Source organism: Homo sapiens, chromosome 3, assembly GCF_000001405.40.
Source record: "Homo sapiens chromosome 3, GRCh38.p14 Primary Assembly".
Lineage (NCBI taxonomy): Eukaryota > Metazoa > Chordata > Mammalia > Primates > Hominidae > Homo > Homo sapiens.
Window position 1 is genome coordinate 194,924,394 of NC_000003.12, and position 50,857 is coordinate 194,975,250.

At 46.8% G+C, this 50,857-nt stretch overlaps 3 annotated features.

Moving 5' to 3' along the window:
* Positions 19,039-19,539: an enhancer, noted in NCBI's record as "H3K27ac hESC enhancer chr3:194664161-194664661 (GRCh37/hg19 assembly coordinates)". NCBI's record gives its function as "activates a minimal SCP1, AML or CMV promoter by ChIP-STARR-seq in primed H9 embryonic stem cells {active_cell/tissue: H9 hESC(primed)}" and the evidence as "EXISTENCE:reporter gene assay evidence [ECO:0000049][PMID:30033119]".
* Positions 20,820-21,320: an enhancer, noted in NCBI's record as "H3K4me1 hESC enhancer chr3:194665942-194666442 (GRCh37/hg19 assembly coordinates)". NCBI's record gives its function as "activates a minimal SCP1, AML or CMV promoter by ChIP-STARR-seq in naive H9 embryonic stem cells {active_cell/tissue: H9 hESC(naive)}" and the evidence as "EXISTENCE:reporter gene assay evidence [ECO:0000049][PMID:30033119]".
* Positions 21,321-21,821: an enhancer, noted in NCBI's record as "H3K4me1 hESC enhancer chr3:194666443-194666943 (GRCh37/hg19 assembly coordinates)". NCBI's record gives its function as "activates a minimal SCP1, AML or CMV promoter by ChIP-STARR-seq in naive H9 embryonic stem cells {active_cell/tissue: H9 hESC(naive)}" and the evidence as "EXISTENCE:reporter gene assay evidence [ECO:0000049][PMID:30033119]".

The following is a 50,857-nucleotide window of genomic DNA, read 5'->3' on the forward strand; positions in this document are numbered from 1 at the left end:
TCCTTATTTTTGTCTCCTCTTTAGAAAGAATTTGTGTCTTCAACTCTCTCAGCTGTAATACACTGTACTGAATTACACTGGAGCCCTTTTGGAATGGTGGTGGAGGAAACCAGAATAATTTCACACCAAAATACGTTGCCCCGGTATGATGAGTATTTTGAATTAAGGCTCTTAGAGATCAGCAGATGCTGGAATGGGTTTTTTCTTAGCTACATAAAAACTGGACCCACCAAGGAGAACAATTGCTTCCCATCCCCTCCCTGAAATCTCAATGTCTATGACAGAGATGAAGGCTGAGGAATGTAACCACACCAGGATGGACCTTTTCATCAGATATCTGTCTCTCAGGGTCATTCACATTCCAAAGAGAATCATTTACAGATTAACTTTTGATCCACTCATTCTCCCTAATAATAATTTATTGATCCTCAAAAGAAATAACATGGCTTTTCAAATTAGATTCAGAAAAAAATAAGAAAGAATTACCTACATTTCCCATTTGCTCCCTCCCCTATCAAGAAAGTTATATAAACATCTGGATTCCATTGGGTTATTGGGTGATCATTCTCCTGCAAGTCCCCCATGCTACGCACAGTACAATGAATTTGTGTGTCTTTGTCTCTATTCATCTGCCTTTTGTCAGTTGATTGTCAGCAAACCTTCAGAGAGCAAAAAGGAAGTTTTTCTTTGTTCCCTACAGTAACAAAGTGTAGAGAAGAGGAAGTCATCAATAATCACACGATTAAATCATCGTCTTTCTTTTTTTTTTTTTTTTTTTTGAGAAGGAGCCTCGCTCTGTCACCCAGGCTGGAGTGCAGTGATGCAGTCTCGGCTCACTGCAACCTCTGCTTCCTGGGTTCAAGTGGTTCTCTGGCCTCAGCCTCCTAAGTATCTGGGATTACAGGTGCACGCCACCACACCTGGCTAATTTTTGTATTTTTTGTAGAGACAGGGTTTCACCATGTTGGTCAGGCTAGTCTTGAACTCCTGACCTCATGATCTGCCTGCCTCAGCCTCCCAAAGTGCTGGGATTACAGGCGTGAGCCACCGCGCCCGGCCAAATCATGGTCTTTTAGTGGGTCTGGGTCCGCAGGCTGTGACTTTGGCAGGTGTTTCTCAGCTTTCCCGGCACCACTTCCACCTCAGGTGAGACAAGGAGCTGGAGTAGGAGAAATGTCTTTCCTGCAGATGGGTTAAAGCTCTGGGAATCTTGAAGAGTAGGTCTGTGTTATGTAAAATGCTCTTTTCACTATGGTCACCCTTCCCCTCCTGCCAGAGCCGTGACAGTATCTTTGCTGGCTCTTTGTTGTTTCTTCGCCATGCGAACCTGGTGATTTCCCAGAGGTAAAACCCGTACACTGCGAGGAGGGCCAAAGACTGCCTCCCCCAGGAGTTTCCCACTTTCACACTCGTCCACTTAGCATCTGGCAATCCATCAAAATTACGCAAAATTGAAGTGTTCCTACCAGTTTGAACAAAGCGAACTCAAGTCCCCCGGGGAGTTTGGCTCCAGGGGCTTCTGCTCTGGGAAAACACATCTCCGCCGTGACTCTGGATGCAACTGTCTCCCCAGATCACATGCGGTGTTTGCCTTGATACCTCAGCTGTCTGAGGAGCCCATGAAAAGTTGCTGATTTTCAGTTTGTTCAGCATTTTCTTACTGTAAAAAGGAAAATCATGACTTCCAAGCTCTCTACATATTGGACCTGAAACCAGAAGTCCCTTTCAGCACTTTAAAGTTGCCATTCCACTATCTTCTGGCCTCCATTATTTCTGATAAGTCATGCGATTGCAATTTGCATGTAAAGTGCCATTTTTTTCCGGCTACTTTCAAAAGCTTTTCATCTGTAGTTTTCAGCAGTTTGACTTTGACGTGCTCAGGTATGGCTTTCTTTGTATATTTGGATGGGGCAGGGGAGCAGGGAAAAAGAGGGGAATTTTCTGAACTGGAATATGTAGATTTGTGTGTTTCACCAAATTTTAGAAAATCCAGTCGCTATTTGTTAAAAAAAATTTTTTTTGCTTCATTATCTCTGTCTTTTCCTTTTGGAACCACAACTACATATATCTTAGGCCTTTTTGGATATCATCCTACAGTTTACTGAGGCTCTGTTCATTTTGTCTAGTCTTTTTTTTCCATGATATTCAGATTGGATGGTTTTTATTCATCTTTATTAAGGTTCATGAACTCTTTTCTCCTTTCTCCTTCATTTTGAAACTCCTTTTCGTGTGTTTTTAATAATGTTCAATCTTGTGTCATGTTTATGAGATTCGTTTTGGAAGTTGAGTTGTATTTTAGTCATAGAGGAGAAATCTGACTGACATCACTTTAACTGAACAATCAAACAACGTCACCTTAATTGAACGATCAAACTTTAACATCACCTTTATATAATGGGACCAGAAGACATTGGGTTCCCCTTACCCCACCCCACCACCATGAAATACAGTGAATGGGAAGTAAACAATATCATCTAGGTACTATTCCTGTCAAAAATGTTTAACATACATCCTGAGGAAACAATCAGAAATATTCAAGTTCTGTAAATCAGAAGTATTCAAATTCTCTAGACTTCTCAAAAATGTCAGTGTCATAAAAAACCAACAAAAAAAGAAAACAGGAGGACTATTCTAGATTAAAAGATACTAAAGAGACTTGGCAACTAAATGCGATGTGTGATCCTTGATTGTATCCTACATATTTTTAAATCCATATACAATGGACTTAGGAAAACTTTAACATGCACTACCCAATAATACTTTTGTATCAATGTTTTCTCAAAGTAATACTAGGATCATGTTTGTGTAGGAGAATGCCCTATTTTTAGGCAATAAATAGTATTTAAGGATGAAGAATCATGATGTCTGCAACATACTCTAAAATAGTTAAATAAAATTAGAATATATATGCATATATATACACATTTTAATATATAATGAATACATGTGTGTGTTCGTGTGTATCTCTCTGTGTGTGTCTGGGTGGAGGAGAGAAGAGAAAGAATTCGAATATAGCAAAACATTAAAATTGGTGGATCTAGCTGAAGAATATATGAATGTTTATCATATTATTCTTAATTTTTATTGAAGTATCACATACTTACAGAAAAGTATGCAGATCATAAGTGCCTATTATAGAGCTGTTCTTGATATTTTTCTGTAGGATTGAAATTTTTTAAATAAAATTTTGGGGAAAAGAAAACTGGTCACAGACTAGGTTCTATATACTGTCAGTTAGTCACACATGCCTAGGCGAGCGGACTCTGAAACTAATGTCACTGCTACCAGGTATCTCCTCTACTTGGAGCAGATAGCTGAAGTCAAGGTAAACTTCTTAGGATTAAATTTTACGCCTTTCTAGCACTTGCCACAGCCTCAAACTCTCTATCGCATAACACAACGAAACATCATAGCTCTCCTGTGTCTTGTGAGACCGTCCTACTGTGGACAGAATTCTCCTTGGGAGTGGGAAAAGGTTAAACCTACATTCATTCACAAGCATGAAGATTTTCCAAACCAAGTATAAGCATGTCCCTCCTCCATCTCACTGCCCTCTTCTGGGAAGAGACTGGTGAACTTGCAGAGGTCAAGAAGCCTCCTGAGAGAAGAGTTCACAAGCAACACTGACTCCTTCCTTTTGAAGATTCCCACTATTAGAAGATCTCTGATGGGCTGAGATGATTGAGTCTGGGACGATCTGGCAGGAAAGAAGTCCAAGTAGACCCTCCTCCAAAGCTCCCCATGGGCCACTAGCAGCATTTGGATGTGGAGTCAGAGAACAAAAGGAACTTAGACCTCCCTAAGTGTAGATTCCCCAACCCAATCAGTTAATGAGAAAGACTGAGGGGGAGCCTTGGTTCTTCCCTTCTTCAGCCCACAACAAGTCCCTTCAGACTGAGAGAGCACAAGAATTCTCAGATAAACAAGGTGGAATATCTCAAGAGGGACCAACTTCCTGTGAGTTTGGCTGTGGGGGTGGTTAAAGTGATTAGTCTGAACATTACAAACAGATGTAGTCATATGTGTCTTCCAAGCTAGTAAAGCAAGTTTTGTGTTGCAAGGGGTCAAAGGCATTTTCAAAGTCAAAGAAATGTTATCGGTCTATTCCTCATCTGCAAATCATACACCCCACACTGAAGGAGATATGTTCAAATTCTCACTGCCCACTTGTCCCTGCCTACTCAGTCTCTCCACACTCCTTCTTCCTCCCAAGTGGAGAGGCAGCAGCAAGTGCTGATGGGGAGTCAGGGAATGAGGCAGGGGGATGAGTCTCAAAGGACCTTTGTTACTGTAGGTAGTCAGACATGAGCAGGGCAGGAAAGGGCCCCCCACCCCCGACCAGGAATGTCAGGCGACCATCAGGTGATTGTTAACTGTCTCTTTAAAATATTAATAATAATTGGTCGCAGCCAGCACTAGGGAAAGGCAGTCTTCCAATCGATAGAAACATCTGAAACTGGCGATCAGCAGCTTCCCAGTGAGATCGCAGGGGCTTGGTAACTGAGCTCAAGCATGCGCACTAAGAGGAACAATGGCAGAGTTTAACTGGTATATGACCTTCCTCTAGGAATGCTGGACTGGGAAGGGAAAAACGCCTCGAGTGAGCATGCGCACGACCTCAGTAAACACTGCGCATGCGGCCTTCCCAAGTGCTGGCAAGCCACTATGTTTGTGGGCAGCCCACCCCAAGGGAAGCATCAGGGGAGATGGGTTGCGACCACCCGGAAGTGTGCCAACATATAAAACCCCGAGTCAAAGGTCAAACTGTGCACTTGATCTCTCAAGTCACCCTCCTGGACCTCTTCCAAGTGTACTGTACTTCCTTTCATTCCTGCCCCAAAGCTTTTGAATGCACTTTCACTTCTGCTCTAAAACTTGCCTTGGTCTCTCATTCTGTCTTATGTCCCTTAGTCAAATTTTTTCTTCCAGGGAGGCAAGAATTGAGGTTGCTGCAGGCCAGTACAGAGTCGCTGCTGCGAAGATACTTTGGTGCCGTGTGACTCAGATCCATCCCCTAGCGGTCACACCGTGAACTTTTCGGATCCATCCCCTAGCGGTCACGCCGTGAACTTTTCGGATCCATCCCCTAGCGGTCACACCGTGAACTTTGCTTTAGTCACGTGGCTTCTCCCTTCCGCCGCCATTATTCCCACTCAACGAAGTAATAGTCGGGCTCAAACACCACACGGAAGGCTTTGGCTCTAAAAAAATTTTTGTTCTGGCTTCACATAAGGCTGAACTCTTTTTTTCTAAAGTGATCCAAGAGTAAGGATTATGTTTCTCTGAACCTACTGGATTTTGTATGAAGTCTCTGAGCCAGGACACACATTTTAAGTGAAATCACACAATCTCAAAGTATGTTTGTACAGCCCAATTTCATCTGGAAAAGCCAATACTGCTACACAAGGATTTTTTTTTAAATTCCAAAGCAGTGAAGTAGTTGGAGCTCAGTAGCCCAGAGATGTGAATTATGCTCTCAACTTCATTATTTTAATGTTTAATTTGAGCATTTTTTTTTCTTTTGAGACAGAGTCTCACTCTGTCACCCAGGTCTTCATGTCCCAGGCCCAAACAATCCTCCCATCTCAGCCTGAGGAGTAGCTGGGACTATGACCGTGTGCCACCACACCCAGATAATTTTTTTTTTTTTTTTTTTTTTTGTAGAGACAGGGCCTCACTGTGTTGCCCAAGCTGGTCTTGAACTCCTGGGCTCAAGTGATCCTCTCATCTCAGCCTTTCAAAGTGCTGGAAATACATGTGTGAGCCAGTGCGCCCAGCCTCAAGCATCTTCATTATGATATGTATAAATATGTATCTATTTCAGCAAAGAAGAGAACTCATCCAACAGACCATACCAGACAAAGCAAAAATTGTGTAATTTTACTTTTGGCAACATCTCTATTGCATTGACTGGAGAGGGTTTGGCACTTCCCATGGAAAGGATGGCAATTTAAAGTAAAATATTATTGAAAACTTTATCCACTTGTGTTGGAGCCAAGTAGCAAAAGAGACACTAGAGTTTCTCCTGTCCTGCTGCTAACATCATGGTCTCAAGTCCAGGCACAGTATCTAGAAATACGTTTCGACATCCTGCCTGACGTCTTCCTGTAGCATGGCTGGCACCATAATTGCAGAAGAACATCCAGAGGCAGGTCCCTTTACTAACAGCCGTGCCTGCATTTCAACAGCCACTGGACTGCACCTGTGGAGAGAATCACTGCAGCCAAAATCTCTTTGTGGTAGACAAAAGCACCAAGAGCTTGTTGTGTTGAAATCAGGAAGGCACACTAGGGTGAGTAAGAATAATTTGCAGACAGACCAACCACTAACTCTATAGCCTCTTTCTAGAGGAGGTGAAAAATGCTTCCATTAAAATCCTGTATTTCACATTCTCTAAATATTTGAGCTTCCTGACAGGCATTCTTCTCGGAGTTGGGGAGGAAGCTTGACTCAGCTCAGCTTTGTAGGCCCATGAAGTCTTGAGGCACACACCAATGACAGGATACACTTGTGCAGCGTCCCAGGGTCAGGAGAGCTGGAGCAGGTCCAGCTCCTCCACAGCTTGGGGCATGGTGGGCAGGCAGCAGAGAGGAAAACAGTGGGAAAAGCTGGACAAGGACTAATTGAAAGCCAAGGTCGTTACTCTGATTCAATCATTCCTTCCTGGAAAGAGAGCGGTTTTGTGCTTAACCTCGTGGCCTAAGGTTTCCAGGATATTGCTGGCTCCTGGATCTCTCTGGGGCCAGCTTATTTACCAGGCTTCTAGGCCCAGGGACAGAAGGATGTCAGAGGAAATTACTCAAATGGGACACAAAGAGAAACCAAAGGCAAAGAAAAAGCTTTTAAAAATGCTGCTCACAGATCCTTCCAGTAGAAATTGCAATCAGTTAAACAGATGCCACATTTTTACTGCCCACTACAGCTTTAAAGTGTATTTCATGGAGTTTCAGACTATTTAAATTTTTTTCCAAAAAGAGTGTCATTTGGAGAATGTCCAAAGGGAGAAAAGCAAATTGATAACTTCTAAAAAACTCACTTTAACCTTTTACAAGCCCGTCTCTGAATATGCCCAAATGTATGCAAGATCTTCCTTAAAGTTTTCCAGAGTGAGAGGACAAAGTGCCTGTCTACCAGGACAGCCTTCCCAGTTTCCTCCTACACAGTGTTGGCTGGAGCACGTCAAAGCAGACCGTGTTTTAACTTAGTGCTTTGCCATTCCTTGGCATGTGGTCAGTGACCTGAGAAGCAGAGTCCACACAGATGCAAGTGAGGATGCCAGGAATGGGGAGCGTGACCTGGAGGACCTCTGTGATGAACTGAATAAAACCAAGGTGAGCAGGGTCCCAGAGCAAGACAGTGGTGTCTAATGGACGTCTTTCTAAAGAAAAGACCCGATGAATCTCTGAAGATCTCCCTTGGGGACAATGAGGCAGATTTGTACCTTAACCCCAGAGGGCCAAAGTAGGAACAAAAGGGAAACAGGATTTAGTTCCATACAAGGAAGAACATTTTAGCTGGATGCCCCAGGGAGCAGTGAACCCCCTGACCTTGGCCTACCTCTAGTGTACCCCAGGTGACTGCTGCCGGGAAATCTGTGGAAGGGACTCTTGTGTAGACAGCAGAACCAGCCTAGAGTGTCTGCAGTAAGTATTGACTCAGAGAAAGGCAGGGCAGTAAAGGCATATTTCCCCAAGGAAGGAGGCCTTCTGGTATCAGCATTTCCAGTTCCCAGCAAAGGCATATTCTGAAAAGGTCATTGCACATAAGCACTGGAACTTCTGAGGGTAGGGCCTTAACGGATTCATTTTTGTGCTCCTCTGTAGTAAAGGAATGGATGAGGAAGTGAGTGAATGGAAACTGATCTGCTCTCAAGGAGGGTGATAGGACACTATGTACCCCCAGCCTGGGGGACAGGCAGAGGAACAGCGCAGGAAGGCTAGGAAAGTATGTTGGGGCAAGATTATGAAGACCCTTAAGAGGTAGATGGAAGAATTTGCATTTAATATGGCAAAATAAGCCTCAGCCTATGCCCCTGCCTAAATGTAGGAAACGGTCAGCTCACACTCCCAAATCTCCCGAGCTCACAGCTCCAATATCCTCTTGCTCACACCTCAAGTCTCCCCCACCTCACACTCTAAATCACCCAAGGGCACACTCCAAATATCCCCTCGCTGAGGATGGTTGTAAAGTATTCCATGGGGTCTTTTCAAGACTTAATCCTTTCTGGAACCAAGTGATCAACATCCTTGTCTACCCAATCTCTCCAAGACTGTGGCAGAGACGGCTAACATTATCAAAGACTGATGTTTCTTTGCCAACCCGTCTTTCAGTGAGTCAGGGTAGTCTAACTCCTGTGATAAAAACTTCAAAATTTCAGTGGCCTAACACAATAGACATTTATTTCCCATCATGGCAGAGTCCAAGGCAGACATTTCTGGGCAGCCTTCTGTGATTGGCTTTGTCTGTCTTGAATTCTTCCCTCTGCTAGGACCTCAGAGTCCTCTCATTCAGCTGGTGAATCACAAAAGAGGCCACAGAAAAGGCACACTTCTTAATCATCACAACATATTAGTGAAAGACAGCAGTTCTATTATTATCTTATTCGTGAAAACTAGTCTTTCACCTAGCTGCAAGGGAGGCTGGGAAAAACAGTCCCTAACAGAGAAACTAAAGCTGCTTTGTAGCCACAGCTCTACATTCCAGAAGATTCTTTAAAGTTCTACCTGAACCTTAAAGAATCACTAAATATGAAGTGTGGGCTGGCAGGGGGTTGCAGACTCTGAGACTGCAGACACAAGAGGGGCTCTCACATACAGACTTCTCCAGAAACCTCCACCCCATGCTCTCAAGAAAGATTGGACAGGAGAGAGAACAGGAGAAAGCCACCCTGAGAGGTGCAGTCCTGCAGATAGGAGCACTGATGCTGCAGGCAAAAGCATAAAGCCTTGTCCAGGATCTTCTCCCCTGAGGCCTTAAGCCAGTAGGGAAAGGGCAAAGCTTGCTGTCCCAAGAACACTCACTGTAAGTAGGAGAAGGAGTAAAGATGAAAACTTCAACCTCTGAGGAGGGGCAGAGACCACCCTGGCTGGATCCAGCTGATTAGAGGTCTTCTGTTGGGTGGGTGGTGGGGAGGGGGCAGAAAACTCTCTTGGGCACAAGAACAGCCTGAAATACACGGCAGTTTGGCCGCCACAGGGAAGAGGGGCAGGATTACTGAGAAAGCTCCAACCTCCAAATCAAGAGACACACAAGGCCTGCCTAAGACTGAAGTTGAATCAGGACAACGGGACACACCCCTGTCCTTGTCACCATCCTGTTGGTCAGGCTGAGGCACTGAACAACAAGCAAAATCTCCTGTTGGCCTGTTTTCCTGCAGAACCAGAAACGATCGGGAATGCTGAATTCTCTGGGTCATAGAATTTCAAGCCTCAAAGGCAGTGTGTGAGTAAGGGACCCTAAAGAGCTCCCCCTGTCTATTTGAATTTCAGGCCCGCAGACATCATCGGTGCTGTGAAGAGGGGAGCTGGGAGGAGGGTGTTGACATGAACACATCAAACTTTAGCACATCAAACGAAGAGGTCAGTGGTTCTTACAGTCTAATAACAATGGAAGAAAACACGGGCAAAGGACATGAATAGAAGTCCAAACAAATGACCAATCAACACGTGAAAAGATGTTCGAGCTCACTCCTAACTAAAGAAATACGAACTAAACAAGCCAACACCATTTTCATCTTTCTGATCAGCAAAGATGGAAAACTCTGATATCACTTTGTGTTGACAACGGCGTGGGGAAGCAGACTTCAGAGGCAGAGACTCTTAGTGTGCATTTGAACTAGTGCAGCTTTTTGAGATGGCAATTTCACACATATCAAAATGGCCAAAGTGCCATTTCACTCTTCCATAGTTATCCAACAAATAAACATTGGTAGAGTCCAAAATTTCATGGAAATACAGTCAAGCGCCATACAACTATAAGTACATTTCAGTCAACAACAGACTGTCTATATGACAGGGGTCCAAAGAGATTGTAATCCTGCATTTTTACTGTTCCTTTTCTATGTTTAGGCATGTTTAGATATGCTAATACTTACCATTGCATTACAATTGCATGCAGTATTCAACACAGTAACATGCTGTACAGGTTTGCAGTGGAGGAGCAATAGACAATACCAGACAGTCCAGGTGTCTAATAGGCTACACCATATTGGTTTGTGTAAGTACACTCCATGATGTTTGCACAATGATGAACTTGCTTAATGTATTTCTCAGAACATATTCCCCTTGTTAAGTGATGCATATATAAATATATAAATATCCATGGCTATTCATCACATACACCAACCTGATGAGTCTGCTTCCAAATCGCCAGTGGTATTAATAGAAGGCCCCAGCTTGGCCTAAATATATGGTCAGAGCCGCTCTGCCCCAAGCGCAGCCCTGTGTGCAAAGTGACCTGGAGCTTTGGTAAAAGTCTCCCTCCAAGACAGCTGGAAAAGGCAAAAGAAAGATTCTGTTTCTTGCGTTCTGGAGATGCTTTCTTCTCAAAGGTAACCCCATCAGGGTGTAACAGCCCAGGGTTCACCTTGCCTGTGGCCTGAACAGAGCTGACTTATCAAGACAGGAAGATTGCAATAGAGAAAGAGTAATTCACACAGAGCCAGCCGTGTGGGGGACTGGAGTTTTATGATTACTCAAATCAGTCTTCCGAGCACTAGGGGATCAGAGTTTCTAAGGATAATTTGGTGGGTAGGGGAAGGCCAGTGAGTTGGGAGTTCTGGTCAGTTGGGTTGGAGATGAAATCAGGGAAGTGAAGCTGTCCTCTGGTGCTGAGTCAGTTGCTGGGTGCGGGCCACAAGACTAGATGAGCCAGTTTGTCAGTCTTGGTGGTGACAGCTGATCCACCGAGTGCAGGACCTGCAAAATATCTCAATCATTGATCTCAGGTTTTACAACAGTGACGTTATCCCCAAGAGAAATTTGGGGAGGTTTAGAATCTTGTAGCCTCCAGCTGCAGGACTCCTAAACCATAATTTCTAATCTTGTGGCTAATTTGTGAGTCCTGCAAAAGCAGTCTAGTCCCCAGGCAGAAAGGGGGTTTGTTTTGCGAAAGGGCTGTTACCATCTTTGTTTCAAAGCTAAACCATAAACTAAGTTCCTCCCAAAGTTAGTTCAGCCTACGCCCCCAGAATGAACAAGGACGGCCTGGAGGTTAGACGCAAGATGGAGCCAGTCAGGACAGATCTCTTTCACTGGAGTAATCGTCTCAGTTATAATTTTTGCAAAAACAGTTTCAATCGTGCAACAGAAAAGTCAACAACAAAGTTCAATCTGACTTCAGGAAAATGTGAGGAATTATTTAGCCCAATGACCTCCAGACTAATAAGAAATCTTACCTTCAACCAGCAGGTTTTGTTGGAGAAACTGAGTGGAAATACAGAAATTTCAGCCAGCTTCCCCTCTTGCTTTTGCTAGGAGGGAACGAGAGACATAGGAGCTTTGACGAGTGCCTTGGGATGCTCTAAAACCTTAATTAAGTCAGCACTGAAAATTTAAGTACCCAAAGGCTGTCTCTCCATATTAGAGCAATTCTCACAGCTAAATCTCAAACCGTAGCTTTGACTTAGCGAAGTTTTCACCTTAGGGAAAATTAATTGCTAAAAAGTTCTTTTCATTGTTTTAAATAAGATCATGTTAACTTCTTTTCCAGCAATCAGCAATTTCCACTGCAATTTTTTAAAAAATCTTCTTTGGCGCTCTGTTCTTATAAACTAAATACTAGGCATCCCTAGCTTCTCATGATCTCACCTGGAGATCATACAAGTCAGGAAATGAAACAAATTACTCTCCTGACGAGAATAACAGGTACCCTCCAGGCCTTCGGGCTGTAACTACACATGCAGACGAGTTTGGGAGGAAGTGTCTAGATGTGCAGACAAGCAGCTAAACCAGATTTCTATCATTTGCTTATATATTTCCCCAAATTTTCTTATTTGCATAGACCTAACCTCAGATTTATACACAGACTCAGAGAATACTATGCATCTTAAAATTCCTAATAATAAGTCCCAATCAATTTCCTCCGCAAAAGAAAATTCAACCCTTGTACTTTCTGTGAAGCCAGGCACCATGCTTAGACGAGAAGAGTAGCCGAGAACATGGATTCAGACAGGCCTGGGTTCAAGGCCTGGCTCTGCCATTAATGAGCTGCTGTGACTTGGGGCAAATTATTTTATTTCTTTGAACCTTGGTCACCTCATCTGTTATGTGAATAATAACCATCTTACAAGTTCCCAACAGCAGCTTGAATTACATGAGATCATACAGCATGAAGCAGTGATCAAAGTTCCTGGAAGGTAATCAGGGTCCCAACCAGTGTCAGCTGTCAGTGCAATTAGAGGAAGACCTGCCGCTGATAACTTATGCCTAGAGAAGTTGCTTGTATCTCTGTTAAATCAGGCCGTGGGGCCAGGTCATCTCCAAGGGCCCCTTCAGAGCTAATGGCTAAGGGGATGTTCGACCCTCTGGCAGGATTAGTTAAGCAGGTGCTCCTAGCTCCCTACTTCTGGTTTCCGTGGTAGGGAATTTCTGTGAAAACACCAAAGGACTGCCCTTTCCATCTGGGCTGGCTGGGGATGTAGTGACCTCTCCATCAATGAAGGCACTGGGCTGGCTGGGGATGTAGTGAGCTCTCCATCAATGAAGGCATGCAAGGAAATGCTTGACAACCACTTGCTGGGAATATAATAGAAAAGATTCAAACATCAACAAGAGTCAAACTACAGATTGTGTGGGGAGCTGCTTCCAACCCAAGTTTCCCATAATTCACATGCTCTAAACTCCCCAAGAGCCAGTGTTTGTCGTTAGAACCAGTCACCTAGAAAAGCTGTGAGTCAGTCACCCTGTGCCTGTTTGTCCTTCCAGGCAAAGGTAACATGGCCAAACCCAAGCCAAATCTGGGTCTTGCAGGCAGGAGGACAGCAAAGGACCAGCTCAGAAGCTTTCCAAAGTGAATCGCTGCCTGTGGCTGGTACACCCTGGAAAGGTCCAGGTCAGATGATTTCCAAAATGAATTACTGGCCTGGCGCGGTGGCTCACATCTGTAATCCCAGTACTTTGGGAGGCCGAGGCAGGTGGATCACCTGAGGTCAGGAGTTCGAGAACAGCCTGACCAACATGGAGAAACCCCGTCTGTACTAAAAATACAAAATTAGAGGCATGTGGTGGCGCTTGCCTGTAATCCCAGCTACTTGGGAGGCTGAGGCAGGAGAATCACTTGAACCCCAGAGGCGAAGGTTGCAGTGAGCCGAGACTGTGCTATTACACTCCAGCCTGGGCAACGAGAGTGAAACTCTGTCTCAAAAAAAAAATAATAAAAATAAAAATGAATTACCGCCTGTGGCTGGTACACCCTGGAATTCTCCACCCAGGAATCCAAAAGAAATTAAAGGCCTGAGATGGGGGCCTTGGGGAAAAGAGCCAGCAGCCCGCACTGGCAGTGAGAAGCTGAGTGAAATAATGAAACAGTGAGATGTCAGGCAAAAACTACCTGGAGCTGGGTGTTTCATTCACAAGAGTGACTCCATCTCCTCAGAATGTTAATGACATGTGGACTTCCTTATGTTATTGCTTAGTTTCTGTTAAGGAATGGAACACAGAGTTCTGGGAGACAAGCAGGAAGACCCATTACCAGAGGTGATGTCATCAGGTAGAACAAGACACGGCCTTGTTGGTCAAAGTGCCAGCACCAAGGCTGGCTGGGGCAATGGCGCCACCATCTAGTTTCGCTTTGTCGACATGGCCTTGGGAAGATATCAGCACCTAGGGGTCTAGCACCCGTTCATGCCCACGCTGCTTCTATGCAGATGTTTTCTGGCTCTCGGTCCTCCAGGGCCTCCAGGCACTTTGCAAAATGCCCTTAATGAAATGAATTCTCACTGCAAGTATTTCCCAAGATCATCTCCTTTCTGTTGAATAGCCAGCAGGCCCAGGATGGCGAGGTGACATGGTCAAGGTTGCACATGCATTTTCTCAGCTGACGGCAGTGGAATTTTGAACACCAGAAACAGCAGAATAAATAACTGTTCCGCCGTTAGAATAGATGGTCCTGGATTTAAATCCCGCTTACTCTCTGTGTGATCTTAGATGACTTACTTAACCTCTCTGTACCTCAGATTCTCTAACTATCAAGTGGGGATGAAACTAGAAACCATTTCACAATATTTTGTGAGTATTAAGATGCGCAGTGCTTAGAGCAGTACCTGGGCATGGCAGACATGGGAATAGTAGCTGCTACCATCATGGTGCCCAGATCACTCAGATGCCTGGCAGTGGCAGGGAAAAGAGTAGCTTTATAAGTGGGAAGGGAAAAGCGCCCTGTCCCTCAAAGGAGGTGTGGCTCAAAGGTCAACCCTGCCTCACCCTCCTGTCGGCCACCCATCGTCCAGACTGGCTGCTCTCCTCTCCCCCGTCAGACCTCAATAGGGTGGTTTGGGGCCCAGCATCTGCCCAGAATGGGGCCATTCCAAAGCAAGCAAGAGGCAAGAGAAGCTGAAGGGGATCTTAGAGCCACTGGCCCCCTGGGAGGAGCAGCAGGGCAAGGCCTTCTGTGATGCTTCCCCTCTTGACAAATGTTCTTGGCTCCTCTGGCTGCTGCCTCTGCCAAGAGCCAGCCTTGTTCTGGGTTGTACATTTTCTCCTGAATAATGACGTAAGCACAGCCTTTCTAGGGATTAATGATGACCGCCGGGAGGGCTGACAGCCCAGAAAACATTGTGCACCATCTCAGCTCTGTTCTTCTCTGGGCAAGAAGATCTCTACCTCCTCTGGGAGAGGAAAAGGGCTTTGAGACTACAGGGACGGCACCTCTGTAACTGTCTTACGCAGGATCCCTGAATGCTGATGGGCTCACTGGGACAGCTGGAGTCCCAGGGCTGAGCTCCCAGTGACTACCCCAAGGTCAATTGGCGTTCAGTGTGGGCAGGGCAACCATGCTGGTACAGGGTGCTGGGTGCAGGGGAGGTAGAGGGGAGACGGAGAATGAGTGTTGGGGACAGGATTCCTGTTCTCAGAGGTAAGGCCAAAGGGGCTGATCAGACAAGTGCACAAGTAGCTATGAGACACCCTAGGGAGTAAGTGCCACTCAAAGAAGGGGGACACATTGCTTCTAACTGCAGAAGTCTCAGAAGGTCGTGTAGAGGAGGTGAAAGGAATGTGGGCTGGGCAGAGCTGGAATCTGCTGGGATGGAGTAGAAAGACTCCAGGTGGCATGAGCAATGTGGCAGGAACATGCTGGGTAGGAACACACGGTCCAGCAGGGCTGGAGTGAAGGAGCCTGAAGGGGGTTTGTGTGCAATGGTGCTCAACTCCTAAAATGCCAAGCTAACCACGGGCTTCTCTAGGAGGGAATAGGGAATAGGGAGACGCTGGAAGGCTTGGGGTGGCCCTGGATTGGGGAGCGCAGGCCATCCGTTGCATCCTGATGAGTTCAAGTATGTGCCCCTTTGTCTCCATGACAGGCCTGGGTTGCTGGGTGCTGGGACATCAGGCCTGCAGGACCCCGCAGGGTACGTACCCCCTCCACGACCCTCCAATGTCCTCGAGGAGCCCTGCCCACCCCCGACCTGAACCAGGCACCACAGGCGTTAGGGACAGTTGTGCCGGTTGGCTCCCCAGAGGGCCGGAACAGGAAGACCCAGCCCCAACTTTCCCCTTTCTCCCACATGCAAGGGAGTTGCAAGAAGCAGTTGTACATGAGGCCCCACTTGACAGAATGGCCTACGCAGGCCTCTTTAGCAGAGAGTGGCCTTGTCAGCTCCCAGGTCCAAATGACTGTTAGCATGCTGGCTCTGATCTGCAGCAGTGCCGGGCCCTCTCAAGCGCCTCCCTGGCGTCTCTGGGACTCTGGCGCTCTGTATCTGGCCCCAGGGTCTGGGGTGAGGCACTTGCCCGTCAGGGGTCAGAGGATCTGCTCAAAGCAGAAGCTGCTCTGATGCTGGGTCAGCAGTTTTCCCTCCACATGGCATGCTCCAGTCACTGTTTGCAAGGGCAGCATCTAGATAGTGCTGGTCACTCTGGTCACTGCTCCTGGCCTCACCTGTAGCCCCCATGGCCAATATTGCTGGCAGCCCACACACAATCCCCACTGCTGGCTCAGAGGGGCTCAGGCTGCTGGCACCACTTGAAAGCTGAATGTGGCTCAGACAGCAGCAGTCACTGAAACTGCCCCGGGCCCTGGGCTCAAACTCGGGGGGTAGGGGAGGGTGTTCTGGGGTCTGCAGCAGCCTGCTTGGGAGTGGGAATTCAGTTCGATCCATTTAATTCAACTTAAAGATTTGTTGAGTGCCTGTAAGAACCAGGCCCTGGGCTGAGATTAGACATATCCACAAGCAGATGTGGCCACAAAAAGGCCACCGTTTATAGTTCAGGGGGAAGACAGGAGCATAGCAGATACAACACAAGGCTTCTGCACACACCGTCTCTTCTGTCTGGATTAACCCGCCCTCATCTTTTCACCTAATTAACTTTCCCTACTCTTCCCCCAGCTTTCAGCTCAGTGTGATTTCCTTGGAAAAGTTTTCCCAGCCTTCCGCGACTCAAGCAAATCCCCAGTTCAGTCCTCAGTTGGCCGCACATCCCACTCCTCGGCAGCATCGTCCCTCTTGCATTTGACAGTTGCCTGTATGATTCTTTCATTAATGTGTGTCTCCCCAGCTAGGCTGATGCAAGCTCCATGAGGACAGGACAAGGGTCCACTTCCCTCGCCACTCTCTGTTGAGTGCCTGGCACAGCGCCTGGCATAGGAAGAACCCCATCAGTACGTGTTGGGAAAACACACGAGAAAAAGCGTATAGGACAAGGTCACTGCTAGAGTTACGCAGATGGAAACTTGAGAGCATTCAAAGAGCTGAGATTGAGGGTGTAGAAAGCTGTCCTGGAGGAGCTGGCAGATGAGGAGAAGCTTGCCTCTGGCAGGTAGAGATGGGATAAGGCAGGAAGAGCAGACCACGGGAACTTGGAGGCCAGGAAGCACAGGCTGCACCTGGTGACTGGCAGGAGTTTGGTATGTCCGGAGCTTAGGGAAATGAATACACTGAGAAATGAGGTGACATGGGGTGACAAGCCTTGGATGGCAGGCTAGGAGCTGTGTTGTTAGGGGGCTGTGCAGGGCCATTGCTGGCTGGAGAGAAGCTGGACCCAGGAGGACCAGTTAGGAAGCCATGGCAGTTGGCCAGGCAGAAGCCAGACGCGAGGGCAGCAGGGCTGATGCTGAGAAGCAGTGGAGAAAGAGGCCATGGGCATTTGGCTAAGGAAACAGCTCTGGCTCATCATTCATCCCTCAGGCAGAAAAGGATGGGAAGCAGGGGGCAAGAGTCTACCCCCAGCTAGCTGTGTCCCTGGTGGAGCCTGAGTGGGGCCAGGGCGCCGCTGCCTTCTGAATTCTTGCCCGGCTGGGCTGCAGTGAATGTCCTGCTCCCTCCCTGGCCTGTGGGAAGATGTGGTGCTGGGAACCCCTGGACAGCAGATGCGTGTGGCCAGGGTGTGCGGGGTGTCCTCCACTCCCCTCCAGGCCTCCTCTCCACCCTTCTCCACCCGCCCCTGGGCTTTGGAAGGCCATTCCTTGGACTGTGTAAGCCTGGTTGACTTGCCTTCGAGTGCCATTGGGTTGAGCCACGTGGTATAATTAAAAACTATATCAGGTCTCTGTCCTCAGTTCCTGGCACAGAGCTCCTAAAACCCTCGGCATTTCCTGCATGACAGGAGTGTCTTCTGTTACCCAACACAGCCCCTTGCCACCATTCCTGAGTTCATGCTAATGAGATGATTCAGGGTGGAGCTCCGAGATGGCTTTAGGATGGGGACTAGTCACCCCATGTAATTAAATCAAACATGTAATTAGAGGGCGGCACCTTCAGCCCCATCCCCTGACCTTTGGGGAGGGGAGAAGGGTTAGAGATTAACAGCAACGTGGGGAGCTTCCGGGTTGGTGAACACACTGATGGGAAGGTGATGTACCCAGCCAGGGCCTGGGAGCTCTGGGTCACACCCCTCCCTCCACCAGCTCACTGCCCAGGGCATCTCTCCCATTCGCCTGTCCCTGTCTTCTCTCCTTCCTGAGGAGCTGGTAAACGTAAGCGAAGTATCTTCCTGAGTTCTGTCAGTCATTCTAGCAAATGATTAAACCTAAGCGGGAAACCCCTGAATTTGTAGCCAAGGGGGACAGAAGTGTGGGTAGCCTGGGAACCTGGAACACATCTCAAGTGGGGACCCTCTTATGAGACTGACCCCTTCACCCATGGGGTCTGGGAATTACTGTCAGAATTGAATTGAACTATGGCCGGGCGCAGTGGCTCACGCCTGTAATCCCAGCACTTTGGGAGGCTGAGGCGGGCAGACCAACTGAGGTCAAGAGTTTAAGACCAGCCTGGCCAACATGGTGAAATCCCGTCTCTACTAAAAATATAAAAATTAGCTGGGTGTGGTGGCACACATCGTAGTCCCAGCTACTGAGGAAGCTGAGGCAGGAGAATTGCTTGAACCTGGGAGGTGGAGGTTGCAGTGAGCCGAGATCACACCACTGCACTCCAGCCTGGGTGACAAAGGAGGCTCCATTTAAAAAAAAAAAATTGAACTATTATACACCCAGTTGGTGTCAGAGAATTGGAGAATTACAGAACTGGTGCAGAAAAAAACCACACAAGCCATTGGGTAGGAACAGCAGGAGGTCAGTGGCAGGAGGAAAGTAGGGAAGTAATTCTCTCAGCTTCCTCTTTCGGGTTACTGAAGATTAACTGCATCCCCTACCAAAGACAGGACTTCTACCCAGTGGCTCTCCCACAGCTATAGCCCTATCAGAATTCCCAGACCACGCCTCCCACACTCTCCCACTCTCTCCCACACTCCCACACTCTCCTACTCTCTCCCACACTCCCACACTCTCCCAAGCTCTCCCACTCTCTCCCACTCTCTCCCACAGTCCCACACTCTCCCACAATCCCACACTCTCCCACACTCTCCCACTCTCTCCCACACTCTCCCACATTCTCCCACACTCTCAATCTCTCCCACACTCTCCCACACTCCCACACTCTCCCACTCTCTCCCACACTCTCTCCCACTCTCTCCCACACTCTCCCACTCTCTCCTACACTCTGCCACACTCCCACACTCTCCCACATTCTCCCACACTCTCCCACAGTCTCCCACACTCTCCCACTCTCTCCCACACTCCCACACTCTCCCACATTCTCCCACACTCTCAATCTCTCCCACACCCTCCCACAGTCTCCCACACTGCCACAGCTACAGCCCTATCAGAATTCCCAGACCACCCCTCCCACACTTTGCCCCTCCTAACCCTGAGGAGCTTCACCATCCCATGATGATTTTTTTTCTTTTTTCTTTTTTTTTTTTGAGAGGGAGTCTTGCTCTGTCATCAGGCTGGAGTGGAGTACAGTGGTGCCATCTCAGCTCACTGCAACTTCCACCCCCCAGGTTCAAGTGATTTCTCCTGCCTCAGCCTCCCGAGTAGCTCGGATTACAGGCACGCGCCACCAGGCCCGGCTAATTTTTGTATTTTTAGTAGAGACGTGGGTTCACCATGTTGGCCAGGCTGGTCTCGAACTCCTGACCTCAGGTAGTCCGCCTGCCTCAGCCTCCCAAAGTGATGGGATTACAAGCATGAGCCACCGTGCCCGGCCCTGAATAAATATTTCTTAGCTACACATACATTACTATTTTTCAGATTAATCTAAATGCTGTTGTAATACAAATTTATTTGAGTGTTAGAGCTTCATGTAGTTTTTTGTAAGTATGTATGTTCTTTATAAATTGATGCTGAAAATAGAACTATACTCACAAGGGAGAGGTCCTGAAACTGGAAATCATGGGAACCCTAGCACTGGGGGCCTAATTCCTGCTTCTTGTCCAGAGGAGAGATTTTAGTGGGAAACTGTGAGTTCTCTGCCTGAGCAGACTCCTCCTCTAGTCTAGGCATATTTCTTTTTTTCTTTTTTGGGGGACAGAGTCTCGCTCTGTCACCCAGGCTGGAGTGCAGTGGCGCGATCTTGGCTCACTGCAGCCTCTGCCTCCCAGGCTCAAGCTATTCTCATGCCTCAGCCTTCCCAGCAGCTGGGGCTACAGGTACACACCACCATGCCAATTAACTGAAGACTAACTTCATCCCCCTATCCCCTACAAGTTAATCATCAGTTAATTGTTGTATTTTTTTGTAGAGTTGTAGAGATGGGATTTCACCATTTTGTAGAGACGGGGTTTCGTTGGCCACGCTGGTCTCAAACTCCTGGACTGAAGTGATCCGCCCGCCTCGGCCTCCCCAGGCGTTGGGATTACAGGTGTGAGCCACCGCGCCCAGCCCTTTACGCGTGTTTCTATCTCTACACCTCCCTTTGGTTCATCCAGCTCTGTGTGTCCACACTCCTGGCTTGGGTGCAGCCCTTGTGCTGATGGATTGGCAACCTTGGCACAAGGATACCCATGCTGATTCCCACTGGGGGATGGAATCATTTTTTCATCCCCTTTCTTCATTCTGGGCTAGAACAGCAAGACTGGAAGAACTCTAGAAATTAGTTGTTAACCAATCCTTTCTTTCGGAAGGCTGAGAAATTGTAGCTGGGGAGGGGAATGGGCTGTTCAAGGTGACCCTCCCTCGGTGGAATGGGGTCTCCTGACCTAACTTCAGTCCTCTTTCCATTCCACCAGAAAAGACACTTACCAAGCTCTCATTAAATTAAGTTTTAACATGACTCAGGGTCTCTGGTCAATTTATTTTAGGCGTTTGTGCTCATTTCTATCTGAAGAAATAAATACATACCTATTTAATTTTACTTTTCTCATTTAAGTGTGCCACTATTTTGAGAGCAACCAGGGAACAAAATTCTGACCCCATTAATGGGTCTCATTTTGTTGGTCTTTATCTTTATAGAGCTTCCTTTTTTTTTCTAACTTCCTTATACACTTTGCCTTATAATTCCACCATTTAATTTTTACCTCTGGGGGAGGGCCAGGGCCTGGAAGATCTGTTTCCAATCATTACAATTATTAAGATGATGAACAGTAGCCCCTTGATTCCCCAGTGGGCACATCAGGGCTTCAAGGTGGGGTGAGGTAGGCAGGAAGAGTGGAGGAAGGAAGCAGAAGCGAAGAACCAAGGAGAAGAGAGGGGGGAAGGCATCTCTGAGCAGCCCCAGCACTCCCTGCAGCCCCTTTCAAAGCAGACAGCAGGTGCTGAAGGGCTGTGCAGGGCCTCGTCTCCTGCCCCGAGGGAGCCTGAGGCTGTTGGGAGGGGCAGGAGGGCTCCTGGAGCTAGGGGAGCCGCACCAGACCATACGTTCACCTTCTGGAACCCCGAACACCGCTGGGGAACGCGTGCGAGCACCCCAGGGCTGGTTTGAGAGGATGGCGAGGACCCAACTTGGAGGCCGGCTGAAAAGCATCTCCTTCACTTCCTCCCTCCCTCTCCCACTTTCTAGAATTTCTCATTCGTCCACTTTTTCATACGTCGATTTCCCAGTCCTCCTCTCATCAATCACTTCTTCCATTTATTTTAACTCCATCTAAAGCCTTTATTTATCCCCCTTTTTCTCTCGACACTCATCTCTATTTGTGTGTTCATGGTGCTGAAAACCGAACGGATAACAAATTGCTTCGATTCGGACCAGATCCTTCTGCTGAGCTCCTTGGCCTCTGAGGCCGCCTATAACAGCGCCTGCATCGACTCTATTTGTTTTCTCTCACTTACGGTCCCAGTGGCGCTTAATTTTTCATCATGCATTTCTGTCGTCTCCTCAGTTTCCCTGTAAGCATCTTCAGGAACAAGCCCATGGCCCCCAGAGCCCCTTCTCCTCACCGAGTCCTATCCTCAGGCCTCCCGCCAGGCCCTGCAGCTGCTCAGGAAATGGGTGTGGGGAGATTAATGCCTCCTCACACCCCATGAAGGCTTCTGACCTTCACTGCACAGTGGAATGCTTTCAGCTGGGGTGGTGGCGCAGCCAGGGGTGGCTTGAGTTGGCCTTACACCCAATCACTTCCATCATCCATCCCAAATAAAAATACACTAAGAAAAAAGAACACTCACTAGCAAACATCAGCTCAAGACAATCACCAGACTCTTACACCCCCCACCGCCAGCTTTCTACCTGAGTCTTTCTTTCCTCTGTAGAAACTGGCCCCTGGTCTAGGAAGATCTTTCCCTCCATTCTCTGACTATTTACACTATTTATGTATTTGCCTCTGCTGAAAAAAAAAATCATCTTTCTTTTCTAAGTAATGATTGCCAGCGCTAAGCTGGGAGCTAGTGACAGGGAAGATGACTTCATTGACTTTGTCCTTGAGGAGAACGTGGCAAAGGAGAATGACAAGTATACATGTACAATTAAATAGACATTCATCTTAAAATGTATTTAATTTAATTTTTTTATTTTTTTTTAAAGAGATGAGGTCTATGTTGCCCAAGTTGGTCTCAAACTCCCGAGCGCAAGTGATCCTCCCACCTCAGCCTCCCAAAGTGCTAGGATTACAGGCATGAACCACCAAGCCTGGCCTTAAAATGTATTTTAGCAAGTACATACTGTGTGTCAGGCATCATTACAGGTGTTGGACCACAGCAGAGAACAACAGAAAAGTTCAAAGAACCCTGACAGGTTTATAGTATTTACCCATTGATAGGGCTTATAGTATTTACCCATTGTTGCAGGTTAGGCTCTCCAAGGAAATGGGCTCTGAGATTGAGGTTTAGTGCACAGGATGTTTCTCTTTTTAAAATTTCTTTTAAAATTATTATTAATTTTTTTTGGTAGAGACAAGGCCTCACTATGTTGCCCAGGTTGGTCTTGAACTTCTGGGCTTAAGCTATCCTCCTGCCTTGGCCTTCCAAAGTGCTGGGATTATAAGCATGAGCCACCACACCCGGCCTGCAGAATGTTTCTTAGGCAGTGCTCTTGGGAATATCTTTGGAGAGGAGGGGAAAGCCAGATTGGGCAGAGGGGAAAGTCCAGCTGCAAAGCAAACCCAACAACAGAATTGGCCAGTCCTACAAGGGCCTGGAACTAAAATACTCCATATCAGACTTGTCCTGTTTGGGGTCAAAATGACTAGACATTTATACTCCCACCTTGATCAGTCATTGGATGAGGGCCATTCCAGGAAGGATGATGCAGCCTTGGGCAAGGTAGCTCTTTGCAGCTAAGATGATTCCTGAAGGGGCTGACAGTTGAAGGCTGTCAACAATGAGCCCTGCCTACAGCTGGGGCAATAAGTGCTTCGTTAAAGGGAGAATTGGGAGATGCACCACTGTGTCCATAGCATCCACAGCACGGAGGAAGGAGGGGATATTCAGAGGATGCTCTTGTACACCAATATCTGTGTCTCCTTTTCTTGTTGGGATACTAGTAGACTGACTTTCCAAGAGCTCTTGCATCTAGTGGGGCTATGTGAATAGTTCTTGTCAATGGACACACCCTTGCAGGTTTGTCCTAAGAACTTCCACAAGCTTCTTCGTGATCTCTTTTTCCTCACCTGCCAACCAGTTATCTGAATCCAGCGAAAAGGTTCAGTGCCCTACCAGGTACCCAAGCCACACAATGGAACTTGTGTGTCAAGAGAAAAATATCTAAAAATCTTAAAAGATAATTCACCTGTTAAATCCCTGAATTAATGGAACAATGGATCCCTGAGTGACAACATGGAGCAGAGCTCTCACTTCTGTCACTTCCACTCGAGTCAATCAACATTGCACTGTGACATGAGGAGGATAAAATGTTTATTTTGTATTAATTGTTACGTTCCACTGAGATTTGGCAGCTGTTCGTTTCAGCAATTAGTATTTTTTGACTAATATAATAATTCATTTCTTGAAGTGGGGTACTTCCATGACAAAAACTAAAATACAAAGGCTGAGCAAAAAGGAAAGAGATGTAGCGGGTTAGGTAACTGGAGATCCATGTTATACTCAGACAGACAAAACATTTGGTAAAAACTATTGCCTATTATAACCTGGAAGTAAAAAACACATGCTCTAGGAGAGGCGGAAGGAAACGAGTAAACAAGAATATTATGCTGTTTTGCTTGTTGTTGCTGCATTCGGCAAGATATTACAAGAAAAACAATGAGCTCAGAAAAGAACTGCTCAATTCACAAGAAGAAATGAAACAGAATGGAGAGAATCAGAAATTCGGGACACGCAGCAATGGGGAAAAAAAATGACCTCTTCTAGAAAACTCTTTCCTCTTTGGGCCTTATTTTTCTACCTCCCCAGATAAAATTAATCTCGTATTAGTGGAGATCTGCTAACTGTTGTAACAATCCCCTGTGTTTAGTACAATGAAAGTTTCTCTCTCAGACACTGTTCAGTGTCTGAATTTTAAAAGGTTTTGAACAAAGAAGACCCAATGAATCTTTCTTCTCACTAAACACAGTGAATCACCTCTGAGGCAAACATCAACTCATGGATTGTACCTTTCTACCCAAGTCTGATAGCCTCAACATAGCCATCATTATGTTAAGAAAGAATGGCATGAGGAAGCAAACAGAAAGAAGGCAGCATTGAGAATTATGACTCGGAAAAAAAATAGGGGTATAATTAATAGCATGTTATTCAATCTGACTGGTATCCTTATAAGAAGAGGAAATTTGGCACACAGAGTGGCTCAATGAACTTGTACACAGAGGCAGCCATCTACAGGCCAAGGAGGGGGATCTCAGAAGAAACCAAAGCAGGTTGGACACGGTGGCTCACACCTGTAATCCCAGCACCTTGGGAGGCTGAGTTGGGCAGATCACCTGAGGTCAGGAGTTCGAGACCAGCCTGGCCAACATGGAGAAACCCCACCTCTACTAAAAATACAAAAATTAGCTGGGTGTGGTGGCAGATGCCTGTATTCCCAGCTACTCGGGAGGCTGAGACAGGAGAATCACTTGAACCTGGGAGGCGGAGGTTGCAGTGAGCTGAGATTGCGCCATTGCACTCCAGCCTGGGCAACCAGAGCGAAACTCTGTCTCAAAAACAAAAACAATAACAAAAAAGAAACCAAACCTGCTGAGACATTGATCTTGGACTTCCAGCCTCCAGAGCTGTGAGAATTGATGGGACACAAATAGATTAGAAGCCTCCTAAGTTGTTGAGAGAACTGTGTTGCCAACGAAGCCAGGAGACTGGGTTTAAAGGGTTTTGAACATCCCAACAACCCAAAGTTCCTAAATTTGGAGCTAGATACAGGGACTGGATGGGACTTTGCTTATCCTCCCCTGGGAGGAAAGCCAATGACAGGCTGTGGCAGAGACTGCTAAGGAAGGCTCCTACCCTGGGTTCATCCTGCTACCACGTGCATCCGTTTTCTAGGGCTGCCACAACAAAACACCACAGACTGCGTCCCTTAAACAACAGGCATTTATTTCCTCACAGCTCTGGAAGCTGGAAGTCCAAGATCAAGGTGTCAGCAGGTTTGGTTTCTTCTGAGACCCCCCTCCTTGGCTTGTAGATGACTACCTTCTGTGTGCAAGTCCATTGAGCCACTCTGTGTGCCAAATTTCCTCTTCTTATAAGGACACCAATAAGATTGGATAAGGGCCCACCCTAACAGCCTCATTCTAACTTAACTGCCTCTTCAAATGGCTCTGCTCTCTATGCAGCCACATTCTGAGGTACTGAGGGTTAGGATTTTTAACATGTGAATTGAAGGGGACAAAATTCAGCCTTCACATCTAGGTAGGCCACATACTCCACTTCCAGCCTGGACGCTTTCAAACCACCCGTGACACCTGTCACGGTTGCTGCTTCCCTGCCTGTCACGCTGCTGCAGAAAATCCAGGAGGAGGCTCCGAGGCTCTGGAAGACAGGGAGACCACGCCAGGGAAGGAGACTGGGTCCTGAGTGGGTGTGCACAGCAGCACCCTCCCGCAACCTGTCCTGGACAGGGTCTGAGGCAGCAGCGTGCACTGAATGAAGCCCCTGAGACTTCAGGGTTGAATGTCACGGCAGTTGGCAAGTCCCCACTGACACAGACAGGTTTATTTTGGGCGTCTTCACCAGGACTCAGCCAGGCCTGCCGTGTGTCAGGGCAGAGAACCACGCATGTCGGCACCTGGCTTGCATTTTAATAAAAGTTATGATTGGAGTTGTATGGGCTTAAGAAAAAACATTCAAACACTGAGTGAGAAAATCTGGCACGCACCTTCCCTAATGACATTCTCCAAGTAACAATTTTAAAAAAAGGTAGAGGCCACGCACGGCGGCTCACACCTGTAATCCCAGCACTTTGGGAGGCCAAGGCGGGCAGATCACGAAGTCAAGAGATCGAAACCATCCTGGCCAACACAGTGAAACCCTGTCTTTACTAAAAATACAAAAATTAGCCAGGTGTGGTGGCGGGTGCCTGTAGTCCCAGCTACTCGGGAGGCTGAGGCAGGAGAATCACTTAAACCGGGGAGGCAGAGGTTGCAGTGAGCCGAGATCATGCCACTGCACTCCAGCCTGGGCAACAAGAGCGAAACTCCATCTAAAAAAAAAAAAAAAAGAAAAGGAAAGAAAAGAAAAAAGAAAGGAAAAGAAAAAGAAACGAAAGAACAGCAGCCTTCCTTCCTGCTAGCTGTGAAGGAATGGCTCTGAGTCTCTACGTTGTTCCCAGTTCCAGAGAGGCACCCTCGTGTGTCAAGAGAAAAATATCTAAAAATCTTAAAAGATCATTTTTGAGATTGTGAAATGCGTGTGTGATGGTGAGTTCCTCGCGTCTGCAGAAGTCTGCTGCCACTTGATTGACTTGGCTTCCAAGGCTGGTTCTGTGGAGAGCCGTCCCACCCAGGTGCTCAGCCTGGAGTTGAGATCCACCCCAGGGTTCTGGATGCAGGGGTCAAGAGTCCACCTCCCTCAAACAATTCTAGTCAAGTGTGCTTTCCAGAAACGGAAATCTTTACTATTTTAGCACAAATAGAAAAATAAACACGCATTGCACACGTTTGCCTCCCCACCCCCTGCAGAAATAAACACCCCACTAGAGGACATAATCCGGAGCAAGGCTGCGGGAGACATCCAGGCTTTGACGCTGGCCTGGTGCCTCATAGAGGCAGCGTCGCACGGCGGTTAGTCACCTGGGCTTTGGCATTAGGCCGTCAGGTCCAGAAACTCTGCTGACCACTGGGCAGCTGCCTGTGGCTTGGGGAAGTTATTTCAGTTCTCTGAGCATCAGATTCTCCATCTATAGATAGATGTGGTGATAATAATAACATCACTTCCCGCAAAGGGTTGTATGTGATGAAACAAAATCATGCATAGAAAACACTTAGCAGGCCGGGCGCGGTGGCTCACGCCTGAATCCCAGCACTGTGGGAGGCCGAGGCGGGTGGACCACAAGGTCAGGAGATCGAGATCATCCTGGCCAACATTACTAAAAATGCAAAAATTAGCTGGGCGTGGTGGCACTTACCTGTAATCCCAGCTACCTGGGAGGCTGAGGCAGGAGAATTGCTTGAACCCAGGAGGCAGAGGTTGCAGTGAGACAAGATCACACCACTGCACTCCAGCCTGGGTGACAGAGCAAGACTCTGTCAAAAACAAAAAAGAAAGAGAGAAAGAGAGAAGGAAGGAAGGGAGGGAGGGAGGGAGTGAGGAAGGAAGGAAGGAAGGAAGGAAAGAGAGAAAGAGAGAAGGAAGGAATAAAGGAAGGAAAGAAAGAGAAAGAAGGAAGGAAGGAAGGAAAGAAAGAAGGAAGGGAGGAAAGTAAAGAAAGAAAGGAAGGAAGAAAGAAGGAAAGAAAGAAAGAAAGAAAGAAAGAAAGAAAAGAGAAAACAGCAGAGCCCGTAGTGAACACTCAATCAAGATGAGCCATTATTACCTCCTCCTGCTAAATTCGACTTTCCTTCCTCACTTCAAGAACTTCCAACTCTCCCTATTGCTTCAGTTGCTGGTGAGCTGTTTGCGGGACCCCTGTGTCCCCTGGGTGTCCTCTGGGTTCTCCTGCCTGTGTTCCTCTCGCTGCTGCCCAGACACCAACCCCAACTGTCCTGCTGAGAGCAGGGTGGAGTGCTGCTGTGTGCGTTCCACCTGGACACCAACCAGTTTCCATTCTGTGAAATTTCCTCTTCTTCCTTGGCTTTCATTTCCACCCACTGAAAACATTTGTGAGTTATTTTCTTTGTTTAACAAACATTGAGTATGCATGTAATACAGTTTCGCATTTCTAGCCTAATTATTATTCTAAATCATCACTTAACTTTCATATGTAATGTTTACTGATTTTATAGCAACTGTATATATAATTAATCAGTGTACTTTGGATTACTAGTTTTTGATACTAGTTTTTGATACGCGCTGTATTTGTTAGTCCTTGGAAATCTTGATGAACAAGCTATTATGCTTACATAATACGATAATGACATGGAAATAGGTTCGCTGCAAACATAGGGAAAAGCTGTCCAAGAAGCCCTTGGCTCTTCTATCTTGGCTCTGGGGGCTCTTGGCCTGGATCCTGTCACCTGTAGACACTGGAATAAGCGTGTTATCCAGCAGACCTCAGTGAGCTTTGGGGGAAGACCCAGAAAGCCCTAGCTGCGTGAGACGGCCCAGCCTTTCCCTTTCTCTGGCACTTGCTCGGCCTCTCCTGGCAAAACATCCCAGCCTGGATTCAGCCACCATCCAGATGCTGAGCCCCACCCCAGACCCTCTAAAGAGGAGGGCTCTATGCAAGTTGGCCTGTGGTATTTGCTGAAGGGAAGCAGATCCTGTCTGCTTTGTTATCAGCAACCCCAGATGACCCCAGCTCTCATGTGTGTGATTGAGAAACGCTTCCTGCTCGTACAGAAGCCACACAGGGGTTGGTGGGAGTGTGCAGCCTCCAGGTGAGTGTGTGTGTAAGTGGAGTGTCAGGTGGAGTCTCTTCAGCCTCTCTCTCTCTTTCTTTCTCTCTCTCTCCTCTCTCTCAAAGATTGTTTGACTTGGATTTTCACGACACTATCACACACAATGTCCCAAATGATTCTCAGAACAGCCCAGAGAGCTGCACAAGGGAAGAAGCTTGTGAATCTCACACCAGATGTGCCAGAGGCCGGAGGCTGCACTCTGCCTCTCATCCCATGGGAAGGGACAGGCACCCAGGAGCACTGTCCTGCCTCCTCTTCCTCCAGCCCACGCTTCGAAGAGCTATGACCTTGTCCTTAAGGGCTTTACAGGACCTCGTGGCTCCCTAAAGCCTGAGGCCCAAGTCCCTCACTTTTATGTGCTTTGATGGTCTTGCCACCTTCTTTGTTTGTTTGTTCATTTGTTCATTCATTCATTGAAAGAACATTTCCTGAGTTTTCTGGAAGAAGATGGGACACATTGGAAGAATAGATGTCTGGGAATGCTCAGACCAGATCAGTGTGGATAGTGACTGGGGAGTTGGAGGGTTGCAAAGAAGTCTGAGGCAAGGAGCCCAGTTAGAAGGGTGTATTAGTCAGGGTTCTTTTGAGGGACAGAACTAATAGGATAGATAGATATATAAAGGAGAGTTTATTAAGTATTAACTCACACGATCACAGGGTCCCACCATAGGCCATCTGCAAGCTGAGGAGCAAAGACAGCCAGTCCGCGTCCCAAAGCTGAAGAACTTGGAGTCGTATTAACCATCACAGAGGGTGTTGTCAGTCTAGAGGAGAAAGGGTAACGTCCTAAAATAAGGTGGTAGCAGAGTGGTCAGCATGGCTGGGGAAGCACCATGGGTCAAAGTAGCCAAAGCCCACGGTTTTCAGCCCTGGTTCTAGAGTCAAATACAAAGCCCCAACTCTCCTGATTATATCCGCCCCCTGCCCCAGGAATGGTTCTGGGGCTCTGCTCAGGGCTGGTGCATACTCCCTCTCTCTGAGGCCTCGCCCCATTAGTTATCAGCTCTGACTTCCACCAGCCACTCCCAGGCCTTTTTCTACAGACCTCGTTATTTTAACAATGACATTCTTGGGGCCCCTGGTGGCAGTTTGTTGCTAATAAAAAAGGTCTGGGTTGCAGATGCTTCCCCCAACTGTGCCCATCTCCCTCTCAGATACTGCGTTAAACCTACTTCAGGACCGGGCAAGGGGGCTCATGCCTGTAATCCCAGCACTTTGGGAGGCCGAGGCGGGCGGATCACGAGGTCAGGAGATCGAGACCATCGTGGCTAACACAGTGAAACCCCGTCTCTACTAAAAATACAAAAAATTAGCCAGGCGTCGGGATGGGCACCTGTAGTCCCAGCTACTCGGGAAGCTGAGGCAGGAAAATGGCATGAACCCGGGAGGCGGAGGTTGCAGTGAGCCGAGATCGCGCCACCGCACTCCAGCCTGGGCGACAGAGTGAGACTCCGTCTCAAAAAAAAACAAAAACAAAACAAAAACAAAAAACAAACAACAACAACAACAAATAACTGACTTCCGAAGCTCGGATGGAACTGATTCATTTTACAGAATCCTGGGACTGGGTCTCCTTTGTTGCCCTACCCACCACCTATTTTTATTGCTTTCTTGGGGCTTAAGAATCTTGACTCCATCGGCCGGGCGAGGTGGCTCACGCCTGTAATCCTGTCACTTTGGGAGGCCGAAGCGGGTGGATCACGAGGTCAGGAGATCGAGACCATCCTGGCTAACATGGTGAAACCCCATCTCTACTAAAAATACAAAAAAACTAGCTGGGCGTGGTGGCACACGCCTGTAATCCCAGCTACTCGGGAGGCTGAGGCAGGAGAATTGCTTGAACCCAGGAGGCGGAGGTTCCAGTGAGCTGAGGTCGTGCCATTGCACTCCAGCCTGGGCAACAGAGTGAGACTCCGTCTCCAAAAGAAAAGAATCTTGACTCCATCTTTCCATACAAGCCTCCACTTTATTGGGAAATGCCAATTACTGAATCAATAAAAGAGATGTGTGCTAATTTGCAGGGCATTGTAAGGCAGAACAGGGACTGGTGCTGAATGTTCCAACTGAAATTAATAAGGAAAAAAACTAGGTAGAAAATTTAAAAGCCAGGTGCAGTAGCATGTGCCTGTAGTCCCAGATACTCTGGAGGCTGAGGTAGGAGGATCACTTGAGCCCAGGGGTTCGAGGCCAGCCTAGGCAACATAGTGAGACCCCCATCTCTTAGAAAAAAATTGTATTGAAATTAAAAATGTTGGGATGGGCAATGAATAAACTTTGCTGTTTTCAGTTTTTGAGATAAAGGAAATTGAATATGGGAATATCTCAAAACAAGGGGAGTTTCAAAGGTGTGTGGTGCCGGAAGAACCATTGTTTGCTGCAGTGAAATAGGCTGAACACGGAGTTTGTGCCCCCAAGTTTGAGACGCTTGCCCAGAGGCTGCACCATTGCCTTGCTCCAGCTGACAAGGGCTTTGGAACGGGCAAAAGTGAGTCCTGGGCCGCACTGGCTTCTAGGCTCATCCGGCCTTGACAGGGGGGACTGAAGGAGGGAGTAAGGGGAGAGGAAAAGAGCTGTTTGGTGGGAAGAGGAAGTCTTAAACACAGTCACGCCCCCAGACACAGGGAGGGAATTAGAGGGTCTCACTTTCAAGAGTCCTCCCCATTTTCATGAAGTCTGTTTTAACATAAAATCAGAGAATCTTAAGCTAAAAAGAGGCAGTCGAGGGCGCTTGGTCCAATCACTACCTAAGAATGTTTGAATCTATGTTCAAATCTCTTCTGCCACGTCCTTGACAAAAGGCTCTGTCTTCTGCTCGAGCACCTCTCGGAACAGATCGCTCGCCACCTCCCAAAGGAGCATAGATGTCGTCGGCAACCCTGGGGAAAGTAAGGTACTTCATCACGCCTTGTGTTCTGCATTTTGTACCTCCGCCTGCCCGTCCCAGCTCAGATGAACAGGGCTTCGGAGCACAGAGCAGCTTGCTCTTCCCAGGATGTCCTTCCAGGCCTCTTCTGCCACTTCTCCCTCACTCCAACCCCCAAGGATCCTCAGCTTTCCTCAGATGTCCCAGTCTTCTGCCTGTCATCACCTGGAAACAACCCGGCATGTTATTGTCCCTACTACCGGGTGATGCGGAGAGCCTCACCTGACCCTCCTGATAGGCCAGGTGTGGATGGAAGACAGCAAGCTGCTCCCTTTACCACAGCCACCATTCCTCTCCTGGGCCCCAGGTGCTCCAGCTGGCTCCTCTCACAGCCGATTAAGCCTGCATCTGGTTGACCAAGACCACAAGCCTTCCTCGGGTGTGCTGACCTTAACTCCAGGCCCTCTGTCTGGCAGGTTTTGCAGATCCCCGGAGGGGCTTCAGTCATCTTCTAGCCAGAGAGTGGAGAGAAGGGGCCAGTCAGCAGCTCGGTCTGTCCAAGGCAAGAGTCAACGTTGACGAAGGAACAGAAAGTAGTGGAGGGCTGCCAGCCCCAACCTGGGGAAACAGAGAGAGGGAGAGCGGTGGGGTGCTGGGAAACGCTGCTCACTGGGAGTCAGGACACCTGGGCCCCATCTCAGCAAGCCTCCCCACCTCCTGTTTGGAACCACTTTTGAGTCCCTCCCAAGGAGAAGGAATCTAGCTGCTCCTGTGCATGGTTGAACTGCCGTCACCACCACGGCCGGACAGGGATGAAGATGGGCCTACAGCTGTGTGTGGCCCGTGGTGGGATTTTTTTTCATTTCTCTGGCCCCATGGCTTATCACAGTGCCTGGGCCATAGCTGTGCTCAGAATCTATCTTTTCGCAAAGCAGTGAGTTAAAGGAATACTGGGACTCGCCAGGGCTCCCATGGCCGACAGATAGCAGAGCCAGAATCCAGGTCTTGGCGAGTCTCCCTCTTCTCATGGCCTCAAGCCAACTCAAGTCCAAATGGGTCAGTGGCAGGTTAGCTCATCCCTGTGTACGCCCTGGGCTGCGTACACAGAACCCGCTCAGTGAGTCCACCCTCACTTCTCATTACTGTGAGCCTGAATGTGTCGTTTTAGCACGTGCATGGGGAGACCACCAGGGTGTAAGGAGAATAGGGTGGGCCAAGTGTGGAAACCCAGCAGTTCATTCTGGGAGGGCACTTGACCTGTGTTTAGCATTTGCTTTTCTTTGCCCTCTTTTACAGTAGGGCGGATCCTTCATAAAATAGAGACATCCTGGTCAGGTGTGGTGGCTCACCCCTGTAATCCCAGCACTTTGGGAGGCCAACATGGGCAAATCACGAGGTCAGGAGTTCAAGACCAGCTTGGCCAACCCTGTCTCTACTAAAAATACAAAACTGTCTCTACTAAAAATACAAAAAATTAGCTGAGTGTAGTGGCAGGCTCCTGTAATCCCAGCTACTCGGGAGGCTGAGGCAGGAGAATGGCGTGAACCCGGGAGGCGGAGCTTGCAGTGAGCCAAGATCGCGCCACTGCACTCCAGCCTGGGCAACAGAGTGAGACTCCGTTTCAAAACAAACAAACAAACAAACAAAAAAATAGAGGCATCCCAAAAAGCAGATGCCAAGCTAACTGCCCTGAAGTTAAATCACTCTCCTGTTTACTCAGAGGAACGCTGTAAACCCTGTCTTTGCAGTTGATGGAAGGCATAAGCTTTATCCCATAAGGGTTCACAGCTGTTGCAGCTCAACCCTCAGCACCCCGCCCCACTTTTGAGGGGCCAGTGGCTTGAATGACAATAGGAAAGTTAATTCTTTAAATATGTATGCCCTTTAGTAATTATTATTTTTCCAAATGCCTTTACTGAGGCATTTTGAAAACCACATCTAGACGGTGAGAGGGGGGCGGTGCAGGGGAGCAGGATCACCTTAAATGATGACAGAAGAAGATTTTAAAGATCTCTCCAGGTCCCTCCACACAGTCCCACACACAGCCCCAGGACGCTGGCTGCCACTCGCTGGGTGCCGGGCTCCATGGTCAGGGCTCTGCTTCCTGTCAGACCTTCTCAGTGACTCCATGAACTGTTCTGTTGCTAGACACACCTTACAGATGAGGAAACTGAGGCTCAGGGCTGTTCAGTATCATTGCCAGCATCACATGGTCATTAAGCATAGAGCCAATATTTAAACTCGCTGTTTGACTCCAGAGCCTGTGCCATTCACCACCGCTCTGGAGTTGGGTCCAGAGCACGGGACGTTTTTTGCATGCCTGCAGTCGTTTAGAAGCTATGAATGGTGTGTGTGTGTGTGTGTTTGTGTGTTTTAGAAAATGTATGTTTTTTAGAAAATGTGAAAACTAAGTTTATTTAATCTGTATTTTGAAAAGTATCAAAAATGAGAAACTTTTTTTTTTTAAGAAACGAAAAAGGCTGGGCACAATGGCTCACACCTGTAATCCCAGCACTTTGGGAGGTCGAGGCAGATGGATCACCTGAGGTCAGGAGTTCGAGACCAGCCAGGCCAATATGGTGAAGCCCTGTCTCTACTAAAACTGCAAAATTAGCCAGGTGTGGTGGCAGGTGCCTGTAGTCCCAGCTACTAGGAGGCTGAGGCAGGAGAATCGCTTGAACCCGGGAGGCAGAGGTTGCAGTGAGCCGAGATCGTGCCATTGCACTCCAGCTTGGGCGACAGAGCAGAGCTCCATCTCAAAAAATAAATAAATAAATAACAACAAATTCTAACTTATCCTATGCTTTAGTCTACCCTTAAACTCTGTTAATATTTTAGCTTCAAGAGGCATATAACACAGGCGAAACTCAGCAAACTAATGAAAAGCCTAGAAAATGATTAATAACTCAACTGACTGGTCAAGGGATGCAGGCTCCCAGGAGTTCCTCAGAAACCCAGGCAGGCTGTTTTCTAGCTCTCATGAGCGAGCCTCTCCCACCTGCCAGGTCTCGCGCTGAGTGCTTTAGCAAGTTATTGCATCGAACCTTTACAGTAACTCATTTCTGATGAGAAACTGGAGTCCAGAGAGGGCAGTTGACTTGCCAAAGCTAAGAAATGAAAGAATTGAGATTTGCACCTGGCCTGTTAGATTCAAGAGCCTGAGTGCTTTCCGCCAGACACAATTCACTGCCAGCGTCCACAGTCCCCGGATAATTCAGCTGAGGGCAAAAGCCAGTGAGTATCATGACCCCTGGGAGAGAACGAGACCAGAGGACAGCTTTAGAAAATGATCCTCTTGCCCCATGAAGAGAAATGCCCACGAGTGACTCAGGACCAGCCTTCAGGTCAGTCCTGAGCCTCTGAGCAGCAGTGAGCAAGGCCAAATGGGCAGAGGAGATGAGAGAATGACCAGCAAAGGCAAGGGCAAGAAGGAAGGGAGAACTATTGGGTCGGACAGAGGTGGTTCGAATCCCAGTGCCTCCAGGTGCTAGCTGGAACAGCCTCAGTCAAATTATTTAACACTAAGCCTCAGTTTCCTCATCTATATATACACATTTTTTTTTTTTGAGACGGAGTCTCGCTCTTGTCATCCAGGCTGGAGTGCAATGGCACAATCTCGGCTCGTTGCAACCTCTGCCTCCCGGGTTCAAGCAATTCTCCTGCCTCAGCCTCCAGAGTAGCTGGGATTACAGGCACCCACCACCACACCCGGCTACTCTTTGTATTTTTAGTAGAGATGATGGGGTTTCACCACGGTGGGCAGGCAGGTCTTGAACTCCTGACCCAGGACATCCACCCGCCTCGGCCTTCCAAAGTGCTGGGATTACAGGCGTGAGCCACCATGCCCAGCCTCCTCATCTATAATTTTATAGATGAATTTACCTGAGAGGGCTCTGCAAGGATTAAAAGAGATGAGAAGCAGAAAGCCCTTAGCAATGTGGTTTGTATACATTATACCAGTTCTTATTAATTTTTAGAAAAATGACAAGAGGAAAGAAAAGAGAAAGAACACAGAAGTGTCAGCATGGGGAGGACTGCCTCTGTGCCTGCCACCCGAAAGCCTCTGGACTTCCCTAGCCCCTGGCTCTGCAGGGCTTTGAAAAGATGTCCGCGCATTTGTTAATTCTTAACCCTAACTTAGTGAAGCAATGCCAGCTGTTGGCTTAGTTCGTGTGGGGATTGGGAAGGGCATCCAGTGACGAGACAAGATCTTCATCCTCCTGGACCTTCCCCCAATCTGGTGAGGGTCATAAGATGTGCACACACGCCACCGCCACCACCTGGGCATGGCTGTCCCATCGGGCTTGACCTGGAGAAGGAGCAGGCTGGGGATATTAGAAGCCATGTGGGCGGCGCTTCATGCCGCCCTTGTGAGAAGGAGCCATGAGGTGGTAAAAGCCCTCGAGTGTTAGTCCCCAAATTCCATTTAGCTCAGTCATGCGCGGTGAACATGTGAATGTCGAGTGTGTCTGACCTTCTGTAAATGTAGAGCATTTCAAGAAAAATCGCAAAAAAAAGGCCACCAGGAAGCCCCTCAGCTTCTTCACTTCTTGACGTCTACCTTCCACTCTTCCCTGAAGCGGTCAGTATCACTCAATGTCTGCTGAACCACCTCTGGCTCCCAGAGAGGGGCGGCAGGTAAGGGGGTGCTTTCCATTCCCAGGGCCGGAAGAGGACAGTCATGCTCCCTGGGTCTCCTTCAGCCTCTTGTGGGGATGTGCCCAGGGCCTACCCACACAGGACACAACCAGACCCAGGGTTTCTGAGGATGGGGTGGGCCCTGGCTGAACATCTCGTGTCCTGGCACTAAGGGTCGTGCCTTGACAAGGACTCCATCACTTCCCTGTTTGAAACAAACAGCTCTTTTGGAGCATGGATACTCCCAGTCAAATGTTTTAGGAGGAAAACAAATTTCATCTTCTTTCCTGATGTGATGTTTTCTATGGGGCTAAGGGTGTGGGGTGCAGGTTTCTGGCTCTGAGGCAGGTCATGTCCTTGCAGGAACAGGGGCGTGCTTATGCGGAAGCTGACTTTATAAATGGCTCACGGTCATGGCCCTGGAAGAGCCTGGCGCCTGCCCGATGTCTGGTCTGGAGAATCCATCAGGTCTGTGCCATGATGCCTGCAGCTGAGAATGAGCCGTCTCACCCTGAGTTCCCTCCACGCTGTCTGCTGGGGTGGAAGGCAGGAACAGCACAGCCTGTGATGGAAGCCTGCCCGTCCAGGGGTGGAGGTATGGGAAGACAAGGTCGTGCACTGGCCTCCCACCTGCGGGGCAGCTTTTGCGCAAGGGCTTCAAAGGTTGCAAGTCACAGTTATTTTCCAAGCCTCCTACCTTCCTTGAAGAGGTGCCCCAGATCCTGTTAGTGTCTTCCCAGCAGATGGGCCCCTTCTCCTGACTCACGGTGTGATCCGGAACTTCCTAAATCTCCTACCTCCTCAGGCTCCAGTTGGCAAAAAGGGAAAGAGGCCACCCTAGTTCTAGCCTTGTGGTCCCCATAGCAGAAATGGAGGAAGGGCTCAGCATTCAGAGTCCCGAGCTTTTACACAAGGCCTCAGAGCTCAGTGCCCAGGCCCGACCTCTGCTTCCAAAGACATAGAAAAGTCAGGATGGAGAGACCTTACATGTGATCTGGCCTATCGCCTCGCACATACCAGCCGAGCTTCCATAATGACATCCACCCTCTATGCAACACTTCCTAAGTGCCAAGTACTTTACTGGCTGGCTTTTTCATGGAATAGTTCACTTAAGCCTCTGGAGTAACATTATAAGCTAGCAGTTATCCATCCTGCTTTCAGATGAGGACACTGGAACTCAGAGACCTTACTGCATTTGCGTTGTTCAATGTCACACTGCCCCTACAAAGCATTGTCAAGGATCCGATTCCATAGCCATTCGATTCCAAGTTTCATGTTCTCTTTTTGTGCTGCTTCTCTGTGCACCCTCCTTAAATACTGGTCTAGAATACTTCCAGTGATGGGAAACTCACTACATCCCAAGGCCACCCACTCTGTCACTGTGCTCTTTACAAAACACTAAAGTCTTTTTAAAGGTCCCACCACCTGGTCCTAATTCTAACTCCCACCAAGTTCCAAAAACCTTATCTGTGTCCTCTGGCCTCCCAGCAGCCTTCCACTGTGTGATAAAGACTCTCGTTCCCCACAGCTCTTCTGGAGGCTGCCCCGCCTCCCTGCACCCCCAGCTCCATAGAGGACAGAAATCCACATCCCCTCACTATTCTCATCTGTTGCCTCTAGACATCATTGTCTGTGCCCTCCAGAGAGGGTTCTGGAACAGATCCTATGGCAGGAGACTTGGGAATCTCATAGGCGGCTTGCTTCATGTTTTACAATGCTATGTTTATTTGTATTATTTTACTTACTTTTTAACTATAAATGTAATCCATGAACCCAGTTAAAAATATTCCAAGAGCACAGGTGGATCTGAGGAAAAAGTAAACATCTCCTCTCATTCTCTTCCAAACCCAGTACCACTCCGCAGAAGAAACCTCTGTTGAAAGTTTCTGTTTTTATTTCTTGTGGTAATTCCTATTATAATTAAAAAAAAAAAGCTTTTATTTTCTTGGCTTATCTTTTATTTTTATTTTATTTTTTGAGACAGACTTTCACTCTTGTCACCCAGGCTGGAGTGCAATGGTGTGATTTCACCTCACTGCAGCCTCCGCTTCCCGGGTTCAAGTGATTCTCCTGTCTCAGCCTCCTGAATAGCTGGGATTACAGGCATGCACCACCACGCCTGGCTACTTTTTGTATTTTTAGTAGAGACAGGGTTTCACCTTGTTGGTCAGGCTGGTGTTGAACTCCTGACCTTAGGCAATCTCCTGCCTCGGCCTCCCAAAGTGCTGGGATTACAGGCATGAACCACCATGCCTGGCCTTGGCTTATCTTTAGATAGTAACGTTTGACTCCCCTTTATGGAGGATTAGGAATTCAGCACCCTCACAACACCTCTTGCCTCTCCATGTCACAGCCCAATTTTATTATTTATATCGCTCTTTTTAATTGTTTTAGTGATTACTCCTATTACTTTCAATAATCTACCTAAAAATCTGCCTTGATTTATTCACTTTATACAGCATTCCTTAACTCCCCACTGTGAAAGGTGAGGGTAGCAGTGAAGCCCTCTTTTTCCTACCTCTCTTGCACTAACTCCTGATGGTCTAATAATGTTTCATAATTTCAAGGTTTGTAACATTTGCATGCTTATTCTGTGGCTATTTAAGTGTTAAAGTTTGAAAACCAATGAACAGCATTGTGAACATATGAACCTTTTTTACTGAAGAACCAAATAATACGATCAGACCTAGAGAGAAAAAGAAAATGTAATTCACTGTCATGATCCCTGTGACATTCTCAGGAGGCTCTTCTATGGAGTGAAGAGTCTAGTGGAGTGTAATGGTTCATTTTATGTGTCCACTTGACTGGGATATGGGTTACCCAGATAGCTGGTAAAACATTATTTCTGAGTGTGTCTGGGAGGGTCCTTCCCGAGAAGAGATTGGCATTTGAATTGGTAGACTAAGTAAAGATGGCCCTGAGCAATGGGGGTGGGCATCATTTAATCCATTGAGGACACAAATAGAGCACAAAGGCAGAGGAAGGGTAATTGACTCCCTCTTCTTCAGCTGGGCCGTCCATCTTCTCCTGCCCTCAGATATTACAGCTCCTGGATCTCAGGCCCTGGGAATCCAGGATTTGCACCAGCGGCACCACCAGGCATTTGACCTCATGGCCTCAGACTGGGAGTCTATACCATCGGATCGCCTGGTTCTCAGGCCTTAAGACTACAACTGAGTCACACCACTAGCTTTCCTGGTACTCCATATTAGAGATGGTATTTCATGAGACTCTTCAGCCTCTATAATCACACGAGCCAATTTTCATAATAAATCTCCTTTTGTGTCTGTCTATCTATCTATTCTATTGGTTGTGTTTCTCAGGAGAACCTTGACTAATACATGGAAATTCTTATTTTTCTTTCCACTTTTTTCACTGCTTCTGGGTCAATTCCAGCTGCACAGTTTTTGTTTTTGTTTTTCTGAGACGGAGTCTTGCTCTGTCGTCCAGGCTGGAGTGCAATGGCATGATCTTTGCTCACTGCAACCTCTGCCTCCCAGGTTCAAGCAATTCTCCTGCCTCAGCCTCCCCGAGTAGCTGGGATTACAGGTGCCTGCCACCATGCCCAGCTAATTTTGTATTTTTAGTAGAGATGGGGTTTCACCGTGTTGGTCAGGCTGGTCTTGAGCTTCTGACCTCAGGTGATCCACCCACCTCGGCCTCCCAAAGTGCGGGGATTACAGGTATAAGCCACTAGGCCTGGCTTGTTTTTTTTGTTTTTTGTTTGTTTGTTTTGTTTTTTTGTTCTTGTTGTTGTCTCTCATGTCATCCTCCTTTAAAATTCTTTTTTAGTTTTGCTAGAGTACTTTCTCAAAATCTGTTTTCATTTAAGAGGCATGACTGGTAACTGTGGTAGGCTCCCAAAATATATTCACATCCTAATCCCTGGAGCCTGTATTAGTTTATGTGGCAAAAAGGGGTTTTTGCAGATGTGACTAAGGATTTTGAGATGGGGAGATGATCCTGCATTGATCAAGTGGGCCCTAAATACAATCACGGATTTTGAGATGGGGAGATGATCCTGCATTGATCAAGTGGGCCCTAAATACAATCACAAATATCTTTACAAGAAAGAGGTAGATGGTGGTTTCTCACACAGACACAGACGAGAAGGTGATTTGAAAATGGATCAGGGAGAGATTTGAAGATGCCAGCCTTAAAGATCAGAGTGGCGCAGCCATAAGCCAAAGAATGCTTGCTCCCAGGAGAGTTGGAACAGGGAAGGGAGGGTTCTCTCCTAGAACCTCCAGAGGGAGCCTGGCACTGCCTATGCCTGGATTTTGGCCCAAGGATACTAACTTCAGACTTCTGTCCTCCAGGATGATGAGAGAATACATTTCTGGTGTTTTAAGCCACCAGGTTTGTGGTAATTTGTTACAGCAGCCACGGAAAATGGATAGAGGGATAGAATAACATTGTAATTTCCTACACACCTGAAGATGACTTTCTGAGCACTGCCCTCTTATTTCCAATTTGAAAGGGTATAAAATTCTACCTCCTATATTAAAGATCATTTTTCTTTAGAATTTTCAGGACATTACACTATGGATGTCTAGCATCCAGGTTAGCAGATGAAAAGAAATCTCATGTCAGCCTGAATCTTGTTATTTTTCAAAATACATATTTTCCCCTGCTCTGCAAACTTACATGCTTTTTATCTTTATCCTTAGAGTTCTGTTGTTCCATCAGTGTGCCTTTAGTTCATAAATCCTTGACATCTGTGGACTGTTTCTATCTGAAGACTCCTGCCTTCTTCAGTTCAGGAAATGTTTCTTCTATTTGTTTTATGTCCATTTTCTATTAAAACTTTTATTAAACAGATATTGAGCCTTCTGATCTATTTTTTATTTCTCTTGACTTTTCTCTGATATTTTCTGTCTTTGTACTTTTGCTCCATATTTTGGAAATTTCCTTTCCAAATGACCAATTTGGTTCTCAGTCTTGTCTGTTACATTATTTAGCTTATCCCATTGAATTTTTGATTTCACCAGTCATGCTTTGAATTTCTAGATCTTTGTTTCTTGTTCTTAGACAACTTTTCATGTAGCAGACTACTTTTTTTTTTTTAGATGGAGTCTCGCTCTGTCTCTAGGCTGTAGTGCAGTGGTGTAATCTCGACTCACTGCAACCTCCGCCTCCCAGATTCAAGCGATTCTCCTGCCTCAGCCTCCCGAGTAGCTGGGACTACAGGTGCACACCACCACGCCCAGCTAATTTTTGTATTTTTTGTAGAGACGGGGTTTCAGCATGTTGGCCAGGATGGTCTTGAACTCCTGACCTTGTGATCCACCCACCCCGGCATTCCAAAGTGCTGGGATTACAGGCGTGAGCCACCGTGCCCGGCCATAGTAGACTACCCTTGCATTATGGGTACAATTGCCTCTTGGTCTCTCTGAGGACACTATTTACAATTTTTTAAAATGTTCTTACTAGTTTCTCGAATTATGTCTGATTCTTCCAGGGCTAGCTGGCTTTTATTTACGATTTTAGTGTCCCTCAAATGTCAAGAGAAAGTAGGCAGAAGGGTGTGAGTTCAGAAAACACACTTGAATTTCAAAACAGGGGCACATGTACAGTTTGGAAACTATATGTATCCATGAAGAGATAAACATACCCCACAGTTTGAGGAAACTCCAAAGGTGATTCTGTTGCAAGTCATGCCCTACCCCCTACCAACACTCCATCTCCATCCACACACTTTGAGAATCAGTGGCCCAAATCAGTGATCTGAAAGAACATTGAAATCCACTAGAGAAATTTTATAAAGTATCTGGGCCTAGGCATCCCGAGGTAAAGCTAGTGCATGCTCAAGATTGTGAATCCCTGGAAGAGACTCTCCGTGAGGCCTTGTCTTTGTAACTGTGGTCCATGGACCAGCAGTGTCGGCATGGCCGTGGAACGCATTAGATGTACAGAATCTCAGCCACCTCCCCTGACCAATGTTCCAAATCAGACTCTGCGTTTAAAAGAGTTCTCAGCGACTGGTAGGCACATTAAAGATGGCAAGCACCGCTTTATGGGAGATTATAAAGCAGTGTGGTATATTTCGAGTGGGACCTCCAGAGCCTGGTAGAGCTGAACTTGAATCCCGACTCTTGCTTAACTAATTCATGAGCACTGGCTACGGAGCACTCAGCACAGTGCCTGCCGCTGCCAGAGGCTCGACAACATTCTTCCCTCCCTCGGCTACTTCTTCCAAGATTCTTTTTCAGGTCTAAGAGAGTGTGGCTCTTCAGCAGAAATATTGCTCCAATGCCTTCATTCCTCTCCTGTCTGTAAAGCAGCTGATTGATCACACTCTTTGATCTTTCCCCTCCTGGTACCATCATGTCACTCTCTCTAGCACTGTCTTAAACGATGGCTTCTGGTCTCACTTGCAAAACTTAATATCGAAATGCTTTTGATATTCAAGCTTCTTTGAAGTCAACCCAATCTGTATTCCAGAGTTAAAAAGACGTTCCGCATCATAGCTCTTCCGCATAGGAATCTGGAGTGTCTGTCGGAAAGACAGCTGTGCTCTCTGCTCTGCTGGTTCCATTTTCCCTGCGAGCTCCCTGAAGAAGCATGGAAATCAATTCCACATCAGATGACACCTTCCTGCGGCTGCAATTCATGTTAAGGACACCTTTGATTCAGTACCAATTCGCTCTTATGGAGCTCACAGCGAACTTCCTCTTGTACTTTCTAATGTGTCCACAGTCCCCCAAGCCACGCTTGAAGCTTGGGTTCAAGACAGAGATGTCTGTTTCTGTTTTACAAATGAGCAAGCAACTACAGAGAGGCTGGGACACTTTCCAAAGAAGAAGCACACAGGATTTTGATGAGCCTAAGTTTCTTAACCAGATCAGTGTTCCAAGAAAATGAGAGGAAATCCTGTCTCCAGCAGCTGGTAGCATCAGGTCTGGAGATAGTTAACCAGCCAGCGTCCCCTTCCTGATGATCCAGGCACTTCAGGAATCACCATCTGCAGCTGGTGAAAGCAAATCACCAGGTGACCGTTTCTAGGAAGAACTCTTGCTCTCTCTTTGTCTTCCTCTCTCTCTGCTCTCCTCCTCGTGCTAACTCAGGGGGCACTCTCTTTCCCAAGTCATAGACACAGAGCTTGCTTCACACATGGGTACTCATCACTTGTCATAATCGCCCAAGGACCCCGAAAAGGGTCACACAATGTGTGCTCATCCCAAATCTGCTCTCTCTCTGTCTCTGTCTACCTCTGCCTGTCTATGTCTGTCTGTCTGTCCATCTCTATCTCTCTTCCTCTCTCTCTTACATACATACACACACTTACAGGAAAACCACCTAGAGCTTCTCTCAACCGCTTTTGGGTAGGACTAGAGGGCTGTCCCGTTGGCAGAAGAAAAATGGGGAGAAGCCATTGCTCCACTATGTTAGAACAATGTTCCTAAGTCTTTAACATGCACACGAATCTCGGTGGTGGGGAGGGTCTCGTTCAATGTCAGATTCTGGCTCAGCAGGCCCATGGCCGGGTCTGAAATTCTGCATTTCTAATAAGCTTCTAGTGGTGCTGAAGCTGCTGGTCTATGGGCCACATGTTGAGTAGCAAGAGATTAGAATGAACTCCCCATCCTGTGGGGATCTGTAGGGGTTACAAGAGGAGGCAGAAGTAGCCCAGGAGAGAGAGCCTGCAGGATGCTGCCTGTTGAGGATGGATGCCCAGAAGGCCCGTGTCTCCTCGTGATTCTGCCACTATGCCTGCTCCATCAATTCAGAAGATGGATACTGACAAGATACAATTAATTTAATGTATTCGGCAGAATGTGTCAGGAAGTCAAAGAAAAAACTCCATGCACATCTCAGTAAGGACTGTTAAGACATTTGATAACATTTACATCGATTTCTGAAATAAAGGGAAAATATACTCCCTTTATGTGATAATATCTCTTCTAAACCAACTTCAAACATAACACCTAATGGCCGTTACTAGAAACAATCTTATTAAAGTCAAGGACAGGCAAGAATATCTGTTAATTAACACTCTTCTAAAATGTGGGACCAAAGCATATAAACCAGAAATAAAAAGTGTAGCTATAGAAAAGAAAGAGGAGACACAGTTATAATTTGCAGATGGTATAATCATCATCCCATAAAACCTAAGACTCATCGGAAAATTCTTGGAATTAATGAAAGAGCTTGATGAAGTAATAGAATACATAAGAAGCATAAAAAGCAATAACTTTCATGCACACATATCTAGTGATCAGTTCAGGAATATGTGTGAAAGTTTCCTTTCACACAGGACAATGAAAATAAGACCAAAATGTAGAAATTAACGTCAATTGTTCATTTTAATTTTAATTAGTTAACAATCAATAAAACATAAAACTTTACAAAGAGATATAAAAGACTTGGGTGTGGTGAGGACACCCGTGCTTCCAAATTTTGTTGCTGTTGTCTCTTCTGCTGTACTATTTGTCCTTGTACATTTATGCCTTGAAAAAATCCAATATGTTGTCTCTAATGTTATCAGACAGCAATCACCTAAGGGGCCTGGATGAAATAAACCACCGGTATTGACTGTATATATTACAGCGCAAATCCACTACCAAGAGAAATGAGGAGGGAGAAGAAAAAAGCAGGGGATGGGAGGAAAAGAGAGTGTGGTTTAGGCCATAGGGGGGTTTTGTGGGGGGAGGGGAACGTGGGATATTTTTTCTCTTAAATGACATCTTCTAAGAAGGTGCATCTCCTTTGCAAGAATGTATCTCCTTTGCAAAGCAAGCTGACACTAAGTAACAAGAGTCCTGAAAGTATTCAAACTCTTTAACCCAACAATCTCACCATTTGAATCTATCCCAAGGAATAACTTTAAAATCTCAAATAAACCTCATAACAAAGATGTTCACCAAAACATATTTATGATAACAAAAAAATGAAGATAATTTAAATGCCCAACAGTGGAAACGTTTCAGGAGCCTATAGTGCATCTATTTGGTAAGATATGTTACACAATCATTGAAAACAATGCTTGCCAAGTGTGATAAAAACACAGGAAACATTCACCTTCAACAAAAAGGCTGCATAAAATTCAATATGTACCATCCTCAAAAACATTAAAAAGCTTTGCCTAGAAAAGGAATGAAAGGACATGCCCCAAAATGTTAACACTGAGTAGTTTTAATTTTCTCTGTTTCTACTTTTCTAAAATGAGCAAGTATTTCCTCTTAAAGTATACAATCCAATGGTTCAGTATATTCAGTCTGTGCAACCACTGCCAACATCAATTTTAGAACATTTTCATCATCTCAGAAATAAACCCTATACATTTTGGCTATCACCCTCAGCCCCCAATCCCCTCAGCCCTGAGCAACCACTAAGCTCTGGGTCTCTTTATAGATTTTCTTATTCTGGATATTCCGTATAAATGGAATCATACAATACGTGGCCTTTGGTGACTGGCTTCTTTCACTTCCTTCAAGGTTCATCCGTGTTGAGGCATGTATTAACACGTTATCCCTTTTGATGGCCAAATAATATTCCATTGTATGGATGTACCATATTTTGTTTATCCATTCATCAGTATATAGGCATTTGGGTTATTTCTACCTTTTGGCTATTATGAATAATGTGGCTCTAATCATTTATGTACAAGTTTTTGTACAAAATGACAAATATTTTCATTTCTCTTGGTCATATCCCTAGGGAATAGAATTGCTAGGTCATATGGTTACTCTCTGTTTACTCTTTTGAAGAATGGCCAGACTGTTTTCCAAAGTGTGTCCCCCATTTTACATTCCCACCAATAGTTTATGAGGGTTCTGTATATCCTCACCAACTCTTATTGTTATCTGTCATTTTTATTATAGCCTTCCTATTGGGCATGAAGTGGTATCCCATTGTGGTTTTGGTTTATATGTCCTTGATGGTTAATGGCATTGAGTATCATCCATGTTCTCAATGGCACTTTGTATATTTCCTTTGGAAAAAGAATAAACACTTATATCCTTTGCCTGTTTTTTAATTGGGCTATTTGTCCTTTTATTTTATTATAGAGTTGCAAATATTTCTTCTTGCTTTGATGTTGTTATTTTTTATCGGGCTTTTTTTTTTTTAGACATTCTTTTGATCTTTTGACAAATCAGAGAGCCCAGCTCAACTTCTCACACACTCTCCAGGTATTTTTTAAGAAACGAAACATTTTGGTACAAGCCAAAATGTTGTTCTCTAGGTAGCAACTAATTGTGGCAGACATTTGTCTGTTTTGTGCTTGTTGTTGGTTTGATGGCCCAGCATCTGGAACCCTTCTTGTGTTTGTGAATTTACTACCTCACGAGTATTTGTAGGAAGCAGAGCCCTTCCTCCACGATGGATGCCAAGAAGGCCAGATTTGTGCTTTTTCCAGTGTCTCCTGCAGCTAGGACACGAGAGCATGGCTTAGACTCAGCCAGTCAGATTCCTACCTGCCCCAGATGTGTGCTAGGATCTGCTGAGGGGAGGCAGGAGGGTCACCAGGAAAAACATTGCAGGGATGGCTGGACCTGTGATGGTAACATTGTACAGAGGGGTGGCAGCAGGGGCAGCAGTGTGAGTGCCCAGCGTCACAGGTGCTGGTGGCAGTGGAGTGGCAGCCATGCCAGCTGAGGCTCTGTTTCCCAGCAGATGTGACAGCGGCATCCTCTCTGCCTGGTTCTGAGCTGTGGTTTGGTGTAAACCTGAGTGCTGCTAGCCTTTCTGCTCCAGCCCATTTTATAAGCTCAGTCCTGCATCTTTCCCAGTGATATGGTAAAACATCCAAGATTGGGAAGTTTCTTTTTGTTTTAAATTAGCATAATTGCTTTCTACCATTGCTATTAAGAAGCTTGACTAGCCAAAGATGATGTTCCTTTTCCTGAGAAATGCCACATGCAATGGGACACTCAGAATCGAAAGAGATAACAACCACTTTGGACTGTATTTAGTATGAGAAGCTCAAACAGATGCTAGGCTCAACTGATCCCCAACAAATATTCTAGTTGTCAAAGCAACCCCTGCAGGCACCAAAGCACTCCAACCTAGACACAACCTGGGTAAGAATGATTTACTGTTGTACAGAGAAATAGTTTAAACACACAGAAGCAAAAGAATGTCTTGTCTACGGTGGTACAGAGTCCTGATGTATGAATCCAAAATATGGCCCTTATAGCATCGGGAAGTAACCAGTTTCGTGGCCCAGCTGGACCAAATGCTGGTATCGACTGGGTGTGTTATAGGCAGAACGCATGATTCTCAGGTGGCAGCTAGCCTCCACGATGGCCCCTAATGATTCTAATGTCCTGGCATTCAAACCCTATGTGGTCTCCCTTCTCACGTTGAATCAGAGCTGCTCTGGATGACAAACAGAAATGACAGAAGCTACAGTGCATGGCGTCCAACGCTAGGTCATAAAAGGTACTGCAGCTTCCTCCTTGGCCTTTGGATGGCTCACCCAGTATGGGGAAAGCTGGCCACTGTACTGGGAAGACACTCAAGCAGCCCTGCAGGCTGGAGAGGAACTGAGGCTCCCACCAACAGCCAGTCCCCAGTCCCCCGCCATGACAGTGAGCCACACTGTCCTCCAGCATCAGAAAAGCCTGTAGAGGACTGCAGCCCTGCCTGACATCTGATCACAACCTCTGGAGAGACCCCAAGCAGGAACTGTCCAGCTCAAGCTGCCCCTGCCTTCTGGATCCTCTAAAGGTTGGGTGATTTGTTATGCAGAAATGGATACATAATACACCAACTAATCTTCCATCCAGTTCCTTTCTATTTTGGGAAAACCCAACAAATTCCACTGCATGGGCAATGAGAACACTCCAAAACTACTCATTCAGCAACTTGTATATTTAAGAATGCTGTTTTTCAAGTGTGGTGCATTGCTCTGCAGAACTGGCATTTTAAAAATAAAATTGGATTCATTTCCCGTAGACATGTTGCTGGTAATGTTCTGGAGAGTTGTTTCTCTTTCTAGAAGGGTTGGAGGTATAGAGAGTGCTTCCTGGTTAGTGCTGGAGCAAAGGAATGCTATGAAAAGAGATGGGTACGGGGAGGAAGGCCAAATATAGAAGCCGCTGCTTCAAGGGTCAGGATTGCAGACCTGGCCAGGACTCAAGTGGTCCGAGATATCCATACAGCAGCATGGGTCTCTCTCTCAAGGGCCCTGAATCTGCTCCCATTCCTAAGACACCGCAATTTAATAAAATCCTCTTTAAGCCCATCGCAGTGTACTTTAAGCCTGTGCTGTGCAAAGCTCTGAGATGATTTACAGTGAAAATTATTTACCATCCCCAGCCTGAAGAAGCCTCTTTACCCAGAAAAAAAAATACTTTAAAAACCTATAGACTCTAACAACACTACGCTTAGAAAAAAAAAATGTCAACCGTGATTAAGCATGTCTTATGTCGTACTCAAGTAGCTGTGCAGTTCGGCGGGCAGAACTGTAATTAACAATTAAGTCAATCAACAAATATGTATTTGTCTTTAGAAATGGGCCAGTTTAGCAACGCTCTAAAATTGTCAAAACATCCTCCTTTACTCAACAACCACACCCCAGCTACCTCACTCCCATACACACCTAACACTTTGTGACTTTGCGAAATAAACATGGCACAAATTTTTTTGAATACAGGATAGAGAGTCTTTCATTCTAGCAAGGACTGGATGGGCTGCATCCTTTGGACATGCTCCATAATGTTGGATTTTGCCCCAGACTCCTGCTCCAGGACCTCTCCCCCATCCCACCCCACCCACAGGTGCTCCCAGGGTTGCCCTTAGCAAATCAGAAGGTGGCCCAGCTTCATGCCTTTCCCCCAGGACCAGTCTCGGTAAATGGGCACAGCTGCCTCATGCATTCGGCGGCACTCTGACCTTTTCAAGGTACCCCCAGCTGTCTTGCCCGGAGTCAGGTCCTTAACACATTTACAAATAGTCTTCGCCAGGATTCTCAAGCAGTCAGCCCTTTTCTTCCTGAGAAAGAAGAGACTCTCGGGCTTCCGAACCCTCCAGAGCTGCTACGCATCAAGGACAAGCATCACCGAAGGGTCTCCTGTTGTGCATTTCTCCAAGATCCTTTGCAAGTTAAACAGTAAGTTCACTTCAGCCACGCCAACACCACTCACAGTCACTGGAGAGAAGCCAGGCGGAGCCTCAGCAAGGACATTTGGGCCCAGTTACCCTTGACTCGTTGGACACAATGCTGACCTCTCATCCCTGAGGCAACCCCAGCTCTCCCTGTCTCCATCCAGAAGGGTGAGTCTAGGTCAGTCCAGCAAATGCCAGTTTACAGAAAGCTGAGAGACCAATTCACCAAGAGACAATTTGCAGAGCTCAACTTGCCAAGCAAACACATCGCCAAACTTATCTAATTTGCTTATTAGAATGTTCAACAGGGCTATTCAGCATCACTAGTGGGAACCATTAAATTTTGGTAACTGATGATGAGATACATAGAAAAGTATATTTCAGCTGCAGCAACCAATTTTTTTTTTTTTTTTTTTTTTTTTTTTGAGATGGAGTCTCATTCTGTCTCCCAGGCTGGAGTGCAGTGGCGCAATCTCAGCTCACTGCAACCTCCTCCTCCTCCCGGGTTCAAGCAATTCTTGTGCCTCAGCTTCACACGTAGCTGGAATTTACAGGCATGCACCACCATACCCAGCTAATTTTTGTGTTTTTAGTAGAGACGGGGTTTTACCATGTTGGCCAGGCTGGTCTGGAACTCCTGACTTCAGGTGATCCACCTGCCTCGGCCTCCCAAAGTACTGGGATTACAAGTGTGAGCCACCATGCCCAGCCGGCTTTTCTAATGAAATTTTTCACTTGTCACTGATATTTTGGATGAGATTGTTTAGGCTAATGCTGACTTCCCGCAAACACTTTGAGGTTTAAGTCTGGATTATTATCCAGTGGAGTAAGTGAGCCCCTGGCCCTGGCCTCTCCAGAACCATTCAGTTTCCAATTACACCCACCCACAGAACATGCCCTCATTTCTGTGCGATCTGCCTCCCTGGTGCCTGTGCCCCTGGGCTCTATCAAGGTGGGCCTTGGCAACAGCTGTATCAGCCAACACAGCTGGCTCTGCTAGGGTCTGATGGTCTCCATGGATTGCTGAGAAAACTCCCAAGGGGGCTACAGCTAGGCCCCCTTGCCGACTTTGGGGGGACTGTGGCTGAAAGGCACGGCAGCTTGCCAGGCCCCTCCCTTGTTACCTTCCATGGTGGAGCCTGAAAAGTGGAAAATGCTCGCCTTCCCAGCTGCGCCTTCATGCAAGGGTGACCATGCAACCCAGCCCTGCAGTTAGCAGACAACCACATGGAGGAGCTCTGTTTAGGGACTTCTGGATGGTGGTATGCAGGGGGATGGTGGCAGTGAGGACCGTCCCCACAGATACCAAAAAGATGGCCTGCATTGTCTGTAAAGAGCTGAAAACAGTGATAGACCTGTGTGAAGGTCAATCTGCTTTTCTTTCTCACCATGTGCCTGCAATTCTAAATAAGGTCAGTGCTGTACCCCTTGTTCC